This window comes from Ruditapes philippinarum, unplaced genomic scaffold (genome assembly GCF_026571515.1).
Source record: "Ruditapes philippinarum isolate M1 unplaced genomic scaffold, ASM2657151v2 ctg5637_1_1_1_1, whole genome shotgun sequence".
Lineage (NCBI taxonomy): Eukaryota > Metazoa > Mollusca > Bivalvia > Venerida > Veneridae > Ruditapes > Ruditapes philippinarum.
Window position 1 is genome coordinate 225712 of NW_026860170.1, and position 72089 is coordinate 297800.

At 34.7% G+C, this 72089-nt stretch overlaps 2 protein-coding genes across 2 annotated transcripts; both read left to right on the top strand.

The window, feature by feature from the left end:
• Positions 1–19406: 19406 nt before the first annotated feature.
• LOC132759120 (protein pygopus-like) lies at positions 19407–48047 on the top strand. Its single transcript, XM_060750843.1, has 10 exons — positions 19407–19510; positions 23403–23544; positions 34707–34758; positions 35450–35711; positions 35905–35955; positions 38016–38485; positions 41548–42520; positions 44662–46449; positions 46503–46899; positions 47263–48047. Exons 3-10 carry the CDS (start codon positions 34720–34722, stop codon positions 47447–47449), a joined length of 4167 nt encoding a protein of 1388 aa, XP_060606826.1. The 5' UTR covers positions 19407–19510; positions 23403–23544; positions 34707–34719; the 3' UTR covers positions 47450–48047.
• An 8153-nt stretch (positions 48048–56200) lies between these two features.
• Positions 56201–70974, top strand: LOC132759114 (monocarboxylate transporter 12-like). The gene is made up of 7 exons (XM_060750836.1): positions 56201–56380; positions 59144–59212; positions 65116–65259; positions 65639–65785; positions 67360–68484; positions 69141–69278; positions 70170–70974. The coding sequence occupies exons 2-7, from the start codon at positions 59152–59154 to the stop codon at positions 70310–70312; spliced, it is 1758 nt and encodes a 585-aa protein (XP_060606819.1). The 5' UTR covers positions 56201–56380; positions 59144–59151; the 3' UTR covers positions 70313–70974.
• The last annotated feature ends 1115 nt before the right edge of the window (positions 70975–72089 follow it).

Here is a 72089-nt window from a genome sequence, read left to right on the forward strand (position 1 = left end):
ATTTTGGCATGGAGGTTTGTCATGATTAGTAGATGACCCCTATTGATTTTGAGGTCACCAGGTCAAAGGTCAAGGTCACAGGGGCCTTGACTCCAAAAAGCTTGTCCGCCCAATAACTTAAGATTCCTTTGACCCACAGTCTTCATATTTGGAATGGAGGTTAGTCATGATTAGTAGATGACCCCTATTGATTTTGAGGTCAAAGGTCAAAGTCACAGGGACTTTGACTTCAAAAAGTTTGTCTGCCCAATAACTTTAGATTCCTTTGACCCACAGTCTTCATATTTGGCATTGATGTTGGTCATGATTAGTAGATGACCCCTTTTGATTTTGAGGTCACTGGGTCAAAGGTCAAGGTCATAGGGACTTTGACTTCAAAAAGTTTGTCCACCCATTAACTTAAGATTCCTTTGACCCACAGTCTTCATATTTGGCATGGATGTTGATCATGACTATAAGGTGACCCATATTGATTTTGAGGTCACTGGGTCAAAGGTCAAGGTCACAGGGACCTTGACAAAAAAAAGCTTTTCTTCTCAGCTGTTAAAGAATGTCCTGTCCGCAATGTATTGATTTTGACATTTTCACATTTGAAGCATGTAGAATACATAACTTAGCAATGCACTGGCTTAGTAACCTCAGATTTGGCAGGGAGGTTGTCCTTGAGCTCTAAATGGCCACTGTTGATTCTGACAAAGTGGTATGCGGGGGTATTCACGCCATGATAGTGGCAGTTCTAGTTTTTCCTGTCTTTATTTTTCAAGCAACAGTTTACAGCCTGGTCATACGGCCCAAGTGATCAAGGTTGAAAACTTTAAACAACTTGCCCCTCACCACTTTGGGTTCGAATCCCTACAGGGACTTTGGATATTTTCATGTGAGGATGCTATCCAGCTAGCATATGGAATGTTGGTTTTGTTGTTTGTTTGTTTCTACTCAAGTGCCTGAAATAATACATTGAGGGGCACCTTAGGTCATAATTAGGTCATCCTCCACCAGTAAAATGGAAAAGTTGCCATATGTATAATACTGTCTTGGTGTGACAAAATCTAACAAATAAAACAAAGTTCCAAAAATTGAAAATGGACAGCACTCAAAATGAAAGCTGTACAAATCAAAATGATAAATGTACATGTAGCTGATGAGCTGAATTTCAAGAGTCTGACATACTGCAAAATCTTTTTTATTTGTTTGGCAATAAATTTCGTGGTATTCGTGGATAGGTCAATCCTCGAATTTAATATACAACAAAACTTCACTTTTTTTGCCATAATAGAAAATAATCCAGGAATTTTAGAGCCCATAAAAGATGTACTTTTTGACAAAACCAGAAGAAAAAAAATTCATACCCACAAAATTAAGTGATTTTACAGAAATTATGTTATTTAAGAAAACAGGCGAGGGGATGGAAATTTTTTTTCATCTTTTTTTTTGTTGTTGTTGAAAAAAGTTAATGACAGTGATTTGTATCTGGAGAAATGTAGCCACTTTATGTGTCACAGACTTGTTTCTATTTTTTATTGTTTGGTGACTTTCATGTTAAGACAAAATTTGTGATCAATACTTTTATAATGAAATCTCTGGAGAAGAAAAAGAAACCTTTTCCTTTAAAAAAAAATCAAGTCTGTAGAATGTGAGAGTATACAGTGCTGTTTTACTGTGAGTATGATCAATTACATTCATAATTGACTATTAAAAAAATTAATTGGCCTTATTTGTGGTATTGTATTAGAAGAGTACATCAAAAACTACCTGTTACTAATTATGTTGAAACATCAGAGACTGATGGCCTAAGGTCAGTTTATGATGTGTTTTAAAGATAACAAGGTCAAAAGGTCAAAGGTAAATCGTATTATGACCTTGAGGTGCCATGAAACAATGGATTTGAATATAATTTATTGTTGGTTCTAGTAGGTTATATGTCTTATATAGAATGTAGGTTCCAGCAGGTCATAGAGCTTATATGGATGAAGTTTCTAGTAGGTTATAGGGCTTATATATAATGAAGGTTCCAGTAGGTTATAGGGCTAATATTGAATGAAGGTTCTAAAAGGTAATAGGGCTAATATATAATGTAGGTTCCAGCAGGTTATAGGGCTAATATAGAATGAAGGTTCCAGCAGGTTATAGGGCTAATATAGAATGAAAGTTCCAGTAGGTTATAGGGCTAATATAGAATGAAGGTTCCAGTAGGTTATAGGGCTAATATAGAATGAAGGTTCCAGCAGGTTATAGGGCTAATATAGAATGTAGGTTCTAGTAGGTTATAGGGCTAATATAGAATAAAGGTTCCAGCAGGTTATAGGGCTAATATAGAATGTAGGTTCTAGTAGGTTATAGGGCTAATATAGAATGAAGGTTCCAGCAGGTTATAGGGCTAATATAGAATGTAGGTTCCAGTAGCTTATATGGCTAATATAGAATGTATGTTCTAGCAGGTTATAGGGCTAATATAGAATGAAAGGTTCTAGTAGGTTATAGGGCTAATATAGAATGAAGGTTCCAGCAGGTTGTAGGGCTAATATAGAATGAAGGTTCTAGTAGGTTATAGGGATAATATAGAATGAAGGTTCCAGCAGGTTGTAGGGCTAATATAGAATGAAGGTTCCAGTAAGTTTTATAGGGCTAATATAGAATGGAGGTTCCAGTAGGTTATAGGGCTAATATAGATTGAAGTTCCAGCAGGTTGTAGGGCTAATATAGAATGAAAGGTTCTTCTAGTAGGTTATAGGGCTAATATAGAATGAAGGTTCCAGCAGGTTGTAGGGCTAATATAGAATGAAGGTTCTAGTAGGTTATAGGGATAATATAGAATGAAGGTTCCAGCAGGTTGTAGGGCTAATATAGAATGAAGGTTCCAGTAAGTTATAGGGCTAATATAGAATGGAGGTTCCAGTAGGTTATAGGGCTAATATAGATTGAAGGTTCCACTAGGTTAAAGGGCTAATATAGAATGCAGGTTCTTGCAGGTTATAAGGCTAATATTGAATGAAGGTTCTAGTAAGTTATAGGGCTAATATAGAATGTAAGTTCCAGTAGGTTATAGGGCTAATATAGATTGAAGGTTCCACTAGGTTAAAGGGCTAATATAGAATGCAAGTTCTTGCAGGTTATAGGGCTGCTATACTAGGATGAAGTTCCAGCAGGTAATAGGGCTAATATATAATGAAGGTTCCAGTGAGTTATAGGGCTAATTAAAAGTGAAGGTCCAAGCAGTTTATAGGTCTTATATATAATGAATGTTCCAGTAGGTTTAAAAAGGTTATAGGGCTAATATAGAATCAAGGTTTAATGTAATAGGTTATAGACAATTGGATACAAATGAGGACTTGCAGTTTGCTGTAGCAAAACAAAAACAAATAAAACAGCAATTAAAATGCAATCTAAGTTACTCAAACTTGAAAAAAGACATAAAAAAAAATCTTCAAAAGTTAAAAAATTATTATCATTTTTTTTTTGCAGTTTTTTTTGTGTGTTATATTTTTTGTTTTGGCATGTTCTTTATTTGATAATAAAGACGATCAGAATAGAGTACAATGGGGACTGAATTACAAACAGTAAAACTGTTGCCTATGGTTGAAACTGTTTCAACTGTGTAAAGCATTATAGAAGCAGATAGATCAGTCTCGCGTCATGGCGACGAAATGCATTATTTTGTCTTGAGACTTGCCAGAATCGCACAATTTTATTATCTTCGACTGAGACTACCCTACTTACAGTATAAAAAACTCTTTGTTTAATTTGCTAGGGCTACATAAACCCGCTCTTATATTCATATTTATTGACGTTTTCTTGTGGAAATTCGCAGGAATTATTTAAGAAATCTGCAAGAATTCCTATCTTACATTTTGCAGCAGTGTTCCTAATTTTCTAAAAATATATAGCGAAGAAGAAGAAAAAAGGTTTTTATAGTTGGTTTCGATGTTTCAATCTCGTTTTCTAGTGAGGAACCGTGTTTTATTAAGGTTACCTTGTTTTAATAATTTGTAAGCCATTACTGATTTATGATTTCAGTAGAGCTAACAAACTTTTTTTTTTTTCATAAATTTCATGTGATGCCCAAACTTGTTGATTTCCATTACAGACCAATTGTAATCATATAGATCATAATTTGTCATTTCCACATAGGAGATTAAATATTCAATTTTAGTGCTTAAAGACAAGTCTCTCCCTTCCACCAAAGAAAGAAAATGCAAACTGGAAAAAAACTAAAGCTCTGAATTTTCTTATTATTTGGGGAAAAATTTTGTTCTAAGCCAGTCTACGGGGCTTGAACTTTCCAGTACTATAACAGTGTGACTTTAATAGAACTTAAGTTAAAAAAAAATTTAAAACCAAACACTTAATGGGAATTTTTCATATAATATCATCTGTTAGAATCTTCACTTTTAAAGGCTCTTTTGACGGTAAAAAGTTTAAAGGGGGGAAAACAAAAAAACAACAAAAAAATTAAAAGGGTTTTATATTTTTTTTTCCCCGGAAACTTTAAACATGTAGTTTAAAAAATCCCAATGTATAAATTTTTAATTTTAAAAAATTTTTAAAAACTATTATGAATTTAATTCTTTTTAAAAATTTTGACCCGAAAAAAATTTTTTACAAAAAAATTTTGGTTTTTTGGGGGAAATTTTTTGAAATAAATAACCAAGAATTTATAAGTTGTTAACATATACTATCCTGTTTTAAGAAAGATGTCATTCTGGCCACAAGGGGTTTTTTTTTCTTAAAAGGAAAGCCAAGGTTTGTTTTGTTTTTAAAAAAACACTGAAAAAAAACAAAAAAATTAAAATCCGGGTTTTAACAACAAAAAAAAACCGATAATATGAGTTTTTTAAATTATTGAGTTTTAATTTTAAATTTTTTGTCTGTTTCCCGAGGGAAATAACCTGTAAATTTTTTCAATTTTAAGGAAAACGGCGTAACCCCTAGGGGTTCAAAAACCCGTTCCCAATTTAAAGACACTTTAACCACTTACCATCTTTCTGTCCCTGGGAAATTTTTTATTTTAGATAGAACGAATCACTTCAAAACTGCTCCCCCCTGAATCAACCAAAACCAAAAAATTTTTTTTAGGGATTTTAATAATTTTTCCAATTTTCATATTTTTTCATTAAAAACGGGGGTGGGGGGAACACTTAAAATTTTTGAAAACATAATTTTTACCTGCACTAAATTACCTTTTTCTACCGGGGCAAAGCAAAACAAGGGATAAAAAGGGGCTCCAAAGTTTTAAAAAATAAAAATATTGGGGAATTTTATTTCTTTTTTTGGAAGCCACAAATTTTTAAAATTTTTTTCCCCCATAATAAAATAAATTTAATTTTAACTTTTAATTGTTCAATTTTTTCAAAAATTTTAATTTTATTCCTCCCTTTGTTTTAAATTAATTGCTGTTTGGGAAAAAACCAACCCTTCCCCTTGCCCCCCAAAAATTAGAACTTTTTTTTTCCCCAAAAATTTTTCCCTCGGGGGTTTTTATAAAACCCTTTTTATAAACTAAATTTTTTCCTTTTTAAATTATTTTTTTTTTTCCCTTGCTTTCAAAAAATTAAAATTTAAAGGAGCTTTTTTTTGGAAAAAAAAAATTTTACCTTTTTAGGTTTAGTTTAAAAATTATCCCCTTTTTATTCTTTTTAAAAAACCTTTTAGGAAAAAAAGGAAATTTTTTTTTGAAAATTTTTTTTTGTTGGGAAAAAATTTTTAAAACCAAATTAGAATTTTACCAAAAAGATCTTTAAAATTGAGGGTTAAAAATTTCCCTTTTGAAAAATTTAAAATTTTGGAAATTTCGTACCAAAAAAATTCTTTTTTTCCAAAAAAAAACCCTTTAAAGGGGTATATATTCCATTTATGAAAAATTTTTAAAACCTAAAAATTTTACCATTTTTGAAATTTTAAAATAAATTAAGGAACAATAACTTATTTACTTTTTTATTAAAAATTAAATTACCTCTTTTATTTTTCATTTAACAATTACTAAAAAATTCCCCTTCCCCAAACAAAATAAAAATTTCCGAAATAAAACAATTTAAACAATATTTTTTTGGTAATTTACCAAAAAAGTTGGGTTTAAAAATTACAATTAAAATACTTTAACAACCCCAAATTTAAAATTTTAGGGGAAAAAAAACATTTTATTTTAAACAAAAAATTTTCCCAAAAATATTTTATCATAAATTTATTCCCCCATTAATCTTAAAAACAAATACAAATTATTCCCAAACTAATTAAAAATTCTTTATTAAAAATTTTTGTTTTAATTAAAATTTTTAAAACCCTTTAAAAAATTTTAATAAAATTAAAAGTTATTATCAAATATTTTTAAAATTATTCCTAATTTAATAATCAAACAATAAAACCCCAATTTAAAATGCCCCAAAAAGAAATTTCAAAAACCCTCATTGAATCCTGTTCCGAATAAATTTTATGGAAGGGAACCCTTTAAATCACTTTTTCCCTTTTAGCTGGGGGGTCCAAAAACCCCGGACTTTGGATTCTTTTATTAGGAAATTTTCCAGCTAGCTTACGGAAAATCGGGTCACTTTAAAGGGCCCCTTTTTTCCTAAAAATTGCCAAAAAAGGGGAAAAACCCTTTTTTTTCCCCACCATTTAAAACTGGAAAGTCGGGGCCCAAAACCTTTTTAAAATGTGCGGTTAGTAAACCCCAAAAAAAAAAAAACATGGGAGAATGGGAATTTCAAAAACCCTTTAGGAAACCCCTTTGGGGAAAAAAACTTTAAATCATTGCCCCCATGCTTGGGTCAATTCTGTCAAACTTTGGGTTCTTCTGTTTTGGGAACTATCAAACTAGCTTAAAATTTAGGGAAATTTTTGTTATTTAAGGGTGGTGGGAGTTATACTTTGGGCCAGCTTATTTCCTAAAAAAAGGTGAAGGGGTACCTAAATCTTTTTTCCACCAGTATACGGAAAGTCAACATAAACCCCCTTTTTTTGGTGTCCCTGTGACTTAAAAACCAAACAAAAACAACCCTCGCAAAAAGGGACCAAATTTATTTAGATTATCCATAACCCCATTTAAATGCTATTAAAAAGAAAGGGTTATTTCCCTTTTTACCCCTAAACGACAACTTTATCTACTGTAGGTTTCTTTTTTAAACGGTTTCTATTAATTTTAACACTAAAAGGGCACAAAATTTTTGGGAAAGATATTTTTTCGTTATAAATTTTTACATCAACTTATTTAAAAGCGCTACGTTTCAAGCCGGGGCTAGCCATCGCATTTTGATTATTTTAACTTTTAAATTTTTTATCTTAAAATCCCGAAAAGAAAATAGACAGTTTGAAACTGAAAACGGGAACCCAAACCCAAATTTTAAATTTAGTATAACATGGAATTTTAGTTTTTTCAAGTGTTATATCCAATTTTTCCAATTTTCTAAAGAGGGAATGCGGGATTGTGACAAATTCTATTCGAAAAATCTCCTTGCTTGTCACACTTAAAAAAATGGGTTTTTTCGAAATAAATCATAGGGAAGGGGGGTAGGGCAATTAAAAACCTTCCCTTTCATTGGGTGGAAAATTAAAACAAAAAAAAAAAAAGGAATAAAAAAACGATGATCAAACAGTACTTTATAGGTACCAAAATTTAAATAAGGGGATTTAATGGGGCCCTTTCAAAAAATTTAAAAAAAGTTCTTCGGGGATTTTAAAATTGACTCACGAGCCTCAAAAATTTCACATTCTTTTAAAAAATTTCATTTTTATATTTATCCAAACACAATAATATCTCCTCAATAAACCCTTAACCTTATAATAAATGGGGGAAAAAATCTTTGTTAAAAGATAAATTTTTGTTATAGAATGAAAAAAATTATAATTTTCCTATATAAAATAAAGTATTGTTTTTTAATAAATTTAACTTTTTAACCACTGATTTTAAATAATTTCTCTACTTTTGTAACAGAGCAGTGCATAAAAAAATTAAAAGTACCAAAATTAAGTAAGTGACAGTAAAAAGCCTGGTACCAACAACTACTCTTTTAAAACACACCAATTTCATACCTTTTTTTAGCCAATACCATATTGTAAAAAATGAAAAAAGCAACCAATTTGGTTAATAAAACCCCAAATTCTAAATCTTTTAACCCACCTCATCCCCTTGATATTTTGAAAGATAGAGTCCACAAAAAAACAACATAAATGTAAAAAAACTATATGGAAAATCCTCTTGTTAACAACAATCATAATTTACACACACTTCTGAAAACCAATATTCATTTATGTAATTTATGTGGCACATATAGTAATTTTATGTTTTTAAGGAACAGCTTCTTTGTAGAATCTTCATTAATTGTCTGTGCAAATCTGTCTGTCTGTCTGTCTGTCTGTCATCAACCAATTACATTTTCATATTGAATGTTGATTCCTTGAAATTTATAGCAAGTAGTGTCTGACCATTTTAATGTAAAGTAAAAGAAATGTTATTGTTTTTCTGTATGTTTAAATATGAAAGCTGTCTAGATTTAAAATGTCACAGAAAAAATAAATAGCAACACAAGATACATAGGAAAGGACAGTTATAGAATAGTCCTTATGAAATTTATTTGTGATTTTCAGATTTTTTGTCTACTTTTGATTTATATAAAAAAAGAAAACAAAGTATATAGTGAATAATCAGACTTGATTGTTTTCATGGTAATGAAAAGAAGATTAAATTGTGCTCTGCAAGAGTATTTTCTTAATGTCATCTTTAAATAGTTCCCTTCTGTTATCAGGTATGTTAACCTTTAACCCTTGCTAAATTAATCTAATGAAATTGCCTTGTTTTGACTTAGTAAATTATTTTATGTCTGTAGTGGCCAAAAGGGTTAAAAGGGGGACTTTAACCCCTTTCCTTTCATCTGTGGGTCGAATCCCACTAGTGCCCCTTTGGGTTTTTTTATTTTGGGGGAAGCTTTTAGCTAGTTACAGAAGGCATGGGTTTTTCTCAGGTGCTGTTAATGCCCAAATAATGCACGGAGGCATAGCGGGGCTAAGCAAAAAATGGCCGTATGACTTTTATTAGGGGGCATACTCTTAGTGCCTGAAAGGGCAGATGGACCCTCATTAAGCCTAGAATACATACATACATGACTTAAACAGAGCTAATGCGATATAAAACCCATCAAAAAAAAAGAAAGGGATTTCATATATAAATAATACTTTAAATTTATATATAATGCTGCATGTAGAAACAGATTTAAGCTTTATTTATATCACGTTATATATTGCACTTTGCAGGCTATCCCTACTGCACTCAGTAGCTAAAACAGACTATTTCATTGCTTTACAATGGAAATACATTTGTATTTTGAAATACAACTTTCAATAGAATAGATTGTGATTATGTTAGTTTTTTAAGAAAAGCAAATAGAAGATATAGTTTTATAGTTATTTGAAGTTTTATTGCACTTAAAATTGAAATGACAGTAAAAAAATGAAGTCCTCTGAAGTCCAATATATAAAGCCCTTCAAATATTGTATAAAACTAGAAATGAATTATTGTAAGGGTCTCTATTCAGATGAAGAGGCCCTTATCACCCCATCTCAAATTGCAGCAAACGTCTATAATGGCCCCACAACAACCACTTGTTCATTAGTAACAGTAGTTTAAAATGATTCAGTTTTATATAAAAAGGAATTGAAGTGAAGAAGTTTAACACACATGTGGCCTTGATTTAAATTTTTACATTTTTATTTGAAGGGGTTTTTATTATCAAAATTTTTTTTTAAGGGAATTTTAACTGTTACAGGATCAAAAATTATTTTACGGGCACGGATGATTTAATGATAATTAATGAAGATCATTTTTTTGGCTGGATATTGAAAAAGGGAAGCTTTTTTTCTAAACCATCACAATTTCCCTTAGTTTTTGCATGCAAGTTGATGTCCAAAACTACTGAAGTAAACATTGTTTGTTTTTTTAGTCCCCCTTTTCTTGATTTCTTTTTTTACTTTAAGCACGAAAATAGGACTTCATCCTTACAACAACAAATCCTCTCAAATTCCAATACTAGCGAATGAGTTGAATTTTTTTATCCCTGCCCTTCACACTGCTGGCAACAGCTGAATATACATACATCAGACCAGTGCAGACCAAGATCAGCAATCACTTGTACATCATTAGTCAGGACTGCTGTTTGTCAGTTTTAAGTAAAATTTCATAATAATTTTCTGACCGAATAGCCAAAAAAGTGCAGACAATGTCAGGGTATGTGATCAGACCCCGGATATTTGATGGCACATAAATGGATCTGGTCTGCAAATGGTCCCTGTGTGGGGTCTGTTGCAGGGGTTTAGTTTGGGAAAAATTGAAAAGCTGGTGCCAGGGGGGAATAAAGGGTATTTATCATTTAATCTGATGAACGACTCTGCAAAGTTTTTAAAGTTTGTTTTCATAAGCTTTAAGGATTTCCCATTTTTTAAAATTTTGGTTGTTTATTTAAAGCCTTTGATGTAGATAAAATAATGTTCAGTTTTAAATTTAAATGAGGATCAAAAGGCATTATTATACTGTGTAACGAGGTGTGAGGGTCATCTTGGGGGTCTTTTCTGCTCCATGAAAGCAAGTAAAGTATAATAAATACAACTTTTATACACTCTTGTTTGTTATGACTTTAAATCAAAATAATTATTTTCATGCCGAGAGTTATTTCCTAATCCTTAACCAAGATACTGACTAGTCAAGGCGGACTAGAAAAGGTGTAATTATACTTCAGTTAGTTTACCTTTTGTGACAAGGTTTGTTCGCCTGTTAATAGTTTAACAAATTAATCTTGAAGTAAATATACAGTATAAATCATTGATAGTCTCGTTTTGTGTGTATTAGATACATAATTGACGTGTCCTATATACACGTTAGATGTAATGTAATAGCTTAGCGTGTAGTAAAGGGCACACAGTATAAGCTACCTGAAACGGTCCGTTTTATAAGATTGTATAAAACACAAAATATTTTGTTCAAATTTTGATTGTCAGGTCGTTTTATGTGCACTCGTCTGTAGATGATTTAAATGATTAACAAAACTGATCTGATATAGTATAAATAAATAATCTATTAACACATCTGCTCTAATGAAAACCTTCTAAATTTATGTATAGATATTGGACGATAATTTGGAAGTTTATCTATGAATGTTTGTTGTGAGTGTGTGTGTATATATGTTCCCTCTGGATAACAAATTAACTTTCACCTAACTTGACCCTAAATGTAAGAGGGGATACCAAAGTTAACTTCTCACATTACACCTATATGCTAAAAAGGGGATAATAAAATCAGCTTCTCACCTAACTTGAACCTAGATGCTAAAAAAGGGTACCCAAATATACTTATCACATTACTTGAGCCTATATGCTAAAGAAGGGACACCAAAATAACATTTCACCTAACTTAATTAAACTTAGATGTGAAAGAGTTGGTACGAAAATACTATTACTTCTCACCAGACATGAAACAAGATGCTAAAAATCAGGTACCAAATTATACTTCTTACTAACTCAAACCTTTATGCTAAAGAAGGGATACCGGAATATGCTTCTCGCCTAACTTGAATCCAGAGCGGAAATCAAAATAAACTCTTCTGCTTTTAACCTAGATGCTTGAGAGGAGATATCAAAATAAACTTCTTAACACGCTAGAGGTCTGAACTTAAAACTTCTTAACCTGCTGAATTTCTTAAATGGACTTTTCATTTTCCATTTGGGAACAGTCCATTATCAATTTTAGATAGATCAAGGTGAGAATTTGAAGTTGGCCAGCCAACAGTATAGAGTCTTTCCAGACTGCACGAACTATACTGGTGGCAAAGACTAATCACTTTCGCCTTCTGAGCAGGGTAAAGGTTAAAAGGGGATACCAAGATATTTTAACATATAGTGACCTATTGATGCTTAAGAAGGAAGTAACCAATTAAAACTGAACTTTAACCTTGATTCTTATTAACTACTGACTTAACTTAAACCTTGACCAGAAGCAATACCACAATAAATATAACCTTAAACAAGGGATATCAAAATAAATTTTACTGTTAACTTTGTGCTGCTTTAGAGAAGCATATCTATACATGTTATGATTGATTGAAGAAATATAGTTTTTCGTTTCTGTTTTAAAATTGTACATGCATTATTTCTGTCATTATCTCATGAAAATTGAATGAGTTAGCTACTTGTATTGTAAATAGTAAAATATCACTGGTACAATTGGCTCTATAACTGTCATGATATATTCATAACTGGGAGTGCAGTTAAATTGTTTTAGGTTTAACCCGTAAAAGGAGCTCCACTGAGGTTTAAAAGCTGAAACACATGAAATTTGCAAAAAATTTGAAAAAAGAGTGGAGAACTTGAAATGAAAAAATCTGCAAACAATGATAGAAGAAATCTGCTTGTTCTCCAAGCCTTCACTGGTGCTCCCGGCCTTCACTGGTTCTCCTGGCCTTCACTGGTTCTCCAGACCTTCACTGGTGCTCCCGGCCTTCACTGGTGCTCCCAACCTTCACTGGTGCTCCACCTTCACTGGTGCTCCTCGCCTTCACTGGCGCTCCCAGCCATCACTGGTGCTCCTGGCCTTCACTGGGGCTCCCGGCCTTCACTGGTGCCCCTGACCTTCACTGGTGCTCCTCGCCTTTCACTGGTGCTCCTCGCGCTTCACCTGGTGCTTCCCGGCCTTCACTTGGTGCTTTCCTAACCTTCACTGGTGTTCCTGGCCTTCCCTGGTGCTCCTGACCTTTACCCTGGTGGCCGCCTGACCTTCCCTGGTGCCCCTGACCTTCACTGCTTTTCCTGACCTTCCTGGTGCTCCTGGCCTTCCCTGGTGGCCCCTGACCTTCCCTGGTGCCCCTGACCTTCACTGGTGCTCCTGACCTTCCCTGGTGCTCCTGACCTTCCCTGGTGCCCCTGCCTGACCTTCCCTGGTGCTCCTGACCTTCCCTGGTGCCCCTGCCTGACCTTCCCTGGTGCTCCTGACCTTCCCTGGTGCTCCTGACCTTCCCTGGTGCCCCTGACCTTCACTGGTGCTCTTGACCTTCACCTGAAGGTAGAACTTTGATGTATGATCATAACAACGTCATGTGTGAAGCTGTTAGTACTTTCATTGTAAACTGTAGTGTTTTGACTTTTTAGCTTGGTGTAATCAGATGTTATAATCTTAAATCCATTAAGCTTTCTCATGCCACCATTAATAAAATAGAGGAAAAAAAGTCTGGTTCTAATGCACTATTGATGACTAAAAGACAATTTGTATGGATAGGAAATGATGGAGTCTTTGTTAACGTTTGAACCTGTTAATTATATATTACTCGGAGATTGTGTAAAAAACTACAGGATCATATTTCATAGTTTATTAAAGCAGTTTTAATAAAGTAGAGGTGATCATTGATTTTTTTTGTGATGAAAGAAACGTGTTTAATTGTTAATTTAGATAGAAGGCCTAATGTTAAGTTAGGGTTTACAGATGGTTGATGGTTAGATATATACCAAGGTGCCACAATTATGCCTTAATTATAGTCAGAGGGGTGTCTGTGGTTTGTAACACCTGCAAGTCAAGGGACAGGGGTCAGGCATTGAAAAAATATGTTCAGAGTCACTAGTCCTGCAGGATGAGTAGCTTGTGCAGGCAACATTTTTCTTCTCATTGTGCATCAAATTCTCTTAAATTCTGCTTTTAATTACAAGTGGATGAGTGGAAGGGTAATTTGATATTATAACAGTCAACGAAAGTCACAAAAGGAATGATAGACTTCCTTTTAAACCCTGTAAACTGCTGGAGCTGAAAGGTATTGACCGTTATAAATGCAGCCAGTATGAAGCCAGGTCAGCCTGCTAATCTGTGACTGGTTGAATTTAAGTAAAATTGGTGTGCAAAAAAAGTTTTACAGCCAACTTAGCAAAAATTTTTTTAGAAAACTTTAGATTTGGGACAAATGCTTAAAGGTATATATACTTTGTACAAAAAAAGACAAAACTGAAAAACACTTTAGTTTAAACTATCATAGATGGAGACTGTCAATAGTTGTCCGTTATATATATATATATATATAGGACAATGCCTATGTTTGAGATTTGATATTGATCTAATTAAAGGACAATCTGTGTCTGAAAATTATCATTCTCGACACCTCTGCTGTGATACTAGGGTGTGTTTTTCTCCCTCTCAAAGCTTTAGTGGCACTTCAGATACAGCAATTTGGTGGCAAGGAGTGGGCTTGTACTGTTGGAAAGCCACACCTTTTTTCTGCTGTCCATTTATTACCTAATATAGACAAGTTTTACTGAGGAGTGGCGGGGGAAAATAAATTATATATGTATTATATATAACTATGTATTGATTGAAACAAATGTTTGCTGTTAATATTACCAGCTTTGATAATGGGTTTAGAATAAATTCTGATAATTTCAATTTTCAATTTTCAATTATTTTACATGTTGCTTATGTTTGATGAGATTTTTAAGTGTCATGTACTTTATTCTGAATAAATGTTGAGTAATATATAATTATTTGAGGATGGGAGGAATGAAATGTGCTGTAACAATTTTTTAATGTTTCTTTAAACAGCATGCCACTTGATGGCTGATCAAAGTCGAGAAAAATGTGTTAATTTAAAGCTTAAACTAAATAGATAAATAAATGTTTAGGAAAAATTTGCCACATTAACAACAAATATTAGGATAGGTTTTCCACAGTGACAACATATATTAGGACATATTTGCCACAGTGGCAACAAATATTAGGACTGATTTGCCACAATAACAACAAATATTAGGACATATTTGCCACAATAAAAAATTAGGGCAGGTTTGCCACAGTGACAACAAATATTACGGTAGGCTTGCCACAATGACAACAAATATTAGGGTAGGCTTGCCACAATGACAACAAATATTAGGACAGGTTTGCCACAGTGACAACAAATATTAGGACAGATTTGCCACAGTGACAGAATTTATTTGGACAGCTTTATACACAATGTTAAAAAGCATCAGTACAGATTTGCCCACAATGGAGAAAAGTGTCAGGACTGATTTATTTATAGTTACAAAAAGTACTGGAACTGATTTGTAACACATTATTAAGACAGATCTGTATTTGGATGACAAAATATATAAGGACATAATTATGAGCCGCGCCATGACAAAACCAACATAATGGGTTTGAGACCAGCTTGGATCCAGACCAGCCTGGGCATCCACACAGTCTGATCAGAATCCATGTTGTTTGCTACCAGTTTCTCTACTTGTTACAGGGTTTGTAAGCGAAGAGCATGGATCCTGATCAGACTGCGCGGACTGGTCTGGATCCATGCTGATCGCAAACACTTTATGTTGGTTTTGTCATGGTGCGGCTCAAATTATTTATTCACAATGACAAAAAAGTATTAGGTTATTTAAAAGGACAGATTTGCCACAATGACAAAAATATTAGGACAGATTTCTAATGATGACAAAATATGAGGATGATTTGTTCCAGTGACTTGATATATTTGGACAGATTTGTCATAGTGGCACAAATTGTACATGATACTGTGTGGACAAATTAACCAAAAAAGGCAAAATATATAATAAACTTACAACAGATTATTTCATGGGCATTCAACTATCTTAGGAAAGACTTGTCAAATATGGATTCTGTTGAACCGATATGTTGCATGATCAAATTATATAATCTAAAGACATTAATGTGTGACATGTGCAAAATATGTAATAGTTTTATATCAATAGACATGTGATCTCAGTTTAACAATGTATAATTGTCCTCGTAGAAAATTAACTAAAATTTATTCTCATTTATAAAAAGGAAAGAAGAAAACCAGATAGGTATCAGGCATGGTGTACAAAAGGTATACATAAGCTGTTTATTCTTTATTTGTGTACGTACCGTAGTGCCTTTATGATTGTAGCGATAGCACTTGATTTTTAGGCGTTTAAAGCTGACGAATTTAAAAGCCAAGTGAAATTTTTTGCGAGTATATTTTCACACACTGTTGATTTTCAATAAAGCTTTTCTCTAAATCTTAATAAAAGGAAAAACAGCAACGATTTGACAAATGAAAAAAATCAGTGGTAGCTAATGTATTGTAAAATAAACGTTTAATTATGCAAGCTTGGTTTTGTATATATTCGATAATTGCAAAAGATGGGTGCGATAACTATGCAGGGTCGCTTCGGCAACTGCTCGATGTACAGATATTATTTTTTAAGGCCCTGCAGATGGGAAATGATAACTGTTGAAAGAATGAACGTGTGCAGTTACAAGTGTGATGGTTAGATGTGAAATATAAATATATAAATTTTATGTCCACTGAACTTCGTTAAAATGGATCGATGAGACGCCGATTGCCTCCGTAGTGTCAGAATGATTGCACAAGAGTTTTGCCTGTTTTACGCGACGAGTTACAATGTGACTTGTTGTAACTTGTAACAATCTTGCAAGGGATCGGGCTGTCAAATGCGATAAATACAACACAACGTTTGCTGATGTTTAATATGACCTGGCGTATTATTGGGAAAAGATGTTTTAATAATTGACAAGTGTCCTGTGTTAACTTAAAATTAAATGTCGCATTAATAAATATTTGTGTATCTTGCAGATTTTGCAAACATGAATATCATAAAGTATTCCTAAAATATAATGGAAAAAATGATCAACCAAACAAAAAACAACACAACACACACAAGAATAATTTTTCCAATTAAAATAATCGTTTCACAGAACTTGAATATTTTTTTCTCGTGTGTTACATAATTTCAGAATTTCAGTGCAATAGTAGGTTATTTAGAGAGCGTGGTTTCTAATAGAGATAGTTTACATAGGATGGTTTCTGGAATAATCGACATGAAATATTAGACTTTCATCCCAAAAAGTTTTTTTTTTTATGCCATCTCTGGTAGACTTGTCATTATACAATTGTTTATGGTGCAGAGACCTAGAGATTGATCTGTTTGTCTGTAAATGTGAACAGTTCTACGTGTAATAATACATATGGTTTTTGAAATATGATCGTGGAAATAGAAATAACATGATCATGTTGTTATTAATTTTGTACCAAATAGAAATAACATGATGTTATTTGCTATTCCATTTGTCTGTCTTGCCATGCCATTTGTCTCTTCTATTATTCAATTTATCTGCCCTGCCATTTGTCGGTCCTGCTATTCCATTTATCTATCCTGCTATTCCATTTGTCTGTCCTGCCATGCCATTTGTCTCTTCTGTTATTCCATTTGTCTGTCCTGCTATTCCATTTATCTCTCCTGCTATTCCATTTGTCTCTTGTGCCATGCCATTATTCTCTTCTGTTATTCCATTTATCTGCCCTGCCATTTGTCTGTCCTGCTATTCCATTTATCTATCCAGCTATTCCATTTGTCTGTTTTGCCATGTCATTTGTCTCTTCTGCTATTCCATTTATATATCCTGCTATTCCATTGGTCTGTCCTGCCTTTCCATTTGTCTCCTCTGTTATTCCATTTATCTGCCCTGCCATTTGTCCGTCCTGCTATTCCATTTGTCTTTCCTGCCATGCCATTAAAATGTCTCTTCTGTTATTCCATTTATCTGCCCTGCCATTTGTCCGTCCTGCTATTCCATTTGTCTTTCCTGCCATGCCATTAAAATGTCTCTTCTGTTATTCCATTTATCTGCCCTGCCATTTGTCTGTCCTGCTATTCCATTTGTCTCTTCTGCTATTCCATTTGTCTCTTCCGCTATTCCATTTATCTATCATGCTATTCCATTTGTCCTGTCCTGATGTGTCATGTTGCCTTACCTGTGCTTTCAATTGATTTATTCTTTGCAACACTCAGTTTCCCTCCAACTTAATTAAGTATGTGAGCTTATTATAGGACTTATTTGGCAGACTGCCCCTTACCAACAGGGTTCCTCTGAATAAAATATTTGATAACTCAGCAGTGGAAAAAACTGTTTTCATTGGCCAGCTTGCATGCATATGAAATGTTTAATAATTGCTTTTACTATTAGTAAAGCTGGGGGAAATGCTGTAAGATCTTATAATCTCTGTTATTGTGACTTAAATCTCTAAAAAAAACTTCTACAAAAATGAAAATGTGTTAGTGTGGGGTAACTTGGGAGAGGAAAATGTTTGGATAGAAGTTAGATTATGTAATAGATACCTCAACTTTTTTTCTCTCTCTCTCCATACATTAGAAAGAAAAGGATGTTTGACTAATGGTAAAGATATTTTATGAAGTGTGGTAGATGTTGATATAAAATTGATGTAGGTTTTTTTTTTGGTTGGTAACACTGATTTTTTACATGCAAATTTTATGCATATAATTTTTAGCTTTTGTATGTTATAAGTATAGAATGTGGTAGACCAGGATACAATGAAAGGTGAATCAGTTCATGTAAGACGAGTTTATAGGAGTTAACTTAAACACACAACTGTATGGTTCAACAAACATGCTGTAATCTTCCATTGTGTAAAAAAAATATGTATATTTCGAATTTCTGCTTCATTTTGCATATTGAAATACTCTTATATTTATAATATTTTAAAACTTTGAAAATTTAAAAATGAAATTCTACAGTTATTATTACTTGAATACTTTCGTGATTCTGTTTACCTTCTCTTGATTCAAAAGTAGGTTAAGGGTCAAGGTCACTGATACAATTTCAAAAGTAGGTCAAGGTTACTGTTATAATGTTACAAAGAGACTGTAGACTTTCTGAATACAAAGGGAGATAATACAAAAGTTGATAATGTAGAAGAATTCTGTGAGCCAGCCTGTATGTATGATGTAAGACTCAGCAATGATTGATTCTTAGGTTTAGGGTTGATATCCTTGCAAACATGTTAAGTTTGTAACATAAAGATGCAGATGCTACATAACCATACAATGTAAGTTACAAATTTGAAAGATTTTTGACAGGTTATCTGGCCCAATGTAAATGGTTGTTTGGAAATATATCCAAAGTCGCTACAGCCTTTGGCCAGACCAGGCTGTTTGTCTGACCAAACGTTTGGTCATCATACTGTTTGACCAGGCTCTGGTAGATGTGAGTGAGCAACTTCCAAATTTTCATCATGATTTCCCTGAAGCTTGATAATGGAAAGTGCCAAAGTGGAAGTCAGACAAGTCCAGTCTGATTTCTAGATATCTGCCCTTTGATTTTGATTTTTTTTTTTGCTATTGAATGAAAGTATAAAATTATATATGATATAAAGAGTGTTTTTTCACAAAAGCCAATGATTATGTGCTTAATAACTTGAGATAATTGAGGCAATATATATTGGAAATTTTCATGAACTGCCAAGATTTGAGTTGAGACTTTTCAACTGTTTCTTTTATAAAGAGAATTCCTATTAAATTATACTGCCTTAATAAATTTTTATGCGAAATTTTTATGCAAAAAAAAGTCACTTACCAGTTAATAGTTTTGTGTTGTTGTTTTCAGATCCAGTATGCTAGTTAACAGTTACCGGGATAAGATGAGACCTCACTGGTGCTGGTAGACAACACATTATACAAGTCACCCTTGGTAGGAAGTTAACAAGTAAGTAAGGCCTAAAATGGCCTGGCTATAACACTGGTACTGCTGGTCTGGCTCTATACTGGCAAAGACTGATCATTTTTGATTTCCACAAGGTGAAATATTAAGTTCTAGTTTTGATAATAGTATTGTTATGCCACTATTAACAATGTCTGTTTATGTTATGCATTTTGTGGTGCAGTTTGATCAAAATCTACAAAGTTGCTTCTGACAAGCCATTGATTCACATTAGGTTACATTAGATTTACATTATGTTCCAAGTAGGTTCTCATTATGTTTACATTAGGTTCACATTTGGTTTACATAAGGTTCACGTTAGATTCACAATATGTTCCCAGTAGGTTTACATAAGGTTTTGCATTAAATTCACAGTAGGTTCACATTAGATTCACATTAGGTTTACATTAGATTCACATTAGATTCACATTATGTTCTCATTAGATTCATGTTAGGTTCACAGTGGATAAGGAACAAGTCAATTTCCTGTTTTTTCGCAGGTACAAGTTGGAATATATTAGCTCCTAAGAAAGGTCAGAAGTAGGAGGTGCTAATGTTATTGCTAGACATGGTACTTATTGAATTGTTTAGGCTTGCGAGGCACGGTACTGTTAATTTTGTGTATCCGCTGTGGGTTTGCGTTAATTTAAGGAATTTTTTATCCTGAAATCGTTGTGTTTGAGGATGGACTGTTTAACTTTCCAAACAGAGAAAGTCTGTCAATATAAGTAGCGTAAAAAATATCAATAAAATAGAGAAATGACATTGTTATTGTGGTTTGATTTCCGTACTAAAACAATGAACTATTTATATATCTCATTCAAAGTCTTTATTCAGCTTTAGAATTACTATATTTCATGTTGAAATTTACCAGCTAGACATCAAAAAAAAATTTTTTTTTTCTCTTGTCATTGTTACTTAAAATTCAAGTCTCTTTGTTCCTGTTGTGTTTTTATTTCACTCCGCTTTTCCTTTCATTTTAAAGGCGAAAACAACGAGAATCAATATTTATTTGCCATCCTCAGTCATTCACGGCTACTACCTATATTTAGACAATATCAGTGTATTAGTTTTCAAGAGTGTTCTAGTATCAACGGCACAAGAGCCGTTTTTCTGCGAGATATATTGATTACAAATTATGTCTACATCACTATCTGGTTGAAAATGTATTATCCCTGCGTAAAGGCTTACTGTAACCTAATCAACTTTACAATCTTTTTTCCGGGGGAAAAGCCCATGACCAATTCTTTTGCTGCTGTTGTTGTTATTGTTGTTGTTGTTGTTCTTTTAGGACCAAGTTGTCCAATTTGTTCTGTAGTTTCAGTTTAAGGGTGTAACAAGTGCAGACTGGTTTATTTTTAGAATAATGGTATTTTTATATTGACTCCGTTATTTGCTATAAATTTATGACTAATGATGATAGTGGTTGAATAGTAATATTCATTTTCTATTTAAATTGATCTGCTTAATACCTTAACCGTTAACATGCTGAATTTTAAACAGATCAGGCTCTAAACTGTATCCCCTGGATAAATAAAGCTGGACTTAGCCTGACCATATCCTTAAATGTTGAGAGATAGCAGTTTAGATAAAGCCAGGAGCCAGTACAAGCTTTCATTTGCCCTTCCCACAGAATATAACCTTGTACAGCCTGGCAAGGTTCTACTAAAATGTTACCCCTAGAATATAAGCAGGCTTGGGCAGACCAGGTTCTAAACTGTGACCCCAGAATATTAAGAGGCATTGCCAGACCAGACTCTAAACTATGACTCCAGAATATTAAGAGGCATTGCCAGACCAGGCTTTAAGCTATGACTCCAGAATATTAAGAGGCATTGCCAGACCAGACTCTAAACTATGACCCCAGAATATTAAGAGGCATTGCCAGACCAGACTCTAAACTATGACTCCAGAATATTAAGAGGCATTGCCAGACCAGACTCTAAACTATGACTCCAGAATATTAAGAGGCATTGCCAGACCAGACTCTAAACTATGACTCCAGAATATTAAGAGGCATTGCCAGACCAGACTCTAAACTATGACTCCAGAATATTAAGAGGCATTGCCAGACCAGACTCTAAACTATGACTCCAGAATATTAAGAGGCATTGCCAGACCAGACTCTAAACTATGACCCCAGAATATTAAGAGGCATTGCCAGACCAGACTCTAAACTATGACTCCAGAATATTAAGAGGCATTGCCAGACCAGACTCTAAACTATGACTCCAGAATATTAAGAGGCATTGCCAGACCAGACTCTAAACTATGACTCCAGAATATTAAGAGGCATTGCCAGACCAGACTCTAAACTATGACTCCAGAATATTAAGAGGCATTGCCAGACCAGACTCTAAACTATGACTCCAGAATATTAAGAGGCATTGCCAGACCAGGCTTTAAGCTATGCTACCAGAATATAGCCAAGTATTGAAAGGTAAAGCCTGACAAGACTCTAAGAGTCTGCTAGAATAAAGTCAGACATAGCCTAACTAGGCATTAAACTCCCAGAATATAGCCAGATGTAGCTGGATCAGGCTCTAAACTGTTCACCAAGATTAAAAAACAGACATAGCCTCTACATAATTTGTAAGCAGTATATCTTCCACGGCTATGACTAGGCTCTAAACAGTGGGGTGCTCCCAAAAGTAAAGCCAGGTACAGGCTCTCAGCTGTCCCCTTTTCCCCAGAATATAACCTGGTACGGCCTTACAAGGCCCTAAACTGCAACCCAGAATATAGCAATGTCTTGATATATGGCAATGTCTAACTCTTTTTATATGGCAATTTAATACCTTACCATTATGTCCGGTTATAAAACGGCAGCCTGCGTAATGACTCAATAACATAACAAGTCATCACAATTTGAAATAAATGGCAATATCTGGATATAAATGGCATTATATGGCTTTTTACTTGGCAATTTCATCATAACTGGAAGTGTCTTGATGTAATTAATGTTAATATCTTGATATATGGCAACACGGCAATATTGCTGTAGCTGACAATGTCTTGGTAAATGGCAATGTTGTGGTATATTGCTATCATGAGGCTAATCTAAACAAACAAAATAAATGTTTGATTATATCGGATAAATCACCGGGGGATTATACGAAAAAACCTCGACTCGTGTCCGTCAAAATGACCAATTATTGCTTTTTTCTGTCACACTGAATGTGAGGGACGTTCCTTTATAGAGACTTCTGTTAATATAGATTTTTAGTCCAAGATTCTTATTTTATGTAGATCTGTGTTTTTCTAGAAAGATTTTTTTTTTTTCACTTAAATATTAAAACCTTGAATAAGACGAAATCTGTACGACCAATTATTGCCTTCTCAGATGTTAAGATCCGATGACGAGCTTTCATTGATATTTCCTACTGCTTACATTGATATATCTCTATATTAACCAAGCCTAGATTAGAATTTTTAGTGAAGTATGAAAAGAACGAAGGGGGAAAAAAACAGATGCGAAGAGAAAAGTAACTGTATTATTTTGCACATTTGTCACGGAAACTGAACTAAATTATGGGTGATTGGAGAAAGAAAGTGTGATTACTTATTTATATATTGAATTTTAGAGCCGAAGCGTCTTTCCCTGAAAATCACCTAACTACTTATCCATTTGAATTGATTTTTGTCTGGCTGTAAACGAAAAGAAATGGAAAAATCATATATGAAAAAAAAAAAAAAAAAATTAGAAAATATACAGAAAAACTTAATGGAAGCCTGAAAAATCAGAAATTTATATAGTTTAAAATGTCAGAAGAGTAAAATGTGCAAAATGTAAATATGTATGTATACAAATATATATATATCAATTATTTATTTCCAGTAGATAATGTCGGTCTATTTCTCCATTTACTCTCCTGATGTATGTCCTAATATTTTGCAGATTTTCCGAGCAGAACGTAAAAGTGTGACAAAGTTATTTCTGTAGACAAGATACACTTTTTTGTGGACGCAAAATACCAAACTACAGTGTGATTATCTATATATTGATGGACTGTAACTTGCCTGAATAATGCGATATAAAGGTATGTTATGGTTTTATCTATACTGTTGATGCATTATATAAAACATTTAAGTATCCTTCATCAGTGAGGTTTGTTACTGGGATAAGTGGCATACGGTTTTGTCTTAAAAAAATTTTTTAAAAGATGAAGAAAAGTAAAAAAATTGTAACGATTTCTTGATTTTATGTGTAAAGATATATTTAGCTGGTCTTTTTCGAAAATATTTGGACCGTTATATTCACATCAGCGTTGATGTTGTAGGCGTAGAGATTTGTTAGGATTTTTTTGAAATTATCGAGAACCACTGAAGGTTTTCTCTTGAAGTTTTATACATACCTACTGGGTCACATTTAAATGTCATTGGCCAAGTTCTGTACTAGAAAAACCTGTCTTACACTCCCATATAAGACGAGTGGCATGTTTTAAATGAGGTCGCATCCGTTTTATGAATGAATTGCGTTCTTAGTATGACGTCTTTTGCTGTTATGAATGAAGTTGTAAATTAATATGCTACTATAAGAGAAAAGTGCTAAATGAAAATAATAGTTTTCGAAATATGGTTTACGTGTTTTATACAAGAAAAAGAATCAAACACTGGCTATCAACTCTTGGTGTTATTTGTTAAGTGGTAACTCAGCAGAGCCTTAGTCGTTACTGCCGGAAACAGTTACCCTGGAGCTAGATATTCCTGTTATTACCGGCAGCCAGTGTATGAGTCTTACAGTACGTTACCTAGTAACCTTATAAACATCACTTCCTGTTGACATTTTGTTATATATTACAATAGAGGTGCGAACCTGGAAGGACGCGTTCTTGTACTCTTGATAGATGGCCAATTATCACAAGTTGTCTTCAAGTAACTGTTCTTAACTTGTATACAAATTAACTTTAACTACACATTGGCCGTTAACAATGAATTTTCATTTTGTACAGGTGGTCTTTTACAATATAAGTTATCATTTACTTTATGTGGTCTTTTATATTGTGTGGTCATTTATAAAAGGTTATTCTTGTATTTTCAGTTATAATTAAGTTGGAATTTTCTGACATTGAAAAGGGTTAGGATAAAATGCATTCTTTTGTTTTGTACAAAATTTAATGCTGTCCTAAAGAGTTGGTTGTGTTTGCATTTGCGTATGAGTTCAGAAAATATCTTAGAAGTACATAAAATGATTGAACTTCTGTAATGGATCTGTGACATTTTCATTCTTGTTTGAATGATTGGTTAGAATAAAATGGCAAGGAAGGTGCTGGGTTTGGAATCGCAAGTCTGAAATGTAACCAGAAAGTCTCGCTTACGTTGTAAAAATTGGTCTACAGTGATTGAAATTGCAAGAGATTTTGTACAAAAATTGTGACATGGAAATGTGTTCTGTTGACTGTGACAATTTAGTGCTTTAAGGGTATTAATCACCTATTCAGAGTGCCTCAATTTGTCCGTATTTAGTTTTAAGAAAGTATGTAAGCCATTGAAGTGATTTTTATGTTTGCCTTCTGGTTAAAACAAACTTTAACAAATGGTCTTTACTTCTGGAAGAATTTGCAATAAAAAGATAACTTTAAAATAACTTTTATCTCCCCTTAAGAAATTGTATTTTAATAGTTACCGCACAGATAGATAATCTTTTGATATATAGACATTGAACCAGTTATTTCCCCTGTTGATATTATAATTGGGCATTCCCCTCTTAGATTGAAGAGTTACCACCCCTGTTGATATTATGATATGGCATTCACCTCTTAGATTGAGGAGTTACTTCCCCTGTTGATGTTGTGATTGAAAATTCACCTTTCAGACTAGAGAGTTAATTCCCCTGTAGATATTATATTTGAACTGCCATCTCCAACATTGAGAAGTTACTTCTCCTGTTGATATTATGATTGAACAGTCTCCTTTCAGATTGAAGAGTTACTTCCCTTGTTTATATTATAATTGAATAGTAATCAGTTCTCTTAGATATGAGTGTTAACATCCCTGTGTATACTATAATTGAACAGTGACTTATTATATAGATGTTTTACTTCCCTTGTTAACATTTGTTAGTCTAGGGGCCCAACCAATGGTTAGGGTATATTTGTGTATTTTGCCTGATTATCTGTATGCTTGGCCAATCACATTTCCAATCTGTAACTGTAAGAGAGCCTCATTTTGTCATGTAGAAATATTACCATGACTTAAAGCTTTATTTTAAAATTCACCTTAATCTTAAAAGAATCCCCTATTTTCCCTTTAAAGAGTTAGCTTCCCTTAATGTCCTTTTACAGAGTTAGCTCCCCTTAGTCAGAAACTTCCCCTGTAAAGATGAACTTAAGTTCATAACACATGTGCTTCCAATTTAAAGAGTTGATATATGTTTAACTGTATGCCAGTTTATAACAGTGTTTATTGGTTGTTGTTGTGTTTCAGTTAAATCTTTTAGGGATCAAAGCCATGTCCCAAACCCTCTCTGTTACAACAGTCAAATATTATGAACGTTATATGGAAATTTTTAGACATTTTACATTGGGGAAGTTTTCCAATTGGGAATTAGTCTGTTACTGGACCCATCTAAGGATGGAAGAAAAATCACTGAAGTTGTTATTCTTGATTGAGATTTTGTTGAAAAATACAAATTATTCTGTAGTTACAGATAGACTTTACGACGCACTCTGTGTTGTGTAATTATTCTAATTTCAAGACCAAAGAAATGGTAATTTTTTCAGAAGAAATGCTCTTGTACCAGTCTTAGACTTTGCAATATGATTGGTTAGATTCTGGACATGGATTTGAAATTGACCAATGACAGGACTGAATTCAGAGACTGGTCTTCAATCTATAAAAAAATACTTTGGCAGTTATCTTTGTAGTTATAAAATTGGTATCAAGGGACATAATTAGGAAGTCATCTGTTTTCAGTCATGACTGAATTACTTTTCCTTTTTTTTTCTGTTTCAAAATTGTATCAAGATTACTCTCCCTTTGCATTGTAAGAATTGTCTCCCTTGTATTAAAGCACCACAGTTCACTGGGATCGGTATAACAAGTTTGAGGATAGATTTGTCAATACATTGTCCGTCTATTGATTCAGAAAGGAGATCAACACTACTGTATATGATATGACAGCAGCTAGTTTTGTCACAGTCTTACAGTGTTACAGGTTTCAGTGGTTTTCCTTTCTATAGCTGCTCCAATACTCAGTGGTGTGCATGATTTCACTGTGCTAAAATCTGTACTCGAATCAGTTCTCAGTATAAATAAACATGGCAGTCAGTTTTGTAACAGTTGAAGAGTGCACATTGTTCAATGATTCTTTTGTTTGTGTGTTTGACTATTTTGTATAAAATGCCTTTCATTAACAATTTTTTCTGTCTACTATAAATGAAACGTGCAAGGATCCGTTATTTGTTTGCTTACAATTGTAACCGTCTGCTGTTACATTTTACTCCCATAGGGCTGATTTGATTGATATTACCTGGGATGCAGGTTTTTCCTGCTTCATACATAATACTTGTGATGATTGTTCCGCGACAAACACGGTTACTTAGCAACCTAATTAGCTTGATATTAGCCGTACTTAAAAATACAGTGTTTGAGAAATGTTACGAATTTAATGTTAATTGTTGATATGTAAAATCAGCCCAAGACCTGCAGGCACTGTGATCCATGGGTGGCAACAGATTCTATCCATGCAACCAGCGCAGCCCAAGATCTGCCGGTACTGTGATCTATGATGTCTGAACATGATCTGCTCTGTTCACTATGCAGTCAGTACAAATTTTGAAATTTTTCTAAAACAGATTAGGGATACATGCATTCCCTACGTACATTGGAGGCATGTTCATATCAATATTGATGAGTATATTTGTTACAGATATTTGAGTTGTTTTCGTAAATTGTCTCGTATTACAATTATTTATAAAGGTATGTCACGTCTTTGATATATTTGACAACTGTTACATAAGTAAGACAGATTTGTCAGAAATTTAAAGGTAACAGTATATTGGTTGTTTATTTTCTCAGAGACTTTGTATTATAAATGTGGTCTGAGCGTCTACCGATAAATTTTTCTACCTTTGGTTGACATGTCTTTTTTTTGTCTTTTTTGAAATATATTACAATTTGCTATGTTTCAACGCTGTCTTACACTTGACAGAAAATTATTTATGGTTTTAAAAGGAGATTTAAAAATGGCATACTCAAGTTACTTTCTAAGAAATAAAGTTAGCGAGAGAATAAGGTAGGCGTGGATACAGGAGGGAGCAGCTGTTTCCTAAGTTCTTATTTAGCCGTTCATTGTTAATATGACTTTAGTTGTCTACCTCTTTTATAAATTAAAAGAGCTTCATTTATTGTGATTCTCTGATTTTCTGATTCTTCGAAACATGTATAGGAAACACGCAACAATACTTGTGGATTTAAAAGTGGCGCATGGCGTAACGAGTAATCCTGGCTCAGTACTTTGACTAAGTACAATGCGGTGAATGTTTTTTGTTGTTTGTTTGTTCCGTTTTTTTTATGGTTTTTTTTTTGTTTTGTTTTTTCAGATTAATTTTAAATGAATTTGTAATTGGAAGGTCTCATCTCTTGTATACAAGCAAATTATTCTGATGATGTCTGTAAAGAAAGGGATAGTCGATAATTTAGTGAGAGATTTTTGCATGTGCTCTTGTATTTACATTTTTAAACACAGCATTTAGTTGTATGAAATATTTATTTTCTGTAAGTTATTGTTTGAAAAAAAGTTTGTTGTCATCTATGGAAAAGTTGTTTGTTTAGAACAAAGGAGTAACAAATGCAGGTATGGAAGAAATTCCTAAACTCATCAAATAAGCATCTTGAACTTGTCCTACTTTTGTTTTGGAACTGTTATATTCTTAAGTTAAACAACCAAGAGTATCTGGACCTCAACCTCATTGACATTGGTGCGGAAATTCTATATATGTCTGACTCTGGACTTTTTGCCAGAAGAATAGTAGATACACAGACAACGCCCCTCCCAACTATTTTGAGTGGTTTTGATACCCTAGGCAATTTGTGTCCGTTATGTTTACACTTTTTATTTTACAGGGTGGATAATTCCCCCCTCCCCTTTGTTTTTCGGCCATGGACAATTACCCTACCTTTATTTTGATGATTCCCCTCCTGTGTAGTGTAGTAGTATAGACTATTTGCTGAATTAAGTTCCCCTTACCATTGCAGTGACACTGTCACATTCTTAGGGTAAGCCAAGATGTACAACCGGAAATACCTAGGTGGAATTAATTTCTGTTTGTTCAATTTTATTCTTTACAAAATTATTTCACAAACCTTAATAAAAAAAATATGTAAACAAATGAAGTTAAAATTTTTGATAAGTAAAATTAAAAAAGAATCTGTCAGTCTTGTATGTGAGCATGTTGAAAAAAAAGATTAAGATTTCCGCACCCCAGATTGATATTATCACTACAAGTCTTTTAAGGAAACATTTCATTTGAGCAATTATCAAATTCGTTTTTCTTACGTCTTTTATTAGCTCGACTATTCGAAGAATATGAGAGCTATTGTAGTCGCCCCGGCGTCGGCTTCGAGGTCAGCGTCGGCGTCTGCGTTGGTTAAAGTTTTTTGTAAAGTCAAATATCTCAATTTAATATTACTTGAGATATTCAATTGAAACTTACAATACTTATTTATAGTAACAAGGTACATCAGATGGACAAGTTGGATAACTCTGCCTACAATATTGACAGAATTATGCCCCTTTTTAATTTAGAAATTTTGGTTAAAGTTTTTTGTAAAGTCAAATATCTCAATTATTGCTTGAGATATTCAATTGAAACTTACAATACTTATTTATAGTAACAATGTACATCAGATTGACAAGTTGGATAACTCTGCCTACCATATTGACAGAATTATGCCCCTTTGGAACTTAGAAATTTTGGTTAAAGTTTTTTGTAAAGTCAAATATCTCAATTATTGCTTGAGATAATCAATTGAAATTTAAAATACTTATTTATAGTAACAATGTACATCAGTTTGCAAAATTGCATAACTCTGTCTGCAATATTTGCAGAATAATTTGCCCCTTTGAAACTTAGAAATTTTGGTTAAAGGTTAACGGTCTTCAAAGATATTTACTTGAAACTTTACACATGCACTTATGGTCATAATTGGAGGGTCATAATTGTATGTCACTGACCAAGTTCCATAACTCTATCTTGCATTAAGGCTGATTCATATCCCCTTTTCTACTTAGTCTCTTGGTTAATGTTTACATGCAAGTTTTACATATCTCAATAACTATTAAAGATATTTGTTTAAAACTTCACATATGCATTTAGTGTCATAATTGTAGGTCACTGACAAAGATCCATAATTCTATCTTGCATTTAGGCTGATTTTTCTCCCCTTTTTCAACTTAGAAATTCATGGTAAAGTTTTGCTTGTAAGCTGTTATCTCAATAACTACTGAAAAGTTTGTGCCTTTTTTGGGACAATTTTATGCATTCATAATAATAAAGTAGTGATTTACTTGATAAAACATCTTAATAACAAGCCTTTGTACCTTTTCTGTCAAATTTATGTATTCATAGGTAATTAGTATTATTATACTCAATAAAAACCCCTTGTGACATTACCTTCCGAATAGTCAAGCCAATTCTGTATAATTAGACTCTCTCTAAGGCCTATAACATGAATTTATAAAAAAAAATTAGCCCTTTTGTGAACTTAAAAAATTTAACAATATCAAGGCTCTTTTACTATCAAGCACTTAGAATAGTCGAGCGTGCTGTCCTACCTTAATAAAAAAAATATGTAAACAAATGAATTTTAAATTTTGGATAAGTAAAAATAAAAAAATTCTGTCGATCTTGTATGTGAGCATGTGGAAAAAATTAAGATTTCCGCACCCCAGATTGATATTATCACTACAAGTCTTTTAAGGAAACGTTTCATTTGAGCAATTATCAGATTCGTTTTTCTTACGTCTTTTATTTGATACAGGATTAATTATCAAATTCGTTTTTCTTGCGTATTTTATTTGATACAGTCCAAATTAGCAACCATTCCCTAACCTGGTCATGAACAATATGATATTGATGAGTGTTTCTTTCATACTTGATAGTCAGGTCATTGTGTACTTTTAAAGTTTAAGAGCACTTGATTCTGAGGAAGTGAAATATTTAAATAAATAGTATTATAATTAGCTGAGGGGAAATTAAGTAACATGGTGGCCATGGGAACAATATGTCATTGGCTTTCAGCAATACCCTCAGTACAGTAGAAGACACCACTAGCATTCTTTGACCTAATGGCAGGTCAATTTCTGGAGTTTTGTCCTAAAATAGAGGACTACCAATGTTTACTTTGACCTGATGGCAGTCAAATTTATAGCATTTTGCCCTAAGATCTAAAATCAAGAACTTCCATTGTGTACTGATAGCAGCTTAGTTCCTCAATTTGTCGTAAAAAATGGAAAGTAACTAAATCAAACTCAAAATGAGGTAAAGGGGTCAAAGTTTATTTAACTTTTGTTATACATTTGTATATAATCAATTGTAAGACTTTCAGACCAGTCCTTTATTGCTGCATGCTGTAAAATAAAAAAATCTGAAAATATTGGAAATTGCGTCAAATCTTTCCCCTGACATTTGATTCTGTTCACGAAGAGGAAAATAAGTGCTGGGTGATACAGTATTGTATCTTTGGTCTTTATTTAAATATAGATAGGATAATAATGTTTGTATTATAACAAAAAAAAAAGGTCTTCAAATATTTACATCATAATGATCCACAACTTTCATTGGATGATTTATCAATTATTCATACATTTTAAAATTAATATTTCTGAAATATAAATCAATTTAAGGATGATTCTTTAGTTATTTATTTTTTAAACTTTCTATAAATTGGTACACTTAATCGTTGTTGTTGTTTTCTTCTCAGTATCAAAGAGCCGTATTTTTTTCAAATGTAGGAATTTCCACATGTGTTGACCTAGATAAGTTCCAAGCATGAATACATTGTATTCATCAGTAAATGAAAACAGCTCACATATTCGATTAATCACATTTTTGTCCTTTGTTTGGCAAGTTTCAGTTCAGAATTTTTTTTTTAGATTTTCAGTTGAAGAATATCAGCTATAAGATGGACTAAACAATATGTTGCATATTTCTTCCTAACTTTTCTCCCACACCAGTCTTTTCTACCCAAAATTTTTGTTTACTACAACTATTCCAGTTTTGAATTTAGATCATTCCCAGCCTTGCAATTAAGGTATCTGCCTTTTAACCCTAGAGATTGTTGGTTCAAGCCCTAACTTCAGTCACAAGTAGTAGAATAATTGAATGTGAGTGAAATCTGAAGTCCTTTTGTAACAGAAGACTTATAATATTATGATATATGTTAGAAGTGATGTCAAACAAAAAAAAATATATATATATATGTATTACATGGCTGCCGTCTGTTTTCTGGGTTATAGATGTGTTATAAATATTCCTGACAGGTTATATGACTGTATATAAACAGTTGTTTGCAGTATAACCCTCGACTTGTGGCTCGGGTTATATTTCCAAACATCTGTTTATATAGGACCATATAACCTGTCAAAAATATTTATAACTAACAATATAATTGCAAGTTAATTGTTTTGATTCTAGTCAGTATTTTAGGATTATTCAAGACGTTATAATTTTGAATGAATATTTGATACCTTATTTTATCCTTGTACGACTATACAGGATATTTTAGTAAGTTTTTATTGTTTATTTGATTCCTGTGTTCATTTCAAATCAAGTTGATTGTTCGACTTTTTGCGATTGTAAGAGATGATAGCTACTTTTATGTGCTGAATTGACGTTTACGCTCCACCGAGTCCACTGCACTGTAAAATACAACTCCAATGAAAATGTTACTGAGGGGATACTTGAAAGTGACATAAATAAACAGAAATAGGGTTGTATTGATTGCTTTGAAAATTAAAAAAATCATCCTGTCATACGTTTGCATTGATTTATCATCATGATAAATAATAGATTTTCTGCTATAAATACAAAGGTTATAAAATATGCTGTAACATTTGTTTCAGATTATTGGACTCTTAGTAATGTTAAACTTGTGCCATTTTAAAGTAATAGGTGTGTAGAACAGTAAACATGGAAGTTTTGTTAAAATTTTAACATGTGTTGTGTTTATATTTTTAATATGTTGAAACAATTATAACAACATATATACATATATATATATGGTGGCCAGTTTGGATTCTTAGTTACTTTTGTAACAATTTATGTGTGGCTGTGAAAGAAGAAGATTGCACAAACTAACTGAAGAGAGAACAGAATTATATTATGATTTATGCAAACTGTGCTTTATATGGATTTATAATGAGTGTACATGTAGTTTATAAGGTAATACATTTAGTTTATAAGGTAAAACATTTTGTTTATAAGGTAAAACATTTTGTTTATGGCCTAAAACATGTAGTTTATAAGCTAAAACATGTAGTTTATAAGGTGAATACATGTAGTTTATAAGATAATACATGTAGTTTATAAGGTATAGAAGTGGTTTATAAGGTAATACAGGTAGAATATAAGGTAATACATGTTATTTATAAGGTAAAACATTTTGTTTATAAGCTAATATATGTAGTTTATAAGCTAAAACATGTAGTTTATAAGCTAAAACATGTAGTTTATAAGGTGAATACATGTTGTATATAAGGTAATACATGTGGTTTATAAGGTAATACATGTCGTTTATAAGGTAATACATGAAGTTTATAAGGTAACACATCAAGTTTGTAAGGTAATACATGTCGTTTATAAGGTAATACATGTGGTTTATAAGGTAATACATGTTGTTTACAGATAATACATTTAGTTTATAAGGTAAAACATTTTGTTTATAAGCTAAAACATGTAGTTTATAAGCTAAAACATGTAGTTTATAAGGTAATACATGTAGTTTATAAGGTGAATACATGTTGTTTATAAGGTAATACATGTAGTTTATAAGGTGAATACATGTAGTTTATAAGCTAAAACATGTAGTTTATAAGCTAAAACATGTAGTTTATAAGCTTATACATGTATACACATTGAATTATAAACAGTCGTGTATTAAATTATAAACAGTGCAGTATTGAATGATAAACAGTGCACTATTGAGTGATAAACAGTCAGTATCAAATGAAAAATACTGCAGTATTAAATGATAAACTGTGAGTAGATGAACAGTGTTGTAGTAAACCATGAAAAATAATTTAATCTAAAATTTGTTGTCAAAAAAGATTGAAGTGTAAAAGGACTTCAGTCGTGCAAAGAAATTTAGTAGAAATGAGGTACCATAGGCAGAGCTAATTTTCACCAAATTTCCTGGAAAGAAATTCCTAATCACATTTAAAAGACAATTAAATGTATCTGTTTTAAGGAATGAAAAGCGGAATCTATGCGAGTTATTTAATTAAAGGTGTGAGTTTAAGGAGAAACCTGTCTGACTCTATATTTTCTGTTTGGTATTATTTTCAGTTATGTAAAATATCTGCAAGTTTGGTGGTGATTTTCACGCCTTTAATTTTACTGTAATCTTGCCTGTTCATGGTGTTTTGTCTGCTAAGGTGTGAAAAGATTCACTGCTGAATGTTTATATAGGTCATACTATGATGTGAGTTTTGTTTTGGAAATTTTAAGGCTTTTCTTCCTTTTTTGCAACAAGGACGATATAAACATACACCCCACTGACTTTTTTATGGGTTATTTTGTTTGTCAAATTAGATCAGATCTATTGCATCAGATTTTGTAATTTTTATTTTAGCATATTTTGTCTAAGGTTCCAAATGGCGTTCATTGAAGACCAACTGTGATTAAAGACCACTCACTGAATTATCGACCACATTAATGAGCTGTGCCATGACAAAACCAACATAATGTGCTTGCGACCAGCATGGATCCAGACCAGCCTGCACATCCATGCAGTCTGATCAGGATCCATGCTATTCGCTTACAAACCCTATAACAAGTAGAGAAACTGATAGCGAACAGCATGGATCAGATACGCAGGCTGGTCTGAATCCATGCTGGTCGCAAACAAATTATGTTGGTTTTGTCATGGCGCGGCTCATTTATTAGACAGTTTATCACTTTAAGGTTTGACATTTGTTATTATTAAAATAATATCGATAAAACATGATATTTGATAACTTTTATAATTTTCTATATTTTAGAGCTGGGAGTTCGATGTTGGTCACCATGCATACAACTTCACCTGCAGTAATGGTAAGTTAATGATTTAACTATCTGAATACTCAAATGCCCTTAAAGTAAAATGGCCTTCTTTTGAGCAGAAAATGGTAAATAAAAAGGGCCTCTGTGCTTGAAATTTTTGTGTCTTAGATTCGGCCCCCAAAAAGAAAAACAGAAAATAGATTCACAAGGTCACTGGGAATATTTTAAACACTTCGATGTTTGCCATATATATTACAGGACGCCCAATCTCTATACTTTCCTTTATTTTGGCCTTGAAAAATCCTATATTTTGTGTGCATATAATTTTCAGGGTGCCCACTCTCTATATTTTCCTATATATTGCCCACAAAAAATCCTTTATTTTTGGCGGCATTCCTATGATGCGTCGGGGAAAAAGCGGACGCCCTGAAATTCTCTTTCCATCATATTACATTATAAGCATTATCTGGCCACAAATTAGAACTAGATATGAGCCGCGTCATGACAAAACCAACATAATGGGTTTGCTACCAGCATGAATCCAGACCAGCCTGCGCATCCGCGCAGTTTGATCAGGATCCATGCTGTTCGCTTACTAACCCTATAACAAGTAGAGAAACTGATAGCGAACAGCATGGATCCTGACCTGGTCTGGATCCATGCTGGTCGCAAACCCACTATGTTGGTTTTGTCATGACACGGCTCATATTTTCTTCAGTAAGATTTATTTTGTCTTTTACAGTCATTAGAACAGAGTAAAAACTGTGTTGAGGAAGACAACGATGGAGATGTTCTTAAACAGGAAACTCAAGATCTTGCCGGTTTGCTGTCATCTCCGGAAACTAAGACGCGAGATAACGGCACACCGTCTGGCATCAAATCTGAGCTTAACTCTGCAAACAATTCCGATATCAAAGACGAAGTGAAGGAAGAGATCTCCATCAAGAATGAGCCGGCCAATCCTGGAAGTGTTGGCAAAATGCCAAACGGAGATGCAAATTCAGGTGTGTATATTTTTCTAAATATATATGTAACATACGTAATCATAAATTAACTTTCAATATTTATATGATAATCATGTTCGACATTGGTATTGTAGTATATTGTCGAGTTGAGAAGCCTATATTAAACTGTGAAATTGTACGATAAATGATGAAACGATAGTTATGAATGAAATAATTTTTTATGATATTTCAGATATGGATAAAAAAGTCGGGACACCCGGAGATGTGAAACCACCGGATAAAGGTAAAGTGTCTTTTATTTGCCATTTTTCTTATGCCTTTATCATTTTAGTTTGAACCTTCAGTTGTTTAAGTACAATAATTTGCCTCTTTTAATTAGTACAGTAAAATTTGTATTAAGCGACTGCGCAAGGGAAACACCAAAAAATGGTTGTATGATACAATGGTCACTTTAAGACTAAGTTTGAGCGAGAAAAAATCAAAATTTAGTTATAAGATGAATTCAATTAATATTGATCCATTACATCCATGTTTGAAATTTTTCAAGAATTATTAAGTTTAAAAGATTAAAATCTTGACCATGACTAGCTGACTTATCAATGGTCGCTGGTCACATTGAGCAAAAGTCGCTTAACTCATTAAAGATAAAGAGAGAAAATGGCGGGGGGGGGGGTATTTAAAGTAATGACTTTAGACATAATTGATTAAAAATCAGAGGTCAGTTGAGAAGGTTTGACTGTAATCATACTTTTGCTCAATGGTTAAGTTTACTGACGTTGAGCCAGTTTCCTGTCACTGCTGTGAGTTTGAATCCTCCAGTTACTTTGGAAACTTCCATGTGAGGAAGTTGTCCGGCCTCAGGTTAATGGTACTATAATGCTATCCTTGATTTTTCATTAAATTTTTTCCTTTTAAAGCTGAATGCCTCCAGCTAACCCAAAATAGTTAAAAGAAATCTAAATCCGAGAGAAAAAAAATGTTCTAAGCTTTTAAGAAAAAGATTCACGATTCAAGTGATAATTTACATGTTATGTGTGAATAATGATTGACTTTGCAGTATTTATCACCATATTTCTACTGTGACTAATACAGTCAGGGCTATTTTGACCTTCCTTTTGGTTAATTTACGCGGACTTTATAACATGTAAATTACTATAATTTGTTCACTTCACAATGTTTCAATTTTAAAATAGATTTTCAAAATTTTCATGAAAATTAGCATGAATCTGGAGGCATGCTGCTTTTGATGTCATCAAAAAGTTTTAGTGTGAAATTCTTGCAGTATAAATCAATACAAACAATGGCAATATTGGTGAATGTTGTAGATCTATCATATGTTAATGTAGTTGTTATTTTGTGAGCTTTTAGGACAAAAAGAAACACCAGCATTTGGCATCTAGCATTAATTCCGAAGCCAGTCTGGTTTATGGCATGGCCTTTTTTCAGTAATTGTCTTTTTTTTTCTCACTTGAAAAAAACTTCGAAGAACCGGACATTAAGTGTACATCAGCATAGATTTTACCTTTGTAATTAATTTTCAAATGAAGATAATTCTCTCCTTTTAAAAACTTTCTCAGTTAATGGTAGTTTAAATTCATTTTAAAATGTAAACCCAGGTTGCATGTTCATGTGTGAAATATATACATTTACCTTTGTGGCCATTTTCCTGTCACTCTGTTTATTCGTAGACTTACAAAACAGTGTAATATAGGGGCATCCATGTCCTGTGGACACATTTTTAGTTGCTTGATTATCTCCCTTACTTTTATAATATTAGCTCTAAAATAGATCAGAGATATTCAGTACAGACTTGAAATACTTGTTTTCTATTCAGAGCAGGTTATTCTTTCAATCAGTTTTGCATAATGTAATGCAAACTATATTATCCAACCCAAAGAAATTGTGGCGAGCCCTGCTCTTCGGAAAGCTTTTATATTATTTTTTAACCATAAGTGTCTATGTATGTCATAATTAGAATATTAATTGCTGTGATTATCTCTTAAATATTTAGTGATAGCTTTTGCTTTGTTACTGGTTGATGCCTGATTTACACAATTTGCTTAAAACTTAGTTAAATAAATTGAGCCGCGTCATGACAAAACCAACATAATGGGTTTGCGACCAGCATGAATCCAGACCAGCCTGCGCATCCGGGCAATCTGATCAGGATCCATGCTGTTCGCTATCAGTTTCTCTACTTGTTATAGGGTTTGTAAGCCAACAGCATGGATCCTGATCAAAACTGCGTGGATGCGCAGGCTTGGTCTGGATTCATGCTGGTCGCAAACCCATTATGTTGGTTTTGTCATGACGCTGCTCAATGTACATTTTGATACATTTCAGCCAAACAAGAGCAAAATGGTAATCCGAATACCCCGAATATTGGTGACCAGATGCAGAGTCCAGCTGCCATGAATCCGATGCATCGTGGGAATATGTCCATGGTTATGAGTCCGGGATCTGCTGGTATGGGTCAACATATGGGTCCGCAGATGCCTCCCGGAGGACCACCTATGGGTCCTGGACCTGGTCCTGGGCCGGGAATGCCAGGCAATCAACCTGGTATGATGGGACCTATGGGGCCCGGTGGGCCAATGGGCCCTGGTCCTAATGGACCAATGGGTCCTGGACCAAATGGAGGGATGCCACAGCAACAGGTAGTTAGTGAGGGGCAGTTGATGCAGCAACAGAGTGAGATTTTTGTCTTCACCACACAACTGGCGAACGAAGCTGCCCAAGCTGTACAGGGTGGCCAGTATAAAAATATACTGTCCTATCACATGGACCAACCTTCAACTAAATCTTTCCTACAGGTAGCCTCCTCCTCCGCCCTGAAATCTCTTCTGTGTTCCTTTACAAACATTCCTTTGAGGCTTGCTTAGAGGTTGAGGCTTGTCATAGGGTTTAACTGTTTACTTGAGGCTTGATCTCCACTTGAGTTTTGTCTGAAGTTAAGAGCCATATCATAACTTAGAACTAAACATGATTTTATTCTTTCCTGAGGCTTAGAGCTAAGCTAAACTCCAGACTCGTCTAAGGCCAAGAACTCAATATTTTTCTAGGCTTCAAGCTTGACTTGAGTGTTAAAACTAGAGGCTTTTCCAAGGAATAGAACTAAACTTGGAGCTAGATGAATTTAAGACTCGTGTATGCCTCAATACTAACAATAAGTGTTTACAAAGGCTTAGCTTGTCTTGAGCTGAATTTACTGTTTTGTATTGTATTTTAATCCTTTAAATCCATATGAATGCATTTAAGGGTTGATGGTAGAAGATAGATACATGTAGTCAGGTGCAAACCAGTTTTGAGGTCAAAAAATGAAAAAGTTACTGGTCTCTCTATCTACCCTTCAACTGCTCACCCTAGGCTTTATTTACCTTTTAACTTTTTCAAAATATTTTCTTTTTAATATATAAATAAAAAATTAAAGAATTTTTCTTCTGTTGAATGTTTACACAAGCTGCGAACTTGCCATGCCTTATTTTCCTGTATTAAGGGCCAGATCAGGCTGTCTGCTTGATTTGAATAAATTTGTTCAACAATATAAAATAGGTAGAGTCAATGTTTGGCAAGCTTCAGACTATCTTGCAAGCCATCTTAAAGGAACACAGAAACTTGGGAGCTCATTGGAGAAGCCAGGCTGTTGGATCAAGGATTAAATTTCCAAAACATTAAATGACAGAAAATCATAATTATGTTATAAAATTACACATGGAAATTGGTATTGATGCAAAGAATTGATATAAATATGGAAAAAAAGCACTGAAATGATACATGATTTTGATAAGTTAGGATACCATTCCAATTACTTTCGCAAACCTATTCATGATTAAAATGAGAGTAATAAAACAAAACAAAAAAGTTTAAAAGCTTTAGAATGAATCTTGACAACAAAACAGAAAAAGAATGTTAATTCCTTCATTTTTTTTTCTCAAAAGAAGTCAGCTTTGTGGCAGTAATATTGTTGAAGACGAAATCCATTCTTTCTGTTACAAAATGCTAATGTCTTGCATGCCGAGTGTCTTACAAGATTTCACTGTCAACCTTCATACAGCACTATCCATGAAAACAGTAATAACCCTGCATGTCCGAATGTTCTAGATTAATACAATGTTACACTCTGCATTATCAGATTTTATTTTTTGGTGATGGCTAGCGTTTTTTTTTGTGCCTTGTTGCTGATTTTTTTTTTTCCGAAATAACATTTTTTTTATTTTTTTTGTTTCCAAGTGACGAAAAAAATAACCTTTGTATACTCAAAATATTCCTTCCTTTATATAGCCTTACTATTATAACCTCCTTCCCTCTGTGAAACATAAACTACATAAAAAGAAACATTTATATTTGGAAAATTAACCCTTTGTCCTACATTGCCTGCTTGTCTATTAGAGATTTTTGACTGTTAATTAATTGCTTGTTACTGTTTCCAGTTGCACGGGACATTCTTAAATACTCGCACATTGAAAGTTGTATTCTTATTAAACTGTTGAATCTTAATTTTTTCTCAGTCATGCACTGTATTGTATTTGTGAATGGAAATTGATAAGGGGAGCTCACTCCAGACGGCTGATAGATATTTTGTTTTTGGGAGTTATTTTCTAAGTCCATTAAAGGGGAAACAACTGTCTTGTTATATGTAAGGTTTAGAGAATCATTTCATTGGACTTTGGGGTTTTTAACATCTTCTCTGAAAGACATGTTACATTTGCACCCCTTGCATTTTTTGTAGTTTATCTATGTAAAAAACTGGACAATTATATTTGCTCATTTGAGGTAAAGAGACAATTAATAATATTCTAATAACATGTGACCATGCCTTTGATTCATTTAAAATTTAGTAGTTTGGTCTCTTGGTAAAACTATAAAAATAAGAGTAATACTTGTGAAGTCAATAATACATATTTTATTTAAAATCAACAGAAAAATTTCCCATTTTTAGAATCAATGAAAGTGTTTTGTTTTGTTTTTTTAAAGAAAATTAATTAAGCTTTGGGTGGGGAGTGGGGAATGCTGGGTATTAAGGAATGTCCTTACTGGAAACAAAAAAATATAACCAATGTTTGTGTATAATTGTGTTACATGTACGAGCAATATCCTTCAAACGAAAACAGACTATGAATGTTTTTATCATGTTAGGTGAGCGATATAAGGACCATTATGGTTCTCTTGTTCTCATGTTAAAGTTTTATTAGAGATGTTGGAGAAATTGTTTGCTTGAGTTGTAGTCAATGATTTAGAAACAAGTCAGGACATTGGTCAATATGTTAAATTATTGCTCGGAATTAACCAATCAAATGTCAGGATTTTAGACGAGTCTCTTGGTCTAAAGTTAGATAAGTAGCTGCATCGTCAAGTGTCACACTAGTAATCTAAGGATTGCTGACCGCTTGGGTTCTAACCTTGTCAGGGGCAAGCTGTTGTTTTCTTGAGCAAGAAATTTATTGTTTATTACTGGTTTGTTCCAGGAATGGATTAAAGAGTGTTTCAATAAGCTTAGACCTTCCAACACAGTCAAACTTATATAAATTTATATAAACTATAGTTAAAATTTAAGTCACTATTTTATATGTACCGCATTTATATATTATTATGTCAGTTTTGAGTTAAATGAATAGAATGTGAACAAAATTATGGTACCTTAGATAATTCTGTCACACAGACTTTGTAAAGATAGGAAAATATTGTACAAGAACATGCATAATCTTTTTGACGGCAGGTACATTGTAATACCAAAAATGATAGTTTATGATTTACTGAAATTTAAGAGCACAAGACTTAGGTTAACTATAGATTATGAATTATTACAGTTCAAGAGAACAAGACTTCTATGTCATTAAAATATTTCTAAAGTTATATGTTCTTTTTTCTTTCTCAGAAAAATCCGAAGATGCGGGGAGGAGCTGGGATGTATAACATGCAAGGTATGCGTAACAAAATGGGTATGATGAATAACCCTATGGGTCCAATGGGTGGCATGCCTGGTGGGCCAGGTCCCGGTCCCATGGGATACGGGCCGGGCCCAAATTCATCGAATAGTGTTGCGCAATGGGTACAACAACAGAATCAAAATTTACAAGAGCAGGGACTAGGAATGAACGATGGTGACCCTCGTATGATGATGGGGCCGAATAATCCGAATTTTTCGCAAATGATGATGGACGAAAGAATGTTCGATCCTGATTTTGGCGGCCCAGGAGGGCAAATGAATAATATGAACTTAATGCAAAGTAAAGTTCCGAATGAAAATTTGACTCCTGAACAATTACAAAAAAGAGAGGAGCAGTTAGCTAGTATTCGTAAACTTCAACAAATGTTATTTCCTGAGCAAAGAAATCAACAAGGTTTTCACCCAGGGCAAGGTCCTGGTGGGCAGGGGATGATGCCTGGGGATATGGGGGGTGGTATGAATATGTATCAACAAAGTATGATGTCAAAACGTGCAATGATGTCGCAACAAAACATGATGGGTTCGCCACATGGGATGATGGAATCTAGGCAGGAAATGATGTCACAAGAACAATTTATGATGTCACAGGGTATGTCACAGTTCGGTCCGGGTCCTCACCCGCAGAACATGCAAAATTTGACTCCCGCTCAAAGAGAGTGGATGAGACTTCAGCAAGAATATATGGCGGAGAAGAGAGCACACCAGCAGCAACAAAGGCCGCCCATGGGACCCAACGGTCCACAAATGGGCCCAAACGGTCAACCAATGGGGCCGGGGCAGCCTCCACCATCTTATTACAGTTCGATTGCTCAAAAACAACGACACGGGTCTGTTGGCATGGGATCTCCTACCTCACCGAACATGAATGGGCCAATGGGCTCTCCGTCTGTGGCTGTCTCAGGTAAGATGCTGAAGTTTTATTTCTCCAAACATGAATTAGCAAATCTGCTCATCATCTTGTAACCAGGGGTATGAAATTGATCCGAAGAATCCAAATTTTGTTTTCTAGGGTCAAAGATCTTTTGAATTGAAATGGCTTCTTTAATTGTTTATATCATATGAGTAAATTTCTTATTTCCATGCATCTTTTTATCTTAGGCCGTCTCAATTCTTGAGTCAGTTACAAAAAACTATTAAGTAGTATCTAGTCTGTTAAACAAATTAGCCGCTAAAAAAGCCTTAAAGCTGCACGCCTCCAAATGAGCTAAAATATTTCAAGAAAATGAAAATTGAGAAAAAAGTACTAATATTTCAAGAAAGGTAAAAACAATCAAGATCAATTTTGAAGTTTACATGTTATTTGCGATTTAAGACTAATCTTGCAGAATTTTATCACTATTGCGTTACTAACGTAGTAAGGGCTTTTTTGCACATTTTGACCTCTTTTTGGTCATTTGCATGGATTGTAAGTGCCAATTGCATTATGTAAATAACTTTTATTTTGTTCACCTCACAATATTTTACTGTCAAATACATTATCAAAATTTTCATGAAATTTAACATAAATCTGGAGGCGTGCTGCTTTAAAGGACATCTCAACTGTTGGGATAATGTTGATTAAATTTAATAGAATAATCTGTGGGTGATACCAAGCAAAATATGCTCTAAGTATAACAGTCTGCTGAACAAGGTCTGCTGAATATAGAATATAAGATGTAGATATTTCTCCTCACTCAGTAAATACTAGGGTGATTTTAATGAAACTTGATAGGAGGGTCCTAATAATGAAATGTATTATGTAAACAATCTGCTCAGGTAAGCGATTTAGGGCCCTCTTGTTCTAATCAGTACTGACAGTATTCAGCTTTCACTCTGACTGAAGGTTCTGTTAACTGAGTTGAAGGAGTGTAAGTACTATTTTGCTTGCATGTATTGTTATTTTATTTCGACGGTAAGAAGTTATTCCTTGTGGTGTCCGTGGTGGAGTGGTTATGGTTGTTGCTCTTTGCCCCTCACCCCTGTGATAAAGCTATCCTAGCTTACTGAACATCTGTGGTTTTACTAGGGTGTCTGTTGGTGCATTGAGGGGCACCTTAGGTCTTTCTACACCAGTAAAGCTTGAATGTGGCCATATCACTTTTACTTGATTACTTTGTAACCTTAAACACAATAAGAAAATTGAATAAATTCAAATTTGTTTTTTGATAATTAAACATTTGATAAAATTTAAACTTAAAGGGATTATAACTCAGGCAAATAAATGACAAAATATTAAAATGATCTTTTGATCTCAAATCACGTTATAATGATATTATTTTAAAATCCCAGCATGAATTTCTGTATTAAATTCTTTATAGTTTGGGTTTGAAGCCTAAATATAACTATATATTATATTCAACGAAATTAAGATCCGACAGAATCACCGAGTAGTTTTAAAACGAGTTTTGTGACTTAAACAAACCCTGGAAGTTACAATAACAGATATTATGGATATTGTATGATTGAAACAAGTCTAAGTCATTCATTTGACATGTTCTTTAACATTTCCAAAGTTCACTGTGACAAGTATTTGTGAAATCTTAATGCTCTAACCTGACCCACGTGGGTCAGGTTAGAAAACCATCATTTAATACTTTATAATGAGAAAAGATTTGTTCCTGTGACTGCCTAGTGTATTCATTTTGAGGACATTTACAGAATAATGAATGAAAAAATCAAAACAAAGAAATGAAAATTTTGCCTGTGTCTCTCTTTAAGATGAATTGACATTTATATATTCGGAAGTATTTCATATTTGTTTGTAAATGAAAGATTTTCATTTAGAATTTAGCTTTTGCATATTTGCAATTTTTATTTCACATTGATTCTTTGATAAATTGCTTTTTAATTTAGCATAAAAGTAATGCTTAGCATAAAAATTAATATATTGTCCTTTGAAACATCTTATTATAAAATCTTATTATACAGTTACCAAACTGAAAATTTAAACTAATCTATACTACTTATGAGAAATTGAATAACAGGGTTTCATAAAGCTTTAAAACAATCTTATTATATATACAGTAACCAAATTGAAAATTTAAACCGTTGTTACATTTTCAGGTCCAGATCCAAACGATACACTATCATTTCCAGGTCATCAACGGAAAGGATCTTTCTCTGGTATGGACCCGATGGGCCCAATGGGGCCTGGTATGGGTCCAGCACCCGGCATGGGTCCAGCACCCGGCATGGGTCCGTCAATGGATCCAATGATGCAGCAAGGATCTCCGATGAATCATAACATGGGCGGTCACATGCCGCCTTCTCATGGAATGAAAAACTCTCAGGTGTCTTTACAAAGGGCAGGTAATCCAGAACAATTTGTACCGGAGATGCCTCCTGGTGGGCAGGTTTCTGGTTCGAACGCATCGGCTAACAAACCGCCTCCTAGCTATGCACAGTCTCAGTCGACGAAGAGAAAACGAGATGACATGGAGGAACTGTGTAAAAACTTACAACCGACGCCCTCTCCTCAGCACATTAGTTATCTTAACCAGTTTGACGGTCAGGAACTGACTATTACTAAACAAATAAATACTGCATATCGTGATACGAACACTAGTGAGTCTCAATCCAGCCATTATACTCAAAATAATCAAATGGTGAACTCTCCGTTACACGCACCTGGATCTAATAAAGGCCCAATGTCAAACTCCAGTCAAACATCCAGTGGGCCTTTGGCTAGCCCTGGCCCAGTTAATGTTACACAGGGTACAGGTCAGGGCCCGGGGCAAAGCTCTATGTCTGGAGCTAATATGCGCCTTTCCCATTATGATCCTCAACAACAACCACCTCAAAATAGTAGTAGTATCTCAAATTCACCAACAACACCAACCGGAAAATCATCATTGTCCAACAACATCACATCGGCAACATTAGCGAATTTAGCAAAAGGTGTAGAAAATTTATCCAATCAAATGCAACAACATATGATGCAGGGCGGGCCATTTCATAGTATCCAGATGCAAAGTCAGCAGCAACAGCAGGTTGGCCCGGGAACGCCCCAGCCACAACAGTCTGTTAGCAATCAACAGCAGACGCAGTCAGTAGTTCCAAACTCATCACAGACTTCTCATGGGGGTACACCTAGTGTTAATAATACATACGTGAACACCAATCTCTCAATACAACAAGTTAATATACAACAAACTGCGGGGCATGGGGGTGGGGGTAATAATTATGGTAGTACAAGTGGTTCTGCCTCTATGCAAGTGCAACAAATGAACATGGAGCAGACACAAATGAATGTGCAACAACAACAACAACAACAAAGTGGTGCCAATATGGTTGGAGGAAGTATGACACAAGCTGGAAGTATGTCCCAAAGTAACATTACTCAAACTACAAACATGACTCCGAGCTCTGGAATGCCATCTAGTGGTAAACCTGGTAATATGAATATGAAAGACAGTAACTATGGAGGTATGGCCCCGCCCCCTAGTATGCACAATAATCGGTCACCATTTGCTCAGTCCCAGAATCCCCCTCAAGTGCCTACATCGGGACGGCCAGGCTCCCCAGGGTTTCCCCCTAGCTCAATGGGAAATGCCAATGTACAAATTCAACAAAAAGCTCCCAATACAATTCAATATTTACCTGCAAATCAGGCTAATATGCTTCCTGAAAATAAACCCATGGGCAAACCAGATTTAGATTTTATGAATCAATTCACAAGTCCTGTTGGTAATATGGATGGTAAAGTGCCAACTTCTAAGATGCAGTATTTTCCAGGTCCAGGTGGGAGTCCATATGGGCCAGGGGGTCCCGGTAATATGGGCCCAGGACCCTCCCCAGGTAAAGGCCCGGGCCCCCAAAAATTTTTGAGGGCAAAAAGGGGGCCTTTTCAAGGTAGGGGTCAAACCCAAAGGGTTTGGTGGACAGCCCAATGTCAGTTTTCCTAGGATGGCCCCAAAGAATGGGTCCAATGGCGGGAAGCCCCAGAAGGGGACCAATGGGGTCCGGGGGGGAAAATCCTGGAAGGGCTGGGAAAATTGATTCTAGAATGGGCCCAGGCCCTGAAATGGTTATGGGTGGTGACCCAAGAATGGGAGGAGGTAGCATGGGTCCTATGTCCGATCCAAGGATGGGCCCAGGTGCCGGATCAATGTTGGGAATGGGTCCTGGCTCTGGTCCTATAGGTTCCATGCGTCCAGGGTCAAGGGGTAGTCCTTTCACTGGGCCTATTGGCCCAGCAGTACAGCAGTCTATGATGATGCGTAGGGGAAGTCCAGATTTACCTCCTCTTGGTGGTAATTTTAGTCCTGATCCAATGAATCCAAATATGACCAGTATGAGGGGGCCCAATGTGGCCCTTCCTCACCTTAAGGGGGGAAAAATCCCATGACTTCAATGAGAAAACTTTGGTCAAATAGTTTTAAATAAAAATGACCCTTTGGGACCGATGAGGGGGGGACCCCCGGGAAAAGTAGGGGAAAACCAAAATATCCCATACCAAGTCCCCATATAGTGGGGCCCAATGGGTTGGGCCCAAATGAGGGCCTTTTGGGCCCAAAGGATCTATGTAAAATGCGGGGCCCCAAAATGAAAGGGTCCGGGGTTATCCCGGAAATTTTCCCGGGCCCTTCCCCTTTATTTCTGGGCAACCAAAGCCCCGGGAATGAGAATTTCGGGGTAGGGGTATGGGGACCGGGCCCACTAAAGTCCTGGTGCACCTGGGTACTCCAGTGCCCAGTTTCAGCAATTTCAACAACAGTTGTATTCCCAAAGTCGTCCCCGTCAAATGTCCCCGATGGAAAGCATGATGGGAAATCCTGGTGGTCCCGGTTATGGTCCGATGGGGCCTGGTATGGGAGCTGGAATGATGCCAAATATGCATGGTACTATGTGAAACATTTAATTGTGTAAAGTACATGATAATTTAATTCTGTATGCGATAAGCAATTCGGTGCTTAAAATGGAAGAGTGGGGGAGAACAAATAGAACACTGCAGACTGCAGGACGAGGGTAGTGAATCGAAAAATTCTTCATGTTTCAATCGAGAAACTCTTCGTGTTTAAGAGATTTTGAAGGAAAATATTTATATAGGAATTCAAGGCATTTAAGGGAATGTATAAACAAGGTTGTGAAAAAAAGTATAAAAGAAGGTGAATATAGGCGTGTGATTTTGGGGAAAGATTAGTTATACTTAAGTGACAGGAGTGTTGAAATAAAGAAGAATTCAGTGAAATTTATTCAAGATGAAATTGAATAAGTGAGAGATAGAAAAACACAAGTGTTGTTGATTCTACAATTACAAGACAAGTTAGAAACATAAGGCGATATTTTTTAACGAAAGAGATTCTAATTCTCGTGATGTTTTTATTAATGCACACCCCATATAATTTACATTAATTTGATTCTTTTAGAAGACATTTGAAAAAAATAAACAATTTTGTGAGCTCAAATTTATTGAATTGTATACATTTCTTTTTTATGTCAAAAGAGCACTATTGTTTTGTTGCTCTTTTTAAGATGCCATAATATATAACTTTATATATATATAAATATATAAATATATATATATAACACAAGTCCAAAGATTGGTATCCAGTCTACGGTTGGAAGCTTTATTTTTATAACCTTTTCTTTTTATTTATATTGTCCTTATTTTCAGTCATTCAATAGACATGCATGTCTTTGACTGTTCATAGTTCAAAGGTTCTTTATATAAAAAAAAAGGAAAAATATTTAGCAAAGAAAACGAAGTTTGTAGACCAGTCAAATTTGTAGACCAGTCAAATGATAAATTTAGTTACATCAGGTTAACAGTTAAAAAACCAACATACAGTTTCCCTACAAGATGCCTCAACATATTTCTCAGGAGGCATCTAAAGGGACTTCGTTTGCTTTAAAAAAATGCTTGTCATAAATGACAAAATTGTTATTTTTGAGAAATTTTAGAAATTCTCATATACACAAATTAGTGTGTAAAGTAATACCTAGAGAAAAAAAAAACAGTCACATAATAATTAGTTATATGTAAATGCCATTTTGTAATAGTGTTCTGATTTTGGTACATCGAAACAGAAAGAAAAAAAATTCTGAAATTTTAAATCAGTGTCCCTGATTTTGCCATGGATTGTAGACCTGTCTTATAAGTGTACCCGACATATAGGCGAGTTACCAGGATAGTATTGTCACTAAAACTTGTTGTATTATGATACATTTATAATTTGTTTTTCTAGTTCAATTCTAAGAACTATTAGCATGATATTTAAAAAATTAGTGTTATTTGTTGAATAATACTGCATATAGCATTTATAACAAAAGGGAGACAACTCTAAATACTTCATGTATTATGAAATGGCATTTACACATGGTTAGGTCATTTATGTGTCTGAATATTGTTTAGATATCTTAAATGAATATTCATGAAGCTATATTATCTAAAAGGGACTTCTGTATTGATTTTAAGAATTTGAATAATGTAGAGCTAAGAAGTGCACATATTTAAATATTTAAAACTTTTCTACTAAAAGACTGAATATTCATTTAGAAGTTATTTTTATATGGGCTTGTGTGACATAATATGTGTACCACTTTACTCAAAACAGAAACTACTTTGAATATTCATAGATTACTGGTCTTGTATAAATATTCATGTTTATGAAATTTGCATAAATTTACATGATTTACAATTTTAGTGTCAAAAATGTATGTAAATAGTTACAGTTGTCATATATGTACATAGATTATTTGTGTAAAGTCGTATAACTCATCTTTGTTTGTATACAATGACTTTTTTTTTTCCGTTCATCATTCATTCATGATCAAATTTTATTGTGTTTTTTTTCCCCTGTTCTTTCAATATTTATAATTGGTTGTAATATATTTGATTAATTTTTAGACCATGTTAACATTTTTTTATATCCAAAGAAAATGTTACAGCTCATAGTGTGACCATTTCATAATGAATATTCATGAGGTTAATTTGCATAATTAGATGTGTACTGAATATTTTATAGGGTCGTATGAATCCTATTTCTCTAATTATAATTGGTGCAGTTGTCGGCATAGCATTTTAAGAAATTTTAAAAAAGGTCTTGTTTTGTCTAAAAAGTTAGAGAAATTGAATAGTCATATAATTATTAACACCTTAGTGCAGTAACAGGTTTACTCTCTATTAAAATTCAATAGGAGTTAACCCTTTACTGCATGAAGATGTTAGTAAAGAATGCTTATCAATATTCATGAACTGAAAATTGTTTTATTATTCATTAATTTAAATTTTATTTATTTTCTGAATTCACTCCATACTCCAAGACCCAGCGTTTTTTCAAAATAAGAAAAGAAAAAAGAGTAAATTGACACATTTTGAGTGCTATGGAGAATAATGTAAACATTCAGCTCACATAATTATTAAATTTGTAATTATTAAATTTTGCTCGTGAAAAAATGTGTAGTACAATATCAAAAGTGCAATAGTAAGAAGACTTAACATGTTTTGAAGTAATGATTCTGTAGTGAAAGTTTATTCTTGTCAATGTCGGTTGCACACAATTTTAAGGATAACTGTAGCAAGATTTATATAACCTGGAAACCAGTCAAGATGTATGCTGGTATTGTATTGGTCAATTTTAAATTTGAACTGAGAAGCAAACCAACCAATCAGGTGCTAGAATGAGAGAAGTTTAGATACAATTTCTAGACCATTTTAGAAGCTAAAAAAATTATGAAATCATTCTAAAACCATTCAGAAAATTTTATGAAAATTGTAGTAAATGAAAGCTTATAAAATTATGAATAATCTAATTATCACCTGTTAAGTCTAGAATGCTCATTAGTCATTTACATTTCCACTTTAAACCGCTGGTGTAACGCCTTGCCAGTCCTGACCTAATATACAGTTTGAAACCAGACTTTATACTGTAAGTGGCCCTTGAATTTAAAGTGTAATTTTTTGTAATAAACCCATTTAATACACACTATATTACACTAGTGTAATAATGCTTTGACATGACGTCATTTGCATCAATATATACAAACATAGTTTTCAAGGGTGCTAATGTTAACATTACAAAACTTCATTTTTTTATGCATTTATTGATTTGAATAAATCGTTTATTTGTTAGCTTTAAGAAAAAGTAAAAATATATCGAGCGTTGCCCCCTTTCAGGAGTGGCTCTTGTTTTGCTTACATGATAATTTTTTTTTCCAATTCCATCAATCCTTACTTAACAAACTGTAATATTATAACTGTGAATAACCTGAACTTGTTAATAGATAATTAACAAGTAAGTTATTAATATTCATGATAATTGAAATGTTTGTCATAGGAATGGTTTCTGACTAGGGCATAAAACGTTTTTTAAACTCACCAATCCTTGCTTAACAAACTGTAACTTTAATATCAATTTAGTATCATTTTACAAAAGATAATTAACAAGAAAATTATTAATATTCATGATAATTGAAATGTTTGTCATAGGAATGGTTTCTTTGATTCTTTTTGGGCTACATGATAAAACATGTTTTAAACCCACCAATCCTTGCTTAACAAACTGTAACTTTAATATTATGAATAACATCACTTTACAAAAGATGATTAACAAGAAAGTTATTAATATTCATGGTAGCTACAATGTTTGCTAAAAGGAATGGTTGGTGTGCTATTAATTTATGCACTTTTAAAAGATGTGCTCTTCCCAGAGTTAACTTTGTGATCTTTATGACATTCAAGTGTGGAAATGTTGAGAGTACATAAAAACATACAAAATGATAAAAATTTAATTGCATGGTAGTTTGTTAGAATGGTCATTGCTCCAGAAGAAAAAATATTCATGTACAAAACTTAGCAAATTTTGTAAAAGGATAAGTAAGTTTAAAATATTTGTTTAGGTGAAGATTTCATTTTTTTAAACACCAGCTCAAGTTTTTAATATCTGATTGGCTTGTTTGAAGTTGACATTTGAAATTGACCAATGTTCTGATGCGAAAGTCAAAAACTGGTTTCCTGTTAAGATTCTTAACTTAGTTCTTTTTACAGTAATTTTTGATGGTCATTAAGAATGTCACATGATGGTCATGTGACAGTTGAAATGCACCAATCAGATTGTCAGTACATTAATAGGTATTGACCTTGGATGCTATAGTATATTTTTGATATGTTTATATGACTGTATTAAATGTGCACCTGAACAATTGTAAAAATAGTGCACTCTGGCACAAAGTTGATACAAAAAGGGTTAAAAAGGGGGGATAACTATGTACACAATGTCAGCATCTTTTCATAGATGATTATGTTAGTAAATCATGAAACAAACTGTTTTTTGTTTTTCCTTTCTTTGACCCAAATAAAGAAGATATAACAATATGAATCTAAAAAGTGTTGCCCTTGTCTAAATGGTTATGTCAACCTTGTTAAAAAAGTTATGTTATCTTTGCGAAAATGGTTATTTAAGTTATGTCTTCCTGTTAAAAATGGTTGAAGTCATTGTCTAAAAAATTGTTAACATCGATAATTTCCTAAATAGTTATGCCATTCTTGTTTTAAATGGTTGTGCCATCATTGTCTAATTGGTTATACCATCCTTGTCTAAATGGTTATACCTTCCTTATCTAAATTGGTTACGTCACCATTGCCTAAATGTTATATTGTTCTTGTCTAATGGTTATGCCATCATTGCTAAATGGTTAGGTCCTTATTGCATAAATGGTTTTATGCCATCTTTGCCAAAAATGATTTATCACATCCTTGTCTAGGTGGTTATGGTCAAAAACTTTGAAATACTTTCCCACTTTTGCCATTTTAACATTCCAGACTGTCCTTTAATCTGGGTAGGCATGTACAATGTAGTCACTTTACTGATGGTATGTAAATATACGAAGCAAAAGTAGCATAGAAATTAACTGGTATTTCTTGGCCAGATAAAAAAACATGCAGAAACATGGATCCATAGATTTGTGTGCATAACTTCGGGATAACTTGTTTAAAAATGTAGGCAGTTACGGACAGTAATGCTGGTGAAATCTGATGAGAAATTCTACACAAAACTGGTCTGTTTGAATACATACCAGATTGGGATAAATTTTGAGAGTAATGTTTTTTAATAAGGGTATGAGATCCTACTGTTCAAATACGATTATTATCCACTCCTACATTATTGAGAAATGACACTGTTATTTAAAAAGACAGCCATATCTTTGTCGTCTTCTGTAAGATCTGTCCCCTGGAACAATTACTTTCTCTAGAAGGCTATTCAGCTTTAGTTCTGTCTGGGTCATAATATAATATACCTATATTGGGACCGGGCCTTGCAAATATTTTTAAGCTGCGGTCTCACTCCCGGCAGAGCCCAGGACCACCCCGGTAAGTAACTGCGATGATCCGGGACGATCTGAGGTGAAATTATTGTTGCGACCACACTTACCCCGGCAGCACTACGGTATTTCCCAACTAACCACCCATGATGCGCTCCGAACCATCCAGGTGAAGTTACGGTTCATGCCGGTGCTTCCCCGGTCGTTCCTGGAAGAGCCCCGGTTGACCAGGCAGAGCCCTGGTCGATCCAGACATAGCTCAGAATGATCCAGGCAGGGTCCCGTTAGAACCCCGGTGGATTGAAAACGCGCCAAAATGATTACATTGATACATACTACATGTATATCTATTGTTCCAGAACGATTTTCTGAAAAATCCTTATGCAAAACTGGATAAAAAGGAAATGGGAAGGGTTTTAATAGAAACATGTGAAATTGTCGTGATTCTTTTGAAATGAATCGGGCTTTGCCGGGGCTCTACCGGGATCAACCGTAGCTCCACCGTCATCTTCTGGGGCTCTGTCAGCATCCTCCGGGGCTCTGCCGCTATTCACCTGGGCTCTGCCGGCCTTCACTGGGGCTCTGCCAGCATTCACCAGGGCTTTACCGTAGCTCTACCGGCTATATCATGCCCCGGATCATCTCCGGTTTGTGCCGACAGAGTTACGGTGCTTCCCCGGTGTAACCCCAGTCGTTCCCGGCAGAGCTAAGGAAGAAACCGGCAAAGCTATACTTCCCGGATCATCCCGGACCACCCCGGTGATATTAAATATTTTATTCCATCCGGGAGGAATGCCGAATCATCCCGGACTTTCCGGTCCGGTCGTTCCCGGACGTCTACCGGGGCTCTGTCGGGATGTAAGTTAGACTGTACTAGCTTAATATAAATAGAACTTTTGAAAGAGACCCTGATTGGGATAAGCAATTGGAGATTAACGCTGCGTTATAACCATTTTGTGTATATTTTTTTTGTGAGGGATAATCAATGTAAATGAGAAAAATATCGGACAATTGGCGACGTTAGTATCTAAATGGTCTTTAAATGATTTATGAAAATTTATCAATGTACTGTTTTATAAAAGTGCACGAATTTATGATAAATACTCGACGCTTATAGAATGATCGGCTGTCAATTGGACGCCAATATAAGACTATCTAGTCGGTAGCTGCTTGTCCCGTTGTCAAGGTTATATTATATCCCTGGTTCTGTTATTTGACTTTATGTAAATAAATTTGTCACAGGGTAGCCTGACCGGGACTCGAACCCGGTACCTTCGGAATACCGTACCGCGGTTCTACCGACTGAACTATCCGGCCGCTTACACAACTTTTCCCCTAAATAGTGAACAGTTCTGAACCGTGACATATTTCACCACAATATTAAAATTCGTCCTCGAATTTCACAAAGCTACAGAGAAATGCTAATTGAGGCAGTCACGGTCCCCCGTTGGGCGCCAAATGTCACAGGGTGAGAAAAGTGTGCAGCCTGACCGGGACTCGAACCCGTGACCCTCGGAATACCGTACCGCGGCTCTACCGACTGAGCTATCCAGCCGCTTACACATCTTCTCCCCTAAATAGTGAACACTTCTGAACCGTGACAGATCTTTATCATCACATAATGATATCTTAGAAATAATTATGGAGCATAACAAAAACAACAAAATAAGACAAAAGAAATTTGGCATTTATATGAATCATTTTATTCATGTGTATTAAATAACAGAGACATTCTATGTTACAACTTTTTTGGGAATCAACCGTATAATAATGGAACCAATACAATTTTACTGTTGATAAATTTTATTAAAATAATTCATAAGATAAAGATTTATACCCTTTAAACGCTTTTCATTTTAGATCATGCTGCACAGTAAAATTTAAAATGAATTGAGTAAATGGTCTGAAATTTAACGTTATTGGCATAGACCTTGAAACAAATGGTGCACACATTTCTAGAAAATTATTGTTAAAAATCCTATAAAAAAGAATCAATGGAATTCTTTTAAAACAGACAGCGAATATGTATCTATTACTGAGATGACGAAACAGACTATCATCGAATTTCACCTGAAATCCTTTTAAACTTTCGTGACAATTTGTTGGATAAACTTATCTAGTATGCAGTATTTTACATGTCCTCTTACATACCTCAAAAATGCTACACAAAAGCTTTTTTTTGGTATTTGCCAGCTGACTAATTTAACAACATATTAACCCTACATGTTCAGCCAACATATGGTAGTTAAAATTGTTTCACTTTAAAATTATGAAATTTTACTTGGTAATAAAGCATAAAACATGTTAAGTAGGAACTTAGTGACTATGGGGAAAGAGAGCGTGCTTCCCCCGGCCTTTAAAGCTGCACGCCTCCAGATGAGCCAAAATATTTCAATAAAATCAATATTGGCAAAAATGTACTAAAAGTTTAAAAAACTTATAACATTCAAGATCCAAGTGATATACGGTTTAAGACTGCCTTTGCAGTATTTTATCACTATATTTCTATTGCGTTACTAGCAGTAAGGGCTGTTTTTGCAAATGTTGTCCACTTTTGGTAGTTTTCTTGGATTGTAAGTGTCGATAGCAGTATGTAAATTACTTTATTTATTCACCTCACAATATATTAAACTTTTAAATACATTTCCATAATTTTCATGAAAATTAACATGAATCTGTTGGCGTGCTGCTTTAAGCAGCACGTGTTTACGTGTGTAGCGAATCCGTGTTCCGGAACCAGATTTTCGATTACCCAGCCCCGTTTCAATACTAAAGGTCTTAAGACCTAAAACTCCGTGGTCCTATTTGTCGGACATGTAAAATAACCGTCTGGAATGTGTAGCCGCTACATCCTGTTAAAACTAATCTACAACAGTTACTATATCTGTGTGTGTGTATTCAATGACTAATCAGGGTCCATCCGCCCTCTAGATATTGAGAGTATGGACCCCAAAGTCTATACAACTACATCGTTGCTGGGTCCGAGATTTTAGAGACATTCTCTGAGCTCACCTAAGATCTCGTGTATTTGATTGGTCAAAACTGACGCAGAATGTACACTGACCAACGAAAATCATGAGATTTGAGACACAAATCAGAAAATAGTTTTTTTAGTTTCAACATACACGGTTAAAATGTATGCCTCTTACACCAGGGATCATGGGTTCGAGCCCTACTAAGGTCAAAAACATGCTTCCACAAAATTGTTTTAAATTCCAAATCGAGCTAAATTCAAACTACTAATATTCAAATCAATTTCTTTTACAATCCACTGTATGTGTACATATGCATAATGTATAATTTATCTTGTAATGAAAACGAGTCACTTTGATGCGAGAGACTAGAGCTATTATATATAATATATATCCATGGTAAAAATAAGTGTATAAATCTACTAAAGTACATGTACTTCAATTTGCATTTCACTGCAAGTCGGATATTAAATGACGGTGGTTGAGTACATAAAATCACATGAAAAGTTATATTTGATTCACCGGGATACATTTTTATTGATATTTCATGAAGGTAAGAATTTTCAGGTTATTATTCTGTTTTTAAAATTTCTAATAAATTTAATGGGTTAAACGATAAAATCAAGTTAAGTATAAAATGGGCACATGTGCAGTTAATTTTAAAATTTCAGGGGCGGGGCAATTTGTCTTCAAGAATTATCACTTCTTTCAAGAACAACAAAGACAAATGTTTCTTTCTACATTGACCTTCCTCATTAAATGTCTTGTTTTATTGTTTCTTTGAGATACATGATAAATAGAATGTACTTAATTACCGGTCTGTTCCGTGTAATTGGAAGAATAAAAGAACAGCTGCCCGTGAATGCGCCCTCGACGATAAGAAAAGGGGCATAACTCTGTAACAAGATAACTTAGAGTTATGGGACCTGTGCCTATCATGTTAGATATTGTTAAATATGTTAACATGTAAGTCAACATATTTTTATGAACTTGACAAAACAATACTAAAACAAGAAGACTCAAATTTTATGGAAGGAAATATCAGTCAGTTCATCTTTTGTGTTGTTTGATATTCTAAGAATGCTTAGTCTTATTCTATAATGATAGTCCTACTTGTTACTATGGCACATATCTTCTTGAATGAAGAATATGGCGAAATTTTAATTTCAACATCATTTTTTTTTTATTATTATAAGAAAATGTTTGTCTTTGTTTTATTTTATGATATCGTGAACGTATAATTATAATTTATTAGTCGTAATGAAATTTACAATAAAAATTGTGTTCTATCAAACTAAACTCATTACAGACATGAAATCATACTTCTCAATGTAAATTAAACATTTGACTTTTTCCCCCAAAATATTATTCATTCATCAGGCATATAATATGTATAAAATGTGAACAAAAAAAATTAACACCATTGTCAAAGTTGTTCAAAGAAAAATGACAAAATACAAATTACAACAACAACAAAAACAATTTAACAATAAACAGTGACGCACACCACTTGACTGACAAAACTTCCCTATACATGTAACACAAATGGTATCAGAGTGTTAGTATGAATTAAATATTATTTAACTATATATGTACTTGTAAAAAAATTGCGCAGCACGCACAGAAACTGGCTGCACTTAAAATTACATTATATATATCAATCTTGTATATGTACATACTACGGAGTACCGTTGGGGCCATCGTGGTTATACTTTATAATCCAGAGGAGTGCGATAACGCGATGACGACAGTACAATATAAATGCCACAATGCGATAGTGCGATGGGATAATGCGATGGCGACAGTGCGATAATGCGATGGGATTATGCGATGGCGACAGTGCGATAGTGCGATTGGCGACAATACGATAGTGCGATAGTACAATATTGTTTTATTCAACACGTTCAATAAATTTAGTATTGAATCTACACGAATATAATATTCTTTTTATCACGTATAGCTAAAACAAGAACGATTTACATTTTTTAACGCTAAGTTTGTATTTAATGCAAATGATGTCACGTTAGTGTTATTACACTAGCGTAATATTATCGTCTTTATTAAATAGCTTTATTACACTCCTGCGCCGTAGTATTTATGATAAATAGAGGGTATTCAAGTTTTTACAATAAATACAGGATTTATTTTCATCGAGTGGTATGAAAATAAATATTTCATGAGCAGCGTTAGCTACGGGTGAAATATAATAATTTCTATACCACAAAATGAAAATAAATCCTGTATTTATAGAAAGAACTTGAATTTTCTGTTTATTATATACATTTTTCTCTTTTGACATCACAGCTTGAAAGACTTTCCCTTAAATTTTGTATATTGTCTGAATAAGCAATACGACACTAGTGAAAATACGGAAAATATGCTTCACAGCAGTGAAAATACGGAAAATGAAAATACGCAATTTATTTAATCAATATTTCTCAATATATGATTTAAAAATATATAATAAAGCTTGTTATTGCATGGGTCAACAATTTTTTCTAGAACATGAATATATTTTATCGAACGAATATTTTTGTTATACAATTTAGCAATGACTCAACACGCCGTAGTTTCATTTCTTTGCTAATTCCTTTCGGGCTGTGCCCCCTCCTGTGCAACATGCATGCAAGGCGGGTATTTACAACAGAATAAATACGACATATACCGAGTCACATATTACTATATTTTTTTTCAAAAGTTAATGATACGTCTACTCATGGCAATGTTACCAATCGAATCTTTTTTCATTATTACTTATTGGCTTTATTAATTTTGCAAACATTTACTATGTAAATTTTGAGTGTTAATACAGTCAAAATGATGAGTTCAGTAATAGAAAGAGGCTATCTGATTTGTAGCCTCCCGAGTATAAATCAGATTGCCGAGTGTTTTGATGTTCTTTCGCTTTTGTTTCATTGTCAAAAATAAAAACACGTTCCCTGATGTCACAATATGAAACCCCAGAAAAAAGTCACCAATGGACGAGATTCTCATCGTTACAATATGTAAACCCCAGACAAAATTAACCAATCAATGGGCATGCTCTGGAGTGCGGGTTACTAATACCTGTACTCCAGTATGATGTAACTCTGACACATTTTCAACAGAAAGGTCATACAAAAAGTGTATACTGGGTCGGTCGTTTGTCTGTTACACATTTGCTTTTTTTTCTTATCGGGCTAGATTTAACATTTACGTAACACACTTATTTACATGCCGATAATGAGTTTTTCAAGATAACGCAGAGACGCGGCATAATTACCCTCTTGCTGCTGTATACATGTATCACAGATCTTATGTTCATTTTTTGTAGTTACCAATGGCGAGTGAACGTTACACAGTTCCTGTTGATACAGGTTGGGCTTGGATAGTTCTTGCAGGTAAAACTCACTTTATATTTAATGTTTTATATTTACTAAATTGTTAGACGCAGACGACATGTTATCTATGTACATCTCTTGCCAAATAAATACTTGTTTAATTGATCGGGATATATAGAAGTATAATCGATCGATATATAGAATTTATCACATTTTCTTTCGAGACACGAGTAAAAATGCTCGCTTAAAAATATTTCATTCTATGTATGTGAAACATAGCACTAAGCAGAAAAATAGTGATTGAGTGTGATTATATATGAACCAGGTTACCTTACACGCCTGTAACCACAGGCACGAGTATAGGACCTGGGAAGAAAAAATATGAACAGATTGATAAAAATATCAATAAGTTAAGAGTAAAGATTATACTTATGGTATATTTTTAAAGGGGCTCATATTTTACTCTTTTTTTTTTTTTTTTTTGGTTTTTGACACATTTAAGATGAACACAGGGTTTTTTGTCAATCTGGTCATGGATATTTTTTTTCCTAGGTTCGATACTCATGCCTGTGCATATAACATATCGTTACCGCCGTCGAGTCCGACATTTTAGTCTATACCGGTAGATGATGTGAGATTTTTTAACGTAAACATGGGTAAAATACGAGGGGCATATTTTAATTAGTGGCAACAACCTCAATTTAAACATGATTTGCACGTGGACGTACTAGATGTACTTGATGAAGATGCAAGATAAACCGTGGAGAAGATAAGTGACATATCGGGCCTTAGTGCGTTATATGTGTTTTCCATCTTGAAAGAAAAGTTAAAGTTAAGAAAATTGTGCGCCCGTTAGATCCCACTTTTGCTAACTTCTGACCATGCAGAAAAGGGATTGGGTTGAAAAAGCCTCGGCCTTATTGACTAGGTTCAAAGACCTTAGACGCCTCAGAGAAATTGTCAGAGGGGATGAAACGATGCAATAAACTATGGGTAGATGATACCAGCGATCGCCCAGTTTTTCCCGACGTAGCAGGAGCATTAAAGAGGTTGACAAGTGGCCGTGTCGATGTGCCTAAGAGGCCGGGGAAGTGTCATTGGAAGATTTTACCGTGTCCATGTTCTCACTGCTGTAGTTAATCACTACATTACAATGAACCCAAGGTCCGGGTGCACAGGATCAAATAACTCCATGACACGTTTTCACAAAACACTTGACCTCTCTCCTTGTGACTTTTGGTTAAATCTATACATCAAACTTGCCTTCGCGGTCCGAAAGCCGCAGGACCGTCAAAACGCCCTCTCTTCCAGTGTATTAACAGTTTACCCAGTTCAAAAATGCCTTTTCAGAATGGATTCAGAGGCCAGAAAGTGTGTAGAGGTCGATTGTGAATATTTTGAATGACTTTTATAATCATTTTTTACAGGTATGACTTGATTTAAGCCTGCGTCACATTACACTCCGATTTGGTTTACGATGGGACCCCGTACCGATGTCTGAACGGGCTGAAATTGCCAATTTTATAAAGGTCTTCGGCCGATGACCCTCCGGTGTCAAGTGACCGGTGGAGCACCGTACTGGTAATCGGAGAATTTTAGTGAGTCATTTTCTTCCGGCATCCGGTACATCGCCAGCTCACCGTAGCAGACACGGTAAAACACCCTCCGATACCCGGCCAGACACCTTTTGTTATCGGTTACATACATGTTAAAATTTTCACCTCCTGGGCGTCAAATATTTCTCCAGATTCCAAGTGGTCTCGACAGGTTACTGACCGGGACCCGGATGGACGCAGTACGTTGCACGTATGGTCCAAAGGTGTCCGCAAGGATAGCGCTAGGGTTATTAAACAGACAATACGGCAGGTAAAGCCTTGGACTGTGAATTAAGCGACCCGGGTTCAATTTTCGGATGACGGTGAAGTTCACTTTCGTTGTACAGAAGTTATCAGTACCTTACGAAAGTGAAAGATATTATTACTGTTTAGCTGCTTGACAGACTGTCCAGGAACGATGCGAAGGCTGAACTGTGCTCTGGTGTGTATATTCAAGTTGGCTTACTGTCATAGTCCTCAATACCAACATCATTCTCTTATTAGCCAACGTGCAGTGCTGAATCGGTTAAATCACTAGCCTTGTAATTTGGACATTGTGGGTTCGATTTCCGTGATGACCAACTGAAATCTTTCGGACGAGACATTAAAGCGAGGTCCTGTGTATGAGTGCTTAAACACTTGGATAGGTAAAGAATAAGAAGATTGTTTGGTGTTCTGATTTATTGATCTTGTTTTTCATATTTTTTTCTGAAATTGGGGCATCTTCCTATCTGTATCTTGCGCTGTCCTCAAAAATCTAAAGCGACTAATACTCTTCTGGAGATCTCGCCTATACGAGCAACCGATGGCGAGTATTAAGAAACTCAATTACACACACATATTCTTTCAGTTTTCACACACGTCGGAGGTTTCTTAAAGTTTTCAAGTTTCATTTACAATCTTTTATGGAAAACTTTGATTTCAGAGTGTAATGTACCTTCAAAAACAGAAAGCAAAGAAGGGAGGGGTGGGGAAGAAATCAGAGGGGAAGAAGGCAAGGAAAAAGGCCAGCAAAAGACATTTATCGTACGGTAGTCTGTCGATTACCTTAAGAATATCGACCGGGTTCAGGAAAGAAGATGCCAAGGGTTTTCACCGGGTGACCGGGCAAGTACCCTTCGGAAACCGTCCGAATGCCTAATGCACCACAGAGGGAGAATGACCGCCAACTTCTACCCGGACATGATTGAAATGTTTCTCTCCGATCTCAAATTATCAACGGTGTCCCATCGATCCCTTTATACCGGCCGGTCCCCGCTTGTAATGTGACGTAGGCATTATTTATGTTATGCGATATTACCGGCTTATTTTCATTCAGTGGCTTACATTTCATACATTTGTCACTTCGATATGGCGAATGCTAACATTAGGCGGCATTTGAGAGAAGCAGAGTTATGGAGGGATATAGGGATGGTGCAGCAGGAGCCACTTTCCGCCAGGTTGGTGCGGCGCTTTCTGTACACCACACCGTCGTGACCAGAGCCTCGGAGAGATACCGGCTACATGGTACACCCGCCAGGAGGCATGCTGGAGGTCGGCAAATGGTCACAGCACCAGCTCAGGATCGTTTTTTTGTCGTTCAGGCACGTCGTGCAAGGATTTCGACAGCAACTTCTCTTCTAAATGACCTTGCTAATGCTGCGAGGGTCCGTGTTTCCACGCACACGGTACGTAGAAGGCTGCTTGAAAGTAATTTGCGGTTGGGAAGACCTTGCGTACGTATCCCCCGTCGACATCGCCAGGCCCGTTTTGAATGGACAATGGAGCATACATGGTGGACCATGCAACACTAGACACGTTTTGTCAACTGATGAGTCCAGGCACTGGCTAGACTTCACAGATAGGCGTGCTAGAGTCTGGAGAAGACGAGATGAACGGTTTCAGACTGCAAATATTGCTCGGCATGATCGCTTAGGAGGTGGGTCAGTTATGGTGTGGGGTGGCATCAGCTGGAATGGACGAACCGACCTTGTTGTGCTAAAAAGAGGCACATTGACAGGTAAGCGATACATAGACGACATCTATGAATGGGCAGGCATACCCATTAGATCGATCAGAAATCTAATACGGAGTATGAGAAGGCGCTGTCAAGCTGTCATTAATAGTCACGGGTCACACACACGGTATTAAGTCTAAAACTGTAAAAAAAAATAACAAATTTGGAAAACACGCTGCATGTTCTGAAATCTTCAAAGAGGGGGCCATCCTCTCCTCTAGCACAAAATCAGTGTAAAACTCATTTATATGGTTAAATTCGTCCTTACGCTGAATTGATTAAACAGGAAATTATCATTTAAATTCTTTCGCATGGTGTTGATAAAATTATCCCAGAAAATATTCACACTAGAACATATTGTGCTTAGCAAAAGTTAAGTAGTATATAGTACCGAGTTCAATGGGTTGCGGACCCAGATATGGTCATGGACTGACCGCCGTCTATATATACAACAAAAAAAAGTTTCCTTCCATGTACATTTATATATGTATACCTTTAAAGGACGTTTAAAGGAAAAACAAAATAATAATAATTTTACACAAAATTGGCAATTTTCTTTCCATTTTTCAAACATTTTTCGACGTAAAACGATAAATTTTATATCAGCATAAAAGAAAAAAAATCCGTCTAAAACTATAGTATTCAAGAAATTGTGTCCGCCTATGGCGTTGTTATACCCGTAACAGTCGCCAATGATACGCAACGACGTCATTTTCAAAATGGGTACGTACCAAAACTTTGATGTCACGTGTACCAAAAAATGGCTGAAACTATTGGTATCTATTTTGCAATATGGTCAATTTTCAACACGCCAATTTTCAGGAGGCTACTCGAAAGTTCACGTTCTACCTTAAAGAGACCACAAGCAGTGCCGCAGCGAACATCGTTCAGTGACGTAACTCCACTTCCTTTGCATGTACATGTACAATGTACATACGAGGGGAAGTCAGAAAATATCTGGACTTTTGACTCGTTCTCGAAAACCATTCAACATTTTAAAATAAGTCTTTCTACTCTTTTTCAAAATATTCTCCACCTACGTCTACGCACTTTTGCAATCTTCGTTGGAGCGTTTGTATTCCCGCTGTGAACCATGACGTAGACCTATGTTTTAGGTACTGTGTAACAGCAGATATCAAAGCCGCTCTGCTTTTATATTTCTTTCCAGCAAGCAATTTTTTCAGTTCTGGAAACAAATAAAAGTCACAGGGGGCGAGGTCTGGTCTATAAGGAGGGTGAGACAACAATTGCCATTTGTAAGAGTTGATAACCTCCACTGTAGCTGCGGCGGTATGGAAGGGGGCGTGATCGTGAAGAAGGATGACATTTTTCTGTGCTAACCTAAAACGCATTTGCTTCAGCTTTTCTCTGAGATTTTTCAGAATTACTACAGAATAGTACTTGGCGGTGACAGTTTGACATTTTGGCATGAAGTGAGTAAGTATCATTCCTCGTGAATCCCAAAAGGCAACAAGCATGACTTTGCCAGCCGAAGGAGACAGCTTAAACTTTTTAGGAGGTGTGGTACTCACTCGTTTCCACTGCTTTGACTGAGCTTTTGTCTCAGGTTCGGAATAATGAACCCACATCTCATCTCCAGTGATAATGCGATTCAAAAACGTATCTCCTTCACGATTAAAACGACTTAAATGTTCTTTTGTATGGTTACTCTGGTTGCCTTTTGATCTGCGAACAGCTGTCTAGGCACCCACCTGGCACTTACCTTGCTCATGCCTAGGTGTTCGTGTAAAATCTTGTGTGCCGATGCCTTACCGATGCTAAACTTGTTGGCTACCTCCTCTAAAGTTACTAGACGATTTTTGTTAACAAAAGCTTTAACATTTGCAACCATTGTTGGGGTCACCGCCTCAGCTGGCCGCCCAGTCCTAGGCTGTCACAAACACTTGTTCTGTCTTCACGAACCTGAGAAACCTAGTTGTAGAAGGTTGAACGTGATACACATTTATCAGAAAATCTTTTTTAAGCCTCTGAAAGATGTGGCAGGGCTTTTCACCTTCTGCAACCAGAAACTTTATTACAGAGCGTTGTTCCTCTAACAAAGAGTCCATGATAGACGAAAAACCTATCATGTATCAGGGCAAACTACTGTGTATACACAACTATCATTGAAAATAAACTGACCACGTTATTGGCGAATGAATGTAGTTTTCACCAATATATAATGTGTGTATATAGCTGCACGTCGAAAGGGAGAAGCATGAAAAATCCGGATATTTTCTGACCATCCCTCGTATATTTGAACCTGTAGAAGGCCGAAAGCTACGGAGAAATGAAAAGCCGATTTTTGATATATTTATTATCAAATAGTTTTATATTGTTACACACTTCTTCTATTTTACATGAACCTTTAGGTTGTGTTCTGGAGATAACTGTTTATGGTGGAATTATGAAGTCGTTTGGTATTTTCTTCATACAGTTTCAGCAGAGATTTAAATCCAACACTTACGAGACTGCGGTAATGGGCTTGATACAAAACGCTACACTCAGCATTTGTTGTAAGTTTCCCCAGTGGTCATTTAAACAGTTTAGGATAACTTTAAATAAATATTGATTTTGAACTTAATAGCACTGACAAAGATAAAAATCAAGAGGCAATAGCATTAAACAAAACAAAAATAGTTTATTTCAAAAATTTATACAGCTCTGCACGATACTTCTGGAATAAGGAACACTAGAAGAAAAAGTATCATCCGTTCTTTCAGTTACTACAGTATGGTTCGTCCAGTAGATACAGCATCTTCTAGGACTACGTTTAGATACATGTACCTTGATACGGAAACCGACGCAATTTAACGGAAATTTACGAAATGCCAGTGATTAACAAGTTTGTATTAAACTATGAGTAAAACTATGTTTTCTTTTTCTTTACTTCAGCTGTTTTTGTAATGACCGTTGGTCTTCAGAAGTTCAGCAGTCGGGTGTCTGTTTTCACCGGAGGTGTATTAACAGTGGTTGGATTTCTGCTGACAGCGTTCACTACTGATTTAGCAATGTTTTATTTTGGACAAGGATTTTTATTAGGTAATCCTTCCCTGATAACAATATTTGATCAAGTAATCTCCCTCCCTCACCTGAGTTTACTAAATTTTAAGCACAGTTTGATTATGACATGTCTTTTTAGGAACATATTTACAATGTTGAAATATTGCATTATCGAAATATATGCTATTGCCTAAAATGTCTGACTTCTTCAAAGGAAAAATCAGATATCTAAACGTAAGAGAAACCATCTGTATATTGTCTTATATCAACACGAGCTCTTTGCCAGTGGTCTTATGTTGCTGGGTCGTGCTGGGGTTGCGTTTATTGAACACCGCCCTTCCTTTTTGGCCTCGTTCTACATATTTTGAATGAAAATCACACCAATGAGACTCCGTGAAATTAACGGTACCATAGTAGATAACTGTCTATTGTATAATTAGCGATACCATTCACCTCACCGGAAATTACGTCTATATATTGGCTCGCGAAATTGTCGCCCGGAACTTACGTCATCAAGACCTCGTGAAATGAAATTATCGCCATTATTTACCCGACCGGAAATTACATTTCATAAGAGATTGTGAAATTATCACCATATCTACCTGATCGGTTGTCTACAATATGTGATGAACGTATCAAAATCATTGTTCATTGTCATAATATAAAAAAGGCAAAGCCTCAAAGCGAGCTCGATTTTCTTTTACCGTGAAATAGTATAAAATAATCGTTCAATTTTATTTTACATTTTCCGTTTTAAAAATGTCATTCGGTATTTTATACACTGCCTCCGTTTATTCTGCTTCCCTGTCTTATTATGGTTCCCATATAAGCGACAGGACACCAGTCTCTACGCTTCCGTTTTCTATCAGAATACCTCGGCTTTTATCGTTATCTTGAAATTCGAAAAGTTGCGATGTGTCATTTCGGTACTTCGGACGAAAGTTTTCATAACCATCACTATCTAGCAGGTACTCGCGTTACCGCAAAGCTCGCTTTGCGAGCAGGCCCTTTGTGCCAGTTCTTCAAGCTCGCTAATATGCAGATGGAAAAAACTTGGTTATATAATATATCTGGTCATAGCGATTCAAAATGAACTTTTAACTAATTAGTATGGATTGCTGATTAAAGTTCAGATCTTCCTATTTCTGTTTTGTAGATCTTATTATGACCGTATTTTATAATTCTGAGTTCCCGATAAAGCTATGTTTAGCCATGCAATCAAACCGGTTTTTAAATGTTTGGAGTAATTTTTAACAAATTTCTTGAAAAAAAATAGAGTCAATTTTTAATGAGCAAGATTGTTTTGCCAGTTTACCTGTCGGCTATATAGACAACTCCATGTTTGTTCTCGAAATCCTCAGTAGTAAACATTAGAAACTACATCGCTTTCAAAATTTTGAAAGCTAGCCGATGATTGGCTGTGTAAATAGTTACCAGAAATAATTTCGTGTATGGCCACGCTCAGATCTAAAAGCGGGCGTTATTTAGAGCTGATTTTAATCAGATTGATCGCTGATCTTACAGATATAAGAACAAGAAAGTTTAATTCAACTTAACCATCTCCTTACTATTGATCTAAAAAAATGTTTTAACTTTTTAAAGTATATTTGCAGGTTTTGGAATGTCATTGATCCATGCACCGGAACTTGCCATTTTAGGGACTTACTTCAGAAAGCACAAAGCACTGGCAAATGGTATATTCACAGGGGGTGCATCAATAGGTGGACTCATATTCGCACCTATCATTGTAGAATTATTTGAGGAGTATAATTATACGGGTGCCATGTTGATTATTTCAGGTCTTTTAATGCATATTTGCGCAGGTGCTTTACTTATGCGACCACCTGAATTTTATACTAAAAAGGAAAATAAAATTGAAAAAGTTTTGGACTATGACAGTGAAGTGAATATAGACATCAGAGAAAGTATGCCGTGCATTGATATTATAGAAAAAGGAGTACCGGCCTCTATCAAAGAGACAAGCTCTTTACATGAAGACAGAACAAGGCTTACTCGCTCAGTAGAGCTTGTTCCAGCTGAGCTTGTGACAGCACAGGATAGCCTTAATGGCGGCACAAAAAATTCAAAATGTACACAGGAGATTGCAAGGATACGTGCCTATTCTGTTGGCAGTAAAGCTAGCAAATCACCTCGTTGTTCAGGCGGTACAACAGACCATATAAATAGAAGTCATGAAGGCAAATTACATGCTTTTTCGTGCGCCATACCAAATTCGCAAGTGGCACTTTTTGTAAACTTGGGCGAGCCGTGCTTCAGTTCTTTACCTAACGTTACACATCATGAAAAACACAATGATTGTGCAAAATCTATCCGGCACAGCAACAAAGTTTCTGAACTCGGCTGTTTTTCATCCATTAGAATGCGAATAGCATCTGCCCTTATAACTATATTCGATCTTCATTTATTACGTAATCCAGTGTTCTTGACCTTCTTACTGTTAACATTTACCTCAATGACCGCGCATTTCATTGTACCAAATTTTATTCCTACACACGCTAAAGAAGTTGGAACTTCGAATGAAAACATTGGAATTCTCATTGCTGTTTTAGCAGCCGTAAGCCTCTTCTCAAGAATCTGTATCGGAATTGTTGTCGACCGGATGTGGTTGAGTTGGTCCACTGCGATTGCGCTGACGTCATTTGTAACCGGAACTGCGTGTCATTTACTCAGATTTGTCAATGACTTCCCTGCTCTTCTGATTTTTGTTGTAACTGTTGGTAAGTTTACATATAAAGATTATTCTCTCCCATTATCAAACTTAGGTTATTTCAATATAGTTGCTCTAAATACATGTTAACTTTTAAAAGAAACCATATTTTTGTAAATTGTTACTATAGTTTTACCCCTTCAAGACCAAGTTAAGGGGATGTATAAAGATCTCGTGTCCTAATGCCAGCGTTGGCAGGTCGAAAGTATCCGTGTTACGGACACACGTTTTTTTTCCTCAAAAAGGTTTTGGTTCGTTGACGGCTGCCATTTCGTAGATGATTGATGAATTCTGGGGTTTATTTTGTAAAAATAACCGCAGATTAGTTTGTAGCATGTAACGTTAAATAAAAAATATTGGAATATTAAGTTTAATGCAAGTGTATTTATTGCAATATTTAATTCTATATGTTTGAAATTGTATACATTTGTATTTCAAAATGCATAATGTATTCCTCCGGCAATATTGCCTGTCGAAATCTTGCCCACTGCAACATCGTGTTATGTTATAATTTGTGAGCAGGCATGTTAAAACTTGTGGTTCTGGGTAAAAACAATTGAGAAAAATGTGACAGATTTTAAAAATGAGAATCAATAATGTAATGCCGTAAACACAGGCCAAGTTTTACTTTGGCTCCGCTAAATTATTATTTTTTTTTACTTTCAGGGCTTTCTAGTGGCCAGTACCATTCTTTGTATGCCGTTATACTTTTAGATGTCATTGGTCCCGAAAAGTTCAACAGTTCTCTTGGATTTGGAACGCTGATTCTCGGGGCTTCGTCTGCAGTGTTCTTTCCTATAACGGGTAATTTTATTTTAACTTTAACTTTTCTGTTTTCTTGACTCCCTAAAAATGTTTAGAGGTGAAACTTCACCGTCCTACGTCACAAAGTGTCAGATTTCTTTAAATTTTGCTGTGAGACATCCTTTTGACCGTCTGACTGCAATTTGATGAAATCATAAGAGACGGTTTTCTGTCAAGTTTGCTCAAATAAATTTTGTCGGTCGCTATCATCCAGAGCTAGAAATAACTTTAAAAACCATAAATTGTCATCTGTAAAATTTTATAAATTACACTTTATCAGATTAATAAAATATTTGTGACTAAATTACTTTTGCTAATAACTATATAATGGAATAACCGTAACAAAACAGGGTCTTCAACATCTTCGGATTGACCTTACAATTAAATGTCCATGCAACTTTGCATTGGGCATCTGTTATGGACAATCGTAGCTAAAATCAAATCAAATAATAAAACTTGTAACATATATATTGATGGACGATGCAGGATCGATATTATACAAAAGAGGTCTAAAATAAGAACAACAACTTACAAGAACAACATCAAAAAATGAAAGTTCCTGATTTGATGAAAACAAGATTTTTTTTAGAATAAATCACCATCATCAGCAAAAACTGCATGTTTATAACATCTGTAGACCTATAATACTGACACAGCTTCGAAAAGTGAGGGCCTACTAAGCATTCAGTAACTTCCAACTAGTTTAAGTATTAGTGTGAATAACTTTTAAAAAACATATTGTTATTATATAATGTTTATACAGGTGACTTAAGAAAAGCAGAGCTATATTAAACTGCATGGAAGTGAAACATGGTGTTTTTCTGTGACATGTATGTGCATGTAGTCAATTGTTATTTCAATTCGTTCTTAGTGGTTTGATTTACATTTCAGGTAAACTTCGGGATAATTACGGTTCTTATATAGCACCTTACCATCTTCTTGGTGGTCTGGCATATTTCTCTGGGATTCTTGTACTATTAATGCCAAAATTGAAAACTTGGCATGATTCTAAAAGATCACGTGCCGGAAGTTAACCTCGGCGTTCATTTTTTTGTTTGAACAAAATAAAGTACATAGTGGAAAGTTTGAATCTTGTCACAAGATGCCCCTCCATTGGTTATTCGAGGCACAAAATGACACCTGCATAGAACCACAAAAAAAGCCCGTGTTCAGCTGTTGAGACTCTGAACAGCATTTCAGCCATTTACCAGCAAACCGTACGAGGACAGTATATTGTACCTGTGTATACATTCTGTTCTTGACGTAAAAATTATGGTACGGTAGCTGATTTGAGTCATACAGAATATTTTATTACATGATTTACTTGAACCAATGGAACGATTATCGCAGTCAGTTGAAGTCACGGAAAATATATGCAGAATGTTAGGGATTCAATCGTGGATACATGTACATATCTTCCTTTTTATACTATTTGGAACACATTGCCAATCACCAGTAATCATCTCGGAAGCAGTACGGGTTGAAAGTAGTTCTTCCACTTGACTTTTGTTTACAGTGGGTTTTATCCGTGTATAATCTTTGCGTAAGGAGTAACAAAGCAATTATTGGACATGCTTAGGAAAATAAAGTGTATTTCGGTTATATTATGATTGAAAAAATATTTTCAAAAAATTAGAATAAAAGAATTCCTCCTGAAATACGATATATAATGAAATTCTAAATACATGTATTGTCAACAGGTATGTTTGTTGTTATAAAAATCGTAGTAATTAGCAATTAAATAATGTACATATGGAGAATGGGCTAATCATGGAATGTTGACAGCGTAGATATGAAAAAATCACTGTATAATTCCTTAAAGTCAATACAGTGATTAATATTTACTTAATTTGTATAATTTATTTTCAGCATAAGAACATTTTAGGAAATCTGTTATACCTTTGTAATCTATTGCAAGCTTTTCTTTTCATTTTTCCGAGGGATGTCGCACCAACACTGTAAAAATCATATGGCGACTTTCACGTTTTATTGTTGGATGAAGACCTCAGACGCCCCTCTGAATTATTTAATTCTGGCAGGAACCTGTAACCTGGGTAGTCTTTATAGGAGGAATATGTGTTTACCCATGGTATAAATTATTATAACATTATGTCCAGCTTAAGAATTTAGACCTCTAGGTCAAAGGTAAATGTCACACTTGTAAATCTAAAGTCGAGATATAGGAATGTAAGAATGCCTGAATTGTTGACCGAATACGGCTATCAATTCACTTTTAGAAAAACAATCATATCTTGACTGGATTTACAAGTGTGACTCACACAATTATGCAAAATTATTTCGTATCCGTCCATTAAGACCAGGCAAAAGGCGAACAGCCGGACAATTCAAGAAGTAAATGCCATCATTGGCGGCATAAAAGGTGAATTTGGAAATTGGAGAGAATTGTGAATATAACAGTTCAGAACTTATTTGCCTAGTCTTTATACAAGCTCACATTCGGGAGAGATCGAAGTTTGTTTGAGATTTATATCTTTTCATACAGCAGGGAAAAAGATCTGATAACCTTTGTCATACACCGGCACTTGTCCACAATGTTCATTTATCGGGCTGTGTTGAAACCAACCTTGTTAAATTGTTTAACCTGATGCTCACAGTTGCTATATATATATATATATAACGCTTTACATCTACACAAATAATATAAACAAATAAACAAAAAATCGTAATTTATATCGCATATAAATTCGTTTATGTTTTATTAGTTACTTTTTTTTGGACAGTTTGGTGGTTTTTGTTGTCCAACTTTGTGTCATGTATTAACATTTGCTACATGAAAGCGTATTTGAAGTT

Bases quoted from the DNA above. Each gene is read 5' to 3' on its own strand.
- LOC132759120 (XM_060750843.1), top strand. From the start codon at position 34,720: ATGTTGGTCACCATGCATACAACTTCACCTGCAGTAATG. The intron at 34,759-35,449 runs GTAAGTTAATGA...TGTCTTTTACAG, and splicing joins CAACTTCACCTGCAGTAATG to TCATTAGAACAGAGTAAAAA. The intron at 46,450-46,502 runs GTAGGGGTCAAA...CAGTTTTCCTAG, and splicing joins AAAAAGGGGGCCTTTTCAAG to GATGGCCCCAAAGAATGGGT.
- LOC132759114 (XM_060750836.1), top strand. From the start codon at position 59,152: ATGGCGAGTGAACGTTACACAGTTCCTGTTGATACAGGTTGGGCTTGG. The intron at 59,213-65,115 runs GTAAAACTCACT...ATGAACCTTTAG, and splicing joins GGCTTGGATAGTTCTTGCAG to GTTGTGTTCTGGAGATAACT. The intron at 65,260-65,638 runs GTAAGTTTCCCC...TCTTTACTTCAG, and splicing joins CGCTACACTCAGCATTTGTT to CTGTTTTTGTAATGACCGTT.